The 72089-nt window shown below is 36.6% G+C and overlaps 1 protein-coding gene across 1 annotated transcript; it reads left to right on the forward strand.

Annotated features, from left to right (window-relative positions):
• The first annotated feature begins 16097 nt into the window (after positions 1–16097).
• On the forward strand, positions 16098–36479 carry LOC149180118 ((+)-3-carene synthase 2, chloroplastic-like). The gene is made up of 7 exons (XM_089413774.1): positions 16098–16253; positions 34995–35173; positions 35255–35367; positions 35474–35686; positions 35811–35901; positions 36088–36186; positions 36278–36479. The coding sequence occupies exons 1-7, from the start codon at positions 16098–16100 to the stop codon at positions 36456–36458; spliced, it is 1032 nt and encodes a 343-aa protein (XP_089269900.1). The 3' UTR covers positions 36459–36479.
• Positions 36480–72089: the final 35610 nt, after the last annotated feature.

Here is a 72089-nt window from a genome sequence, read left to right on the forward strand (position 1 = left end):
GACGAAAAAGGAATTTTGGAGTTAACTTTCTGTACCTTTTCAGACTCTCTAAAAATGAAAAGGACCGAGTTTTCTTTGTCGTTAGACTCGTTAAAATGATTAAATAGCGACAAACTTGTCTTTAGACGAGAACGAGTTTCCCTATCGCTAGGCTCGTTAAAACATAGCGATGGGCTTGCCCGAAGGGCAGGTTATAGAACAAGCATATGTTATCCTCCTCAAGCTTGACAAAAATAAAGAGGTACTGGTCAGAAATGACTGGGGAAAAATTGGGAGAACCTCAAAGCTTTAATGGTAGCAAGTCGCTCTTGAACATGACACTTTTCCTCCGTATCACATCGGGTTGGGTTGTTTCATTCACCGGTCTCATCACCATGATCCTCGCCAAACCATCCACATTTGGGGTAATGCTACCAATCCATCGCATCAGTGTCGTTATATGTTCAAGAGATGTTGTTCAGAAAGAGTCAACCGTGTCCCATCCACTGCCATACATTATCCTTCATCCACCCATGATCGCCACCCTGAACCATATTTCATAGATTGTTTTCACCTCCACTAAAATCATTAGCTCCGTTCCGTGTCACTGATGTGGGATTCATTAAGGCCCTCCTTTGACGGATCGCTTCTTGTCGACTTCAGCTCATTATCCAAGAAGTTGATCTAGGAACACCCCCCTCAGTACTTTGAAGCTTGCATGCCTCAATGGCAAGTTTCTCACTTCCGGCGACAGGTATACGTCAATGACCTTCGACCAGAAGATTTTGCGTGGTGTTCGACGCCAAGTCCTTTATTCACACCACGTGAATTGTACTGCAGTACCTTGAGGGTCATTATCATTATCGGTGATTCCTCTCGCGCTTGTTAACGGTTTACATTATTGACCGGTAATCAAGCGATGTCTTTCCATGTTCGACTTCAGCGCAATTCTCACATGGATCGACTTGTACTTAGAGTGAAGATCGAGCGAGTTTGAAGACCCCGGATCTAGTTTCATCCATCCGGGCTGCGATATATATTCAGGAAATGTAAAGACATTTGATATGTACATCATTGCAACAGATGATCATCCTACTCAAAGGATGATAATTTCAGCAGAGAATTATCAGTCTACCATCAGACGATCGTCTGTTCTATGTACCAAATGAATTTATAAAGCTGAGCATGGGAATGCCCGCCTCAGCTAGATCATGAAAGCAGAATGAAAAATAATGTATTGTATTGTATTTTATTACAGGTCACCTCTCAGCGATTGAATGAACTTCGGATCCTCCTGATAAAGCATTTCACCCGATAAACGACCTCATACTTTAGGGGGCAACTGTTATAGACATTTTTGTGCCTTACAGCATGAAGCATGAAATGTCAATAATCTAAGGGATCCAAAGTCCCTAAACATGTTGTTCCTACCCCTAGAGGAACAAGTTCAGCAAACCACAACACTAAATATCAGTTCTCCACCTGAAAACACTCAAAAACAAGCTAATTCTGGATCATGTCAACTGCTCCACTGAGCATCTGCGCTGAATGTCAACTGCTCCACTCTGTACCTGCGCTGAATGTCAACTCTAATGAAGGCTACCTACGCTGGGCGAGTTTGGCCAAGTGGCACAGTCATTCCTCAATGTGTCAATGCCCAGGAAGCTTCCAAAATGACACTTGGATCAGGGAATTCTCCTTGTGATGAGTAAGAGGATCTAGATCTCCAAGTGGAAGCAAGAACCTCCAAGTGGACTCAAGAACTGAAGAATAACTGAAGTGGGAGAGGACACTAGTCAGCTTCATGCCAGCCTCAAGCTGACTCATCCTTTCTCCAAAACTCCTATATATAGAGCTCTCTCATGAGGTCTAGGGGGGCTGGAATTTTGTGACTGTAAGGAAGTGCTGTTGGTTTGAGTTTAGAACTATTGGGTGATTGCTTTGAAGGAGGTGAAGAGGAGATTTCTTTCTGCTGGGAGGTGTTGCTGGATTGGGCCTCTTATGGTTGTAACACTCTCAGAACTTTACTTCTTCCATTAATAAAGCATTTGAGGTTCTTCTATATGCATGTGTCTCCATGGCGTATTGATACTTGTATATTTGATTTATTCTAATCCTTGAATCAATTATGAATGTATGCTTCTTGTAGTTTCCCTCTCTTGTCATTTTGCAGGATATTGGTGTAGCTGGGCCAGTAACAGAGCAAGGAGCTGGGAGCAAGCAACAAAGAGGGAAGATTGGATCAATCATTAGCGGAAGATAACGGTTAGTGGATCTCTTTCTCCTGTCTCTTACATCTCATAAAGAAGTAATCTCGAATAGCTTTGCTTTGATTGTTGCTGAGGTACTATCACCCTTAGAGTGGGATAGGGTCATTCCGTATTGGATACTTTTCCCAACAACACGGTGTCCTTTGGTGTTCTGTCTGAGGAACTTACCTTGTAAATTCCTACAAAAATCAATGCTCTGATACCATGTGAAAATTCCTAGACTCGAACGAACCCCTACTGCAGCAAATCTGAATCTACTTCACCTACTTGATTCTTAAATTACATTCATCAAGTTATTCTTCTGAATATTGAAGAAAATTACTTCTGCAACCTACACTAATTCAATATTTGATCTCATGAAACCGAAAACATAGCAAAGAACAAGATACATAGGACACACTTATTTTTGGATACAATAGTCCCCAGAAAAACCCAATGCAGGAAAGCCAGTGTAGCAACTCTAAATGTTTTATTATTATGCATTTAAATATATTAATACAAATCTTGGATGCTCATCTAGTAATCCTTTATAGAGAAAATACTGGCGGAAAATCTGAGTGAGTTTACCTCACTTCACCTGGCAGAATTTCAGCTGATCCGACACAAGACTGGCTAACCCTGACTATTTCTGCATTGGCACTACATTAGCCCTGTGTCACCTTCTCTGCCATCTGCATCAGCTCTCCCAGCAGTTCCGGAAGTTCCCGATAGTTTTGACAGTTTTGAATGTTTCGGCAGTTATGGATTCTGCATGACAGGGAACTTCCCTACATCAACTCTCCCGGCTACTGTGCTGCCTTTGCGTTAGCTCTCCCGACTTTTATGGTAGTTTCGGCTGTTCTGAAAATTTTGGATTCTGCGTGACAGGAAACTTTTATGCGTCAGCTCTCCCGGCTACTATGCTGCCTCTGCGTCAGCTCTCCCGGCTGTTCCGGCAGTTCCCAACAATTCTTGACAGTTTTCGTTGTTTCGGTAGTTTTGGATTCTACGTGACAGATAGATTTTATATGTCAAATCTCCTAGTTACTATGCTGCCTCTATGCAAGCTCTCTCTGCCTCTCTGTTCTGTATTTTTCTGGAAATTCCTTCTCCCAGATTCTCACCTCAGAAAATCGATTTCCTCAATCTCTCTGTGTGTCTTTCCAAATGAACCCCAAGCCTCCATCTTATACTTTTCCTATTGAGTCTTCAACGACCGAGATTAGGTATCTAATCAACGACTAAGATTAAAATATGACATGATCTGCCTTCGAGATCATTCTCACCCATATTTTGATTAAGACCCATTAATATTTTAATTTTCCTAAGTTTAGACTTAGGAACCCCATTAAAAATGTTATTTATTTTAATAAAATACAATCTGGGTGGAATTTCACCAAACAATTTTTAGGTTCTTTTGAACTCATGTGCCTTAGCCTCTACAATTTTCAAGGCTAGAGCACTTCCGATGCTACCAAAAGCTAACATAGATAACTTTAGGGGTGATCCACTTCATCATCCCTCCTTACATCAACAACCCAATCCCCTAGACAATGTTGTTGTTCAACCTTTGTGCCGTCTAGGTCAGAATCAATTCATTATATCAGAAGTCACCCTTTGGTATAGTGACACCATGTATGTGAACCAAGAAATTCAGTCCATTTGATTCATATATGTAGTTCCAAGTGAGATTGGTAATCCACCATTTCCTTTCTCATACTGGACCCTTCATACATTCTTCCCACAGGAAGACAACCATAAACAACAAATGGTGAACCACATCATCAAATTGTGTTTAAATTCTACTATTCTAAATACACTCAGCATGTCCATATCATGCTACATCCATCCATAAAAAACTGGGGGGAACCCATGCCCCTACATCTATTCATTATCCTCTACAAGATCTTGTGCTAGTAGGGCCAAATGCTCAAATCCCTTATTTGAGAACTTGGAACACAATGACGCTCCAAAAAATCATCCATCTAGGGGCATCATTCCCACCTTTGCATGCTAGATCAATCTCCCCCATCATCATATGCTGGGAGGAAATATCTCATGCTTGGGGGCATGATGTCACCCCTAGCCACCTTCTCATTTGATTAACATAAGTCTTGACCTAGACCCCAATGATCTAGGTATGGATGATTATCCTTTCATTACTTGGATAATTTATCCTACCAGCCTTTCCGACGAGCCATATACACATCACATATTGTAGATACTTGATACCATATATTGAAACATTCTACTTTAGGTGATGCCCCACTTACCATCCATTCCCAATGTTTGACTTGGTGGGCGAGGATGATCCTGGACCTTCTCAAGTAGTTCATTATTGTATTCCTTTCTTACCTTGATTCTTCACCTGGAACCATCCTTACAAGAAGCATTAAGGCCATTTTTAGACAAGTAAGGCCACCTTCCAGAAAGCCATCGGTCAAAAATCCATCGGTCGATTTTTTCACTATGATGTTGCCAAGATTTAGGGCCTCTTCCTCCTCTCCAAATTCTCCAACAACTCAATGTGAAAATGAATTGGATTTGGGGGCAAGAAGCCCTTTTATAGGAAAAACCTTAGTTTTTTATCGCCCATTGCAACCAAACCATAGCTTAGATTCACGAACCATCAACACCATTATAAAACTCTCATTGAGTTTTATCATGGGCCGCCCTTCGATTTTAGTAATTTGAAACTTCACAAGGAAGCCATTTTTTCAATGAGGTCTCACTTCACTGCCCATCAAAAACTGAATTTCTTCATATGAGTCACCTATACTCTGGTACCACTTTGGCTTTGCACTTGTTGACTTACGTGTCAATTTTCATCCTAAGTAACCATATTTATTCATGTTTTTATGGTCCTCTTTGGGCCTCCCCCATGTGGCAGCATCATTGAGTCACCCTTATTTAGAGCATCCGATATGAGTCACCCTTGCATCCTTCGATTTTTTTAGTGTCTCATTGAGTCTTGTTACAATGTACCATCCATCTTTGTGTTGCATTCATCCCATTCTGCTCATTTTTTGCCTCCATCTATACTGATCTGTCCTTGCAAAGTCTCTGTTTGAGTAATTGACCATCCCATCTAGAATCGAGTCAGTCACTACCAAGTCAACCATGCATATTATGCTCTAACAAGGGAATTTGTCAGTCCACCTCTCATCTTGTCTCCTTCCATCATCACCCCTGGTGTCAGTCCATCAGTTACATTACTATGACCCTCATGCCTTTGCTGATCTAAAATACGATCTTAAATAAAGACTAAGGTATTACAGACTCATGTGTAGGAAAAGCCTATATTATTTAGTGCAATGGATCGATAATATTGCGAATAATATAGACAATCAATAGTTAAAAGACATGCATAAGCACATATCAAGACAACCAAATGATAAAGGAGTTCACCAGACTTCCTGGCTACGTCTCCTAGTCCAAGCTTTCAGTACGACATCTATATTATGTCTTCAAAACAGAGATTACAAGTGTGATCTCAAACACCGAGTCTCAACACACAGTCAATGGCAATACACAGAGTCTACACTTCAAAACAAAGTGTCACAACCTCCAGACCCCCTAGATGGCTTCAAAACCTCTCTGGATCTGCTCTGCTCGGCTTTCCACCTCTGTACTCTGGCTCTCTGTCCTGTTTGGCACAGTTTCATTATTTTTTTCCTCAACTGCTGAACCCCTCTCTGCTGTTCTGCTTTATTCGTGTTTTTATAACAAATTGTTGTTACATGGATACCGCTTATAGCGGGGATCAATTGTTCATTATAGAAACAGTTCGAACGAAAGGACCGACAGGTGGGGTGAACCTGACCGTCTGACCTTTCAAAAAACAACAATACACAGAAATACATTAAAAACACTAAAAAATCTGACTGTGAAGCTTTGAGCCGGAACTCAAATTTTAATCAGCCTGCTTTTAAATCCTTTTAGGTCCATGCTCATCACAAGTCGCATGTTGCGGTGGTTAATGCTCCCTTTGTGGTGTTTTCTCGATCTCCAATCGACGTTATCGGCGATTGGCGCATCGGCAGTATCGCAGCTGATCAATGGTCCTTCCCCTTTTTCAATACGATAAATATCGCCGATCGCAATCACACTTCGCCTTTCTTAATGCTTCAGGTCTTAATCCTTCTCCTTTGGATCTTTGTGATGCGATAAAGTGGAAATTGCATATCACATGGTCTTTGGGCCTGCAGGTAAGTCCTCCCTTTGGTAACATTGTGATGCGATAATGTGATCTCCACCATTGGATTTGTGTGCCCAATCTGACGACTCACGTTTAATCACTAGATCGCTAATCACAATTTCCAATGGCTGCCTCCGATACGTTCAGCTGGCCACCTCCGATTGTGATATCACTGATTCAATCCTGACCGTTGATCTGGAAAATCCAATGGCTCCGATTCAACGATACATCGTTTTCGCTTCTCTAGGGTTTCCACCATTCCTTAGTGTTTTTCTCGCGTTCTCTGTTTTCTGCCATTCTTTAGCGTTTTGACTTCAATACGTTGTTTTTGATATTTGAAGACTTAGAGGTTTAAGATCCATTTTGGATCACGCCTCCACACTGAAAAGCTTTTGGACCACCAAAGTTGGTTTTAAGCATCAATCAAGTGAGGATACTGTTTCTTCACTTGTCCAATTTCTATCCATCGTGCCTTGCTTGGATTTGAACCCTTGAGTCCTACTTTCAGGTACTAAACATCCCCTCCACGCGTAGTTCTCACCTTCCTATCCAGAACTGTGTCCTCCTGCAACTCATTGAGATACTCAGGTAACAGATCCTTAATAGAAGGAAACTAACCTTGCTCTTCAGGATCTTCAATCATTGAAGGTTCATACAATCTCAAGTTTTCAACATTAATGACTGAATAGATTTGCATATAAGCTGGTAAATCAAGGCGAAAAGCATTTTCACCAATTTTTTCAAGTATCTTGAAAGGTCCATACCTTATTGGTTTAAGCTTCTTACCTTCACCCTGCATTTTTTCTTTGCCGATATATAACCATACTTGATCACCAACTTGGAAACTATGCTCAACTCGATGCTTATCATGTCTTTCCTTGTACTTGGCTTGACTCCTTTCTAGCTGTTCCTGTACTGCCTGGTGAATTTCTTGGATTTGTTCAATGAACTTGGTTGCTTTGTCCACATCACTGTGTCCATCAACTGCTATGTCTTTACAAAAGACAAAATCCAAGGGAGACTTTGGTATAAAACCAGAACAAGTCTCAAAATGAGATCTCTGAGTAGAAGAATGTTTGGCACGGTTGTAAGCATGCTGCATATAACACAAATGCTCATCCCAAAGCTTGGGATGCTTGCTGGAATAGCCTTTGAGAAACTAGATCACTGTCTTGTTGAGCACTTCTATTTGATCATTTGTCTGTGGATGAAATGCTATGCTTTTCTTCAATCTAGTGTCCATTAACTCCGATAGACTTGACCAAAACTTCCCAACAAATCGAGAGTCTTGTTCGGATATAATAGAAGTGGGTAACCCAAAATAAACCCATACATTCTGAAAGAACAACTTTGCTGTTTATTCAGCTGTAACCTGCTTATTACATGGTATAAAAATACACATTTTACTGAATCTATCCACAACTACATACAAATAATCATGACCTTTCCTAGACTTTGGCAATCCCCCAACAAAATCCATGGAAACACTTTCCCAAGGACGCGAAGGAATTGGAAGTGGAGTGTACAAGCCTAATTTTCTATTACTAGGCTTGCTTGTAGCACACATAGTACACCCTTTGATATATCTAGAAACTGTCTCATGCATTCTTGGCCAATAACATAACCTTTGCAACTGTGCAACTATTTTACTTACACCAAAATGACCTGATATGAGAGAAGTATGTGCCTCTCGAATTGTGTTAACTCTTTCAATTTGTGGAATTCATAGCTTTCCCAAATGATATAAGAGTTGGTCCTTTACATAATAATCCAATTCTTCTACCTATTTTCCATGACTTAAAGTTGCATATACATCTTTAAAATCTACATCTTGAGCATACTGTTCAATGTAACTTTCATGAATCACTGAGTAATGCTTAAGTATAGTAGATGCATTTACGATTGGTCTTGATAACATATCTGCAACCTTATTGTGTATGCCTTTCTTATATCTGATGACAAGATGAAATTTCTGTAGAAAACCCATCCACCTATAATGTCTTGATTGCTGCAATTTAGTTTGTGAGTGCAAATATTGAAGTGGTTGATGATCTATATGTATGATTGTTTCTTTACCCATTATGTAATGTTTCCACTTTTTCACACTTTGTACTAACGCATGCAATTCTTTATCATATGTAGGATAATTAACTACTACAGAAGTAAATGTCTCAGAATGATAACATATGGGCTTTCAGTGTTGCATCAACACTGCTCCCATGGCATAGTCACTGGTATCTGTTTCAATCTCAAATGGATGTTGAAGATCTGGTAGTGCTAGTACTGGTGCTATACTAATTTTCTCTTTCAATGTGTCGAAGGCTTTTTGTTGTTTGCCTCCCCACTAAAACACCTGTTTCAAACTTGTTAAAGCATGTAAAGGAGTTACAATCAATGAGAAGTTAGCAATAAACCTTCTCCAGTATTGTGCTGCCCCTAGGAAAGTCCTAACTTCTGAAGCAGATTTGGGTTTAGGCCAATTCACAATGACTTCAACCTTAGAGGGATCTATCTTCAATTCACCACCCCATACAATATAACCCAAATAATTTAAAGATCTTCTGCCAAATTCACATTTCGACTGTTTCACATAGATATTTTCTCTTTTTAAAACATCTAAAGTCTGCTTCACATGCTTTACATGGTCATCCCATGTCTTACTGAAAACAAGAATGTCATCTAAATAAACTATTACAAAATCATCAATAAATGGTCTAAATACATCATTCATAACTCGCATAAATGTAGTAGGAGAATTACTTAAGCCAAAAGGCATAACCAACCATTCATAAAGTCCTTACTTTGTCTTGAAAGCAGTCTTCCAGGCATCCTGTTCTGTGACTCTGATCTGATGATAGCCACTTCTTAAATCTAACTTATAAAAGTAAACTGTGTCTTTCAATTGATCTAATAAATCATCTATTCGAGGAAGAGGATAATGATTCTTGATCATTATTTTATTTAGTTCTCTAAAATCAATACACATTCGCCATGAACCATCTTTCTTTCTCACCAGCACGATTGGTGATCCACATGGTGATGTGCTTGGTCATATAAACCCCTTATCGAGCAACTCCTGTACCTGCTTCTTTATCTCTGCATTCTCTAAAGCTGATAACCTTTAATACCTGTGGCTGTAACTGTTGTTTCACCACCTGAGTCTAACCCCAAGTCATTCTGAATAGCATCAACATTCTTTCTCTCCTTACCCCCGAACTTCTTAGGCTTCAGTTCTGGATGCAAAGACCAGCAATGTGCCTCATTGTGTCCTTCTTTCTTAAAATAAGTGCATGAAAGTTTATCCTTCTTTACAATGTTTGCTTTCCTCTCCTTCCATTTCAGCTTCTTCTTTTCCTTGTTCTTACTCACAGAATATTTAGATGATTTCCCAACCTTTGGGTTTACATTCTTTCCTCTAGCCTCTAGATGTGTTGCTTGAACTGATACATCATCTAAGCTAGTGGGATTAAACATAAGTATAATATGTCTTAAATAACTATGTAGACCACCTATATACTTCAATAAAGTCTCAGGTGAGTCCAATGAAATACCTAGAGTTAAAGCTCTTTCCCTAAATTCCTGAGTATAACTCTGTACACTCTGTCCCTTCAATTGCCGAAGAGTTTGCCAACTCATCATTGCCTGCTGCATGTAAGCCAAAGGATAGAATTGATTTTTGATAGCAGAAACAAATTCATTCCAGGTAGAAATTATTTTACCATGTTTTTGAAGATTAGCTTGTGTCTTTCCTTCCCACCATACTAGTGCAGTTCCTCCTAGTCGAAGGCTAGCCAGCTGGATCTTCTTCCTTTCCGATTCAACGTTTTGCACCGTGCAATATACATCAATTTTCCTTATCCAATTATCTAGCTTCTCTACATTAAGTTCTCCATCATAAATTGGCAAATCAAACTTTACATCTAATTTAATTAGAGAAGTTTTCTTCTTCTTCTTTGAAGAGATAGTTTTATGCGAAGAGGATGACTCTGAGGACGATGATGATGATGGAGGAGACGGTGGAGGAGGCATTCCTCCTTTTCCTTTGTCTTTTGGAGGTGCAAATGGAAAATGTTCCTCTGCTCCTTTGTCTGGTGTTTGTGTTGAAGTGCTTCCACCTCGCCCCTTCTTGAACTCCAAATACATCTCTTCCACCATAACTCTTATGGTCATAAAACTATATATAAACTGAGATTCTGATCCCAATGGAGCTTCTTCTACCATTCTTCTCTAAGAAAATACTCTTCCAATCTCTGGATTAGTCTCAACAAGTTCTCCTTCTCCTCTTCTGAGCTTCAATCTAGTTAACATTCAAATTCCTACACAAGCTTGTCTAACCTTAATAAAAACCTTAAGCTCTGATACCACTTGATCTAAAATACGATCTTAAATAAAGACTAAGGTATTACAGATTTATGTGCATGAAAAGCCTATATTATTTAGTGTAATGTATCGATAAGATTGCGAATAATATAGACAGTCAACAGTTAAAAGACATGAATAAGCACATACCAACACAACCAAATGATAAAGGAGTTCACCAGACTTCCTGGCTATGTCTCCTGGTCCAAGATTTAGTGCGACCTCTATATTATGTCTTCAAAACAAAGATTATAAGTGCGAGCTCAAACACTAAGTCTACACTTAAAAACAAAGTGTCACAACCTCCAGACCCCCTGGATGGCTTCAAAACCTCTCTGGCTCTACTCTGCTCGGCTTTCCACCTCCGTACTCTGGCTCTCTGGCTCTTTGTCCTGTTTGGAATAGTTTCTCTGTTTTTTCCTCAACTGCTAAACCCCCTCTCTGTTGTTTTGCTTTATTTGTGTTTTTATAACACGTTGTTGTTACATGGATACCGCTTATAGCGGGGATCAATTGTTCATTATAGAAACAGTTCGAACGAAAGGACCGACAGGTGTGGTGAACTCGATCGTCTGACCTTTCTTCGCAACAAAATCCTGAAATAACTCTTTTTTGTTAAAAAATAATAATACACAGAAATACATTAAAAATACTGAAAAACCCGACTGTGAAGCTTTGAGCCGGAACTCAAATTTTGTCAAGCCTGCTTTTAAATCCTTTCGGGTCCGTGCTCATCGCGAGTCACATTTTGTGGTGGTTAATGCCCCCTTTGTGTTGTTTGCCCAATATTCAATCCCCGATTGTTCCGATCGGCCTTATCAGCGATCGACACATCGACAATATCGCAGCTGATCAATGGTCCTTCCCCTTTTGCGATGCGATAAATATCGTCAATCGCAATCGCAATCGCACTTCAGCCTTTCTTAATGCTTCAGGCCTTAATCCTTCTCCTTTGGATCTTCGCAATGTGATAAATTGGAAATCGCATATCGCATGGTCTTTGGGCCTACAGGTAAGTCCTCCCTTTGGTAACATTGTGATGCGATAATGTGATCTCCACCATTGGATCTGCGCGCCCAATCCGACGACTCACGTTTAATCATTGGATCGCTGATCGCAATTCCCAATGGCTGTCTCTGATATGTTCCGCTGGCCACCTTCGATTGCGATATAGCTGATTCAATCCCGATCATTGATCTGGCAGATCCAACAGCTCCAATTCAACGATACATCATTTCTGCTTCTCTTGGGTTTCCGCCATTCCTTAGTGTTTTTCTCTGCGTTCTTTGTTTTCCACCATTCTTTAGCATTTTGACTTCGATACGTTGTTTCCAATATTTGAAGACTTAGAGGTTTAATATCCATTTTGGATCATTTGTGAAGGAATCTGCATTGTCTCAACTCTGGTGGACCCTCTTCTGATGACTACAACACATTTATTCTGGGACAATGGTTTATAAGGTGGTGTACCTTGGTTCCATCTTCCATCATTGTTTGGTACCTCAGATCAAGTAAAGGGAATCCTTATTATCCTTTGACTTGGTTGATTCTCGAGTGCTCGACTCCAACTCAGTATCGGAAAGTCGATAATTGTACACTTGATGATCTAGTAATCCAACAGATTGAACCGACATTTTTCGAGTGTGTGTGAGATGTTTCGAACCTCATGTGGGGGTGGCCTTTTAGGTAGCCCCCCACAAACCCAAGTGTCAAAAGTTCATGATCCAACCTCTGATGTAGTTTTGTAGATTTGATTAGCTTGGTTTCTACCGATCGCAGTGCTTATAGCATGGTCTGTCTCCTTCAGATGATCTATTCAAAACTTTAGAGCCATTTCCTATTCAATAGGGATTCTTTGGTTGTGATGCCCCCTCATCATGTCAGCTTGAGGGGCATTATGTCTCATATACACAAATCAACATATGTTATTGTATTTAGTCATGACCTATGTTTTTCCAGATGCATTATGTATATGGGACTCATTGTATCATTGTATCACTTTTTGGCCCAATGATTCGAGCATATCATGTATCATGTACTTTGTAGCTTAGTCCCACATTGCTAGGCACATCATTATTATTTGTACTCAGTTATCTTGGAGGCATGGGTATTCCTCCCTCGCCTCATTTGAGATCACGTACTCCAAAATAAAAGGAGACTTATATCATATTAGTAGGTCTCGCCCCCTCCATTATCAGTCCTTCCTTGTCTTACTTCAACTCTCTCTCTCTCTCTCTCCGACTCCCCTTCGGTGTCTCGTGAAAGTGAAACCTACAACGTATTTCAGTCATACGATTTTCTCCTAACACTCTTACATTGGGGGGCAATATGTTATCACCAAAAAATGATCACCTAGCCATTTCTTCCTAGGTTGATCGAAATACACCATGTAGGATTAATTTTACCATAGTAAATTCACTTTCACCATGGAAATAATTTAGTAAACCATTTTTCTTAAATTATTTCTCATTAAAATCTAAAAAACCCATGAGAATAATTGAATAAATCATTATTTATTTAATTTTCTCTAGAAATAATTATTTGATAATTATTTCTAGTCACCTTTGACTTAATCACCTTGGAATAATTAAATAAATCATTATTTGTTTATTATTCCTTATTTTTATTTTTGGAATAATTGTTAAACCATTATTTAATAATTATTTCAAATTCACACATTTCTTAATTCTCACAAAGTGATTAATAAATCATTTTTATTTGTTAATTACTTCAACCACTTTCTAAATAAAGATATTTGACCATTTTGAATATCTTTTCCCTCTCCAAAAAATATAATAAAGTATTCACAACGACTAGATTTTGGTTTAGTCAATAATATTTTATTATTTCCTAATTCTTAATTTGGCTCAATATTCTTTTATAAATAGAGAGTTTTTTCCATTCATTCTTTTCCATGATCATTATCATCATCACCATTATCATCTCATAACATTCGAGCTCCCACTTGAGTTCCATCTTGCTTTTGGGTTTTCTGCATATTGAGATAGAAACATATCACTGAAGCACAAAGACATCAAAAGGACCCATCCCATAGAGGGGGATCTACATACCCATGTTGCAAATCTTCCTCACCCAGTGTTTTATTAAAATTATTATTCATTTGAAGTCCTTCATTGGGTACTATATTTTTCATCTTTTATGTTATATGTTTTGGGTTACATATGATCTTTTTGTTGCAAGGTTTTCTTATTTTGTCATTGCAGATCTGAAGCATAAACAACCATATCTTGTTGTTAGGGCCAATTGTTTTTTTTTTTTTCTCGATTAAGACTAATTCTATTAAGGAAAAATATTGTACAAGAGGATACATATCAGAGATGCAGAGAACCGGCAACCGGAAATGATAAGACTATCAACCTCGGTTCCGGAGAAGGAAATAAGCAAGCAAGGAGCTACAACGAGTCACTGGTCACTTGAAGAAGCAGTGATTCCTACCCTGAAGGGGTAGGGGCGTCAACATGAATCTTTTTACCTTTCCTTTTTTTGACTTCCACCCAACCATTTTGGGGTGGATGAGCAATAACAACTTCAAGATTGGGTTCCTCCACAGGAGAGCCCTCCTTTTCTGAATCAGAGGAGGAGGACAATGGACACGTTTCTGAGCAATGGCTGATTCAGTGGAAGGCCCCAGACCATCTGTGGGAGGGGCCTCGAAATGAGGCGACTGAGGCAGCTCTTCATCACTATCTTCATCTTCAGAGCTGGAGGGATCAGAATTCTTGACAGGAGGAGGAGAACAAGGAGCCCATCGTTTAGCCTTGGGCTTGGAGACGTTGGCCTTGTTCTTTTTTGCTGGGCGAGATGGGCATGTATTCTGCAAATGCCCAGATTGGTGGCAATGTCGGCACCTGAAAGCAGTGTTCTCGTAATCCAGTATCTGGGTCCATATGAAGTCGTTAATATTGAGATTGATTTATTCTGGAAGTCCTTTGCTCAGGTCTAATTCCACACATATTCTTGCATATGAGTAGAGACCTTTGGATTCCCGCCAAAAATCACCATGAATGAAGCTGCCCAAGGTGTCTCCTATGGCTTTGAAGACAAGAGTACTCCATAGGTGGGCAGGCAAGTTTGGAAGCCAGATCCATACAGGTGTCTTAGTAATGACTGCTGTAGCTGGATCAAAATCTGGGAACCAAGGAGTCAAGAATAGTCCTGCTGTTCCCATGAACCAAGGGCCTTCTTCTAAGGCCTTTTCATAGTGCTTACTATTGTCAAATAAAACAATGAAATAACCTTTCGAGCAAAAAAAGATCTTACAGTGATGTGTCCAGTTTGCATGGATCCATGCATAGAGATCCTGAGATCTCGGCCACAATCCATTGAATCTGCAAATGATGGCTCTTTCTGCAAAATTTTGAAGATGGGAAGCCAGATCATCATGCCTGAGTTCAACAAAGGGAACTTCTTCCGCCTTGTCCACCAAGAAGGCTTTGGATTTAAGGGCTTCCGGGGGTTTGGGGAGCTCAGAGTGAACAACATCTTTGTATGAGAAAGGCTGAGAGGAGGAAGACTGTCCCGCTGCACCTCCTCTCAAACGGAGGGTTACCACTACAGAGCTGTTCCTGGAAATACTGTAAGCAGAGAGGGAAAAAGGATCTTCAAGTTGTTTACCTTGAAAGAGGAGTCGCTGAATACTTGAAGGAATCCCCATTCTGCGCTCTAGTTTCAGTTTGAGATCCTGCACCCGATCTGAAGGGCTGACCCATTGCATGATGGTGCTGCCTATAGGCTGGGAGATCTGGATTTGAAAGGAGTCAGGTGAGGGCTTTGAGCTTCCTTGAGCAGATCTGCCATGGCCATTTCCCCTGCAGGGGAGCAGATCTGCAAGATCTTGGCCAGGATGTGAACAGAACTCTGGATCTGGCCAGAGCGTGGACTGTTCTTCCTTCTGGGTGACTGGATCTGGCTGATCTTTGTCAGATCTGAAGCCATGACTGTGCTTCGGAGGGCGAGAGGTTTCCCCATATCTTAACGGAGGGCGAGTGGTTTCCACAGAACGAAACCCCAGCGCTGCTACAGAGACAGAAATATTGAGCCCGGTCATGTCTGCAATAAGGCTGTCCACATCCTGGCCATCCTCCAGAGCCGAATCGAGATCCTTCAGGTTAAGCGCGTTAGCTGACGGAGGAGTACTGTTGAACAGCTCGCACGAATCCCGCGAGGCATTCCCTTCAAGAGACAATGCCAAAAGCTCCGTCAGTATGTCGGTCTCTAGCTTTGAATTTCCCGTGTTGAGATCCCAGACGGGAGAGATATCATATTCATCCTTGGCTTCTCCGGCTGCGGCCATGGCAGAACTAGGGTTTTCGGCCTGCAAAAAACGAGCTCTTGAGAAGGATCAACAAAATCCGCATCCAAAGACACAAAATCAGCCCCAAACACTTCCAATTGATTATGCCTTGTTAGGGCCAATTGTTACCAGTGACTTAAGTGAAGTATTTTTGGTAAACTTGCTACGAATTTTCATACTAACATCTCACTTCGACAAGCATTTCACCTATATAAAATGACCCTTTAGTCGAGGAGAATCAAGATTCCACTATAGAAACCATAGAAATTAGTCCTTGTTGAATATCAATCGAGGGTTGACTAAAAAACAAAAAGAGAAGTTAATCAAGGTGCTACAAAGACATAATGAATCCTTCACTTGGGATTACTAAGACATGAAGGGGATCCATCCTAAGTTATGTACACATCATATATATATCAAGGAAGGATCTAGAACCATTCACAAAACCTAATGTCATATGATTGCAATGCTGAGGGAAATAGTAAAGGAGGAACTACATAAACTACTCACAATTGATTCTATTTATGCAATTTCTAATAGTCATTGGGTTTCTCCCCAATTGATTCTATTTATGAAATTCCTAATAGTCAATGGGTTTCTCCCCATGTTGTTGTACCTGAGAAAAAATGGAAATGAAGAGTTTGTGTATATTATCGAGAACTCAATAAAGCAACTCACAAATACCATTTTCCATTTCCTTTCATCAACTAGTTCTTGGATACTTTAGTAGGAAAGAAGTATTTTTCTTTACTAGATGGATTCAATGGCTACAAATAGATTCAAATCACACTTAAAGACCAAGATAAGACTACATTTACTTGTCCATGGGGGACATTTTCATATCAAGTTCTACCATTTGGATTGTGTAATTCCCCTACCACCTTTCAATGAGTTATAATTGGTATATTGTCTTGTCTAATACACGACTATGTGGAAATATATATGGAAGATTTCATGACTTATGGTGATGAGTTTGATGAAGCATTAGCTAATTTGGAAAAACATTAATAAGGTGTAAGGAAGCTAATGTGGCCCTTAGAAATCTCAAGTGTCAAATGATGTTAACTGATGGTATTATGTTAGGACACTCCATTTTAGCATAAGTATTTAGGTTGATTAGGAAAAAATTAATGTGATAATAGATTTTCTTGCTTCAAACGCACAAAAATAAGTACGCAACTTCCTGGGACATGCCAATTACTGTCAACGATTCATTAAAAAAAATCATAAAATTTTCATCCATTATTTTCTTTACTGACTAAACATTTTGAGTTTGTGTGGATAGAAAAGTGTCAGCATGGTTTCGATGAATTAAATTCTAAAGTGTTGAAGCCACCAAGCACTAGTTTTAAGAGTTCTTAATTGGTCCCTCCCATTCCATATTTCCATAAATGCCTCGAACACTGCTATATGACTTGTTTTAGGAAAAAATTAAAGAAGGAAACCTATATGCAATCTATTATGTCAATGAAAATATTTCTCCTACAGAGCTTAATAACACAATAACCAAGGAGTTCCTTTTGGTCATATTTGCAATCAACAAATTTTGACATTACATTACAGGTTATTTAATAATATTACACTTTGACAATGACGCAATCAAAATTTAATCAATAAACCAATTATGAATGGTAGAGTTACTAGATTGTTGTTGTTATTATAATAATATGATAGGCATTCTAGATAGACTAGGAAAATATAATGTTGTGGTTGATTTCCTATCTAGACTCATATTTAATGAAAATGAGCCCCCTGTAGAATATTGTTTTGCTCATGAGCACCTATTTGTGATTTCTACTAACTCCTTGTGGTCTGAAGATATTGCTAACTACTTGGCTGGAGGTAGACTTCCACACCATCTCTCACCAAAACAACATAAAAGGATTGCGAGACAAAGTTGGCAGTTCTCTTGGATTGATGGATGTCTCTTTTAGACAATCCTTGACCTCATCATTCAAATATGTGTAAGAGAAGATGATCATGAAATCTATGAGATCCTTAAAGCCTGCCATGAGGGACCATGTGGGGGTCACTTCACCAACAAGAGAACATGGTACAAGATACTTCATCAAGGTTACTATCGGCCCACCATATTTAATGATGCTAATTAGTATGTGAAGAGGTGTGACAACTACCAACACATGGGAATACATGTACAATCTGATGAGATGCCATTACAACCATAGATAGTGTTGGAGCCCTTTTATAGATGGGTTGTTTATTTCATTGGACCAATTAAATTTCCATCACATAGAAACTCCTAAATTCTGGTATGCACAGATTATGTTACAAAGTGGATGGAATCCAAGGCACTCCCATTTGCAACTAAGCAAGCAGCCAAATAATTCCTTCACAATCAAATATTCACCAAATATGACATACCTATAAGGACCCAACCATGATCCTCTAACCAAAGCTAAATTTATCACCTAATTTCACAACAAGGGAGTAGCATGTTTGTAACACAAAAATTATTTGACAATAAAATATAAATAAAATTTGATTTATAGCATATTAAACATGTAGGTAATTTGATTTGAGGAAATTATATAATTTAAACAACAAGATGAAGCCTTCCTTGAAACGATGGCTCTATTACAGTGCTCTTGTTGGGACCTCCTGACTGAATTTTCCACCCTGCCAACAAGGAAAGCCTATCTGACTTCCTATCCCATGGAACCTCCATAGATTCCCTAGCCCTCCAAGCCCAAGTCCAACTACAATCGCAGTGTGTCAAAGTTATGTCCAATACCCTCCAACCACAACCAATCTATCTAATTTCTCCCTCCTTCCCTTCCTCTCGGTTCTCTCTTCCTCCTTTCCCACTTCTGACTCTAAAGCTAAAAAAACCAAGACCATAATGTCCCCCTTTCATTCTCCTTTCTCGCCTTATGCCTCCCCTTCCAACATGAATTCCAACCTCTTTTCATCAATGCATGAAATCCCCCCACCCCCCCCATTCTTTCGAAATAAATGCCTTTGACTTTCCCTTGACCCCTCTTTATCACTCCACCTACCCCTTGTCCCTTAATTAACACTCGAGTGGTTCATTCCCCAAATATCCCTTATTAATTCAATAAAATATTACAATTCATAAAATAATACTATCCTTGAAATGTTATTCAAACCTAAAGAATCCTATTAATTTAATTATTAAATGGATCATGTTTAAAAATTAATAATTAAGTATAAATTTGGTTTTAAGACTAATTAATCATTAATCATTATTAGCCATAAATCAAGCTTAGGGATATCCATAAGCTTTATCATTAATTAAGCTTAACCATTAAATAATCATCTAACCTATTAAGCTTCATAATACTAGGGTGTTTATGTAAGGTGTGGGTATGTAACTAGCATACACATACCTTGTATGTATACTAATAATATTTATTGGAATCAACTGCAAAAGTCAATCACTTAGCAAGTAGGCTAATAAAATAATGTAATATGATAAGATCATGTAGGGCAATACATACATCCCTCCTTCAAAAATTAGCGTCTCGAAGTTAGAGTCAAAGGGATACAAGCAGTCAGGAAGTAGTTTGACAATAAGGAATAACAAAATAGGGAGAGAGATATAGTAGTCAAATTAAGTGAAGCAAGGATGTCAATTCACATCTAGAGTGTCCATCTAACCTATAACATCATACCCTCCCTAAACTACTTCTTCTCCCATCTTATTCATCCTCACATGTAAATATACTATGGCATCAACTATACCAATATAACCACTATAGAACCAACATGACAAACACATCAACTAAATTGACCTAACTTCCGCAACATGAAACTGACAATCATCATCACACATCTAGGGGAGCATGTTGATCACTAGCCTCCAAAGATTCCAATTTTGAAGGTTACATGGTGGGAAATGCCTCTACCCCTCCTCAAAGAACTAGAGTCAACACCCTAATAGGGACCACACTATAATGTTGGTTGGATATTTGACATCGAATAATCCAATCAGCCAATCATGTCACTTGCAATCTGCACCTTACCTCATGTTATTATAGTGCATATCAAGTAAATATATGATATCATAGAACAATGTACATCATACTATTCCTCATTGGATGTTTCAAAATCCCTCATCGCTAGCATGGATCTTGGCTATCACATAGTCCCTTCCAATATATTGGTTAGTTCTCTTCCAAGCATATATATATATATATATATATATAATATGATAGTCCCTACCAATATATTGGTTAGTTCTCCTCTAAGCATATACATAACAAATACATACATACACACACACACATATATGTGTGTGTGTGTGTGTAATGAGGTTATGTTTCCCACTCTTGAGGACAACTCCTTGTCTTCTAGGAAATAATTAATTGGCCAATATCATAATTCCTCAATTAAATATAATCATCCAGATTAGATGCCTAGGACTTATTGATGGGAAATAATACTCCACAATAATTTGCAGCCTCATCTCTTTCACCCATCTGTACTCAACAATTAATTTTCTATTTTTTCCTTTATTTACAAATAAAGTATCATAATTACAAAATTACAATCAATTATTATCAGCATTAAATTTGTTGATAATTAAAATTTTCCAATTGTCTTTCAGTCTAACTCATTTAACCAGAAATAAACTTATGCACATTTAATTACATAATTTATCAATCCAAGGGATATCACATCCTCCTCCTCTTATATTTGACATTGTCACTGTGTCTGATCAACATATTTTTTGGATCACACTCTAGTCTTTCATCCAAATAGAGAAGGATGTGTTTCTCTAAAAGCATCATCCAACTCCTAAGTTGCTTCTTTTGGACTAAAATGCTTTCATTGAACCTTTAATTGTGTTACATCTCCATTCCAGAGCGTGACTACCCTCTGGTCTAGAATACGCAGTGGTTCTGCTAAGAAATCTCCCTTTGGTTCGACCTGTACAACATTTCAATCAATTAAATGAGACGAGTCATATACATACTTTTCAACAATGATACATGAAACACATCATGAATTTTAATATTGGCTGGTAAGGCTAGTTGATAGGTTGTAGGTCCAATTTTGGCTAACACCTCAAAAGGTCCATAGTATCTAGGAGATAACTTAGCACAAATGCCAAGTATGAGTGTACTTTTCTTGGGTTTAACTTGCATGATCTCCCACATTAAATTCCTTTTGAACTCTTTTCAAATCTGCATAGTTGTTCTAACGACCTTGGGTTGTTTTTAAATTTTGTTTAACCTTCTTGAACACGTCTTCCATTTCCTTTAACATCTCTGATCCCAACACTAATGTATCTTCAATATGATCCCAACTTAGGGGTACCTTGCATCTTCTTCCATACATCACTTCGAAATGGCTCATTTTCAAAGAGGTTTGGTATTGATTATTATAAGAAAATTCTACTAAGTGCAAGTAGTCCTCCCATTTAGTTTGTTTATCCTTAACACGCATCCTTAGCATATCCTCCAATATTTGATCGGTCCTTTATATTTGGCCATTAGTTTAAGGATGGTAGGATGTAATAAAGTTTAACTTTGTTCCCATGCCTTCAAAAAACCATTTCCAAAACATGGATGTAAACTTTACATCTCTATCTAAGATTACAATTTTAGATATCCCATGGAGTCTGAAAATTTCTATCGTGAATATTTCTGCAATATTTATGGCTTTAGAAGTGAATTTTACAAGGATAAAGTGAGATGATTTACTGAGCTTATCAACCATGACCATAATGAATTCAAGTTTCCTCCTAGTCTTTTGTAGTCAAGTAATGAAATCCATTGAAATTATCTCCCATTTCAATTTTGGAATAGGTAGGGGCTCATCAACCTAGTAGGGTTTTGATGAGAAACATTAAATTGTTAACATTCAAGACATTTAACCACATATTTTTTTGCCTCATTTTTCATAGTTGGTAAGTCAAAATCCTTTCTTGACATAGTAATCAACTTCTTTAAGCCAGGATGACCAGTTGTTGGCTTTTGGTGAAACCTATCTCAAACATAAATATTTATATCATCAGGCATATAAATTTTGCCTTTAGACAACACTATGTTTTAGTTCTCTATTGAAAATCCACTTCTCTCTTCATTTGATGTCTCAATTTTCTAAAAAAAATTCTTAATTTTCAGGTACTCTGAATCAGAATTTGAAGCCATTTTGATTTTATCTATTAAGTTTGTTGACCAACTTGTTACTAATGTAGCATAGATTTTATTAACCTTCCTTTATAAAGCATCAACTATTCTATTTTCCTTTCCTTTACTATGTGTAATCTCAAAATCATATTCAGTAATCAATACTAACCATTGTGTTTGTCTAACATTTAGATTAAGTTGATCAAATAGATATTTGAGACTAACGTTGTCTATTCTCAATCGAAACTTTCTTCCTATAAGATAATGTCTCCACATTTTGAATGCATGAATGATGGTTGATAGTTCTAGACAATAGCATAATTTTTTTCATGCTCCTTCGGCTTTCTATATTCATAACAAATAACATAACCATCCTGCATCAAAAACCCTCCTAACCCTTCTTTACATGCGTTTGTACATACTACAAAATCCTTATTGGGATCAACCAATTTTAAAATCGGAGTTGTGGTCAAGAGTTGTTTTAACTTGTCAAAACTATCTTAACACATTTAAATCCATTCAAAATTGATTCCTTTCTTCAATAAAGAGGTAATTGGATATGCAAGTTTGGAAAATCCTTCTGTAAATCTCCTATAATAACCCGCAATTCCAATAAAGGATTTGATTTCCTCTACATCTTAAGGTACATGCCACTCCATTATTGCCTTTATATTATCCAAATCAACAAAAAAGCCTTCTTCTGATATTACATGTCCTAGATAATGAATTTGTTTATGAAAAAATGAACACTTATTGAATTTAGCATATAGTTCATTATCTCTAAGTGCTCGAAGGACCATCTACAAATGTTGGTCATGCTCTTCTTTACTCTTTGAGTATACCAAAATGTCGTTTATAAAGACAAATACAAATTTATCTAGGAATGACCTAAGTACGTAGTTCATAAGGCACATAAAAGTAGTTGGTGCATTGGTAAGCCCAAATGGAAGTACTACAAATTCATAATGCCCATAATGTGTACGAAATTTTGTTTTGTGAATATCTTCATCCTTAATTCTAATCTTGTCGTACCCTGATCTTAGATCATTTTTTAAAAATATAGAAGCTCCTTCGACTTGACCAAACAAGTCACCTATCTTGGGTAGGGAATATTTGTTTTTTATCATCATTTTATTAAGTTATATGTAGTCTATGCACAACCAAAGAGTACCATCCTTATTTTTGACAAACAAAATTTGTGCCCCCAAAGAAGACACTAATGGCCTTATATACATTTTTTCCAAGGGTTCCTATAATTAAATATTCAACTCCATTAATTCAGGGATAATCATTCTATATGGGGCCTTTGATACTGGAACAACTCCAGGTACAAGATCAATAGTAAAATCAATATCCCTCCTTGGAGGAAGTCTTGGTATTTCTTTTGGAAAGACATCCTTTTATTGCTCCAATAAAGGATATTCTTCTAATGATGGTTTCTTACTATCGTCAGAAATATTTTTCACTTGAATAGTGAACATTTGACATCCTTTTCTAGCATATTTCTTCATTTATATTGTAGATATTTGTCTGACAAAGATATTTCTTGTTATTCCTTGGACCATACAACCTTCCCCCTTATCATCAACATAGGTAAAAGGATTTTCTAAAATATTTTAATATCACTCTATGTGATTCCAACCGGTCTATACCTATAATAATATCATAATATCCCAAGGGTAATATATTCATATTTAGTGTGGTATGCATTCCAATAATATTTATCGTGAAATGTTTGCTTATTTCAGTGACTTTTCCTTCAGTTCTTGTGGCCTACTGTACTAACCAAGGCTTGCTCTATTTCACCTTTACAAGATTACATCTTTCAACTATGATAAAGGAAATACAACTTAATGTAGATCCTGAATCAATAAGTACAAACACATATTTTTTAAAAATTTACCTTGAACTTCTACCATGGTAGGCAGATAATTTTGCTTGCCTCCCATCCAATGTTGCACTGATTCTTGGTATGCTAAAGGCAATTCCATTCACAATAGATGCTTCTTGAATATTGTTTAATAATTCTTTCTTGTTTAATTGATTTTGTGGACAATCTCTCCATAAGTGATTTTCATTACAACCCCAACGGTGTATTGGTCGTTTAACTGATTCACTAAAATTTTTGTTTCATGTTCCCAATCCTCCTTTATGCCCCGTATTCTTCTTTTGAATAACATTTACGTTATAGTTTCCTACTTGCATACTCTTAGAAAAGGCAGGCTTCTTAAACCCCTTTTTCTTAATATTGAATCTGTCATGCTTCTTTATCACCCATCCTTTAGAGATTTCTTCTTTTTGTTTTCTCTAACTAAAACATAACTTATCTTTCTGATGGTTTCATCCATGGCATTTGGGTTGTCAAATTCAATCATTTATTTATATGAAAAAGGAAGGCAACTGATAAATCTCTGTATTTTTTCCTTCTCCTATTTTAGATAAAGTACATATCTTAATAATATCATGAATTTATTAACAAAGTCATCCATGGTAGATTGTCCAAATTTTAGTTCGTGAAACTCTCTATCCTTTTCATCAAAGTACCTCTTGGTCAAATTCTTCCTCTTGACTTATTTCTTGAACAATTTCCATGCTAATTTGTTACTTCTAATCATCTTAACAACTTTGTTCTCTTCCAACCATAAGGTTGTATTATCAGTCAACTGGTAGGTTTCCAGTCTAGCTTTCAAGTTACTTGGGTAATGGTATATTCAAAGTATTTGGACATATTGATTCCATGCCTCTGCTCCTTCTTCAAATTCAGCATCAAAATTGACGACCTAATTTTCTTAAATTATCCTTGCACTTGATGTGAAGTCCTCTTCCTTCTGGTTATGGAGGTGCTACTCTCATATTTAAGTTCTTCCTCTTCCTTCTAGTTATGGAGGTGCTACTCTCATATTTAAGTTCTTCCTCTTCCTCAAACTCATGAGATTCATCTCCACTAGAAGTTATAGAATCAATAGTATCTATTGATTCTCTTTTATCTATTTTCTTATGAAACTTTTTATTGGCTCTTTGTTCCTCCAATTTCCTAAATAAGTAGCCATTAATTTCCTCCTATTCTTCTTTGGCTTTAGAAAACCTTTCTTGATTTGTCTTAATGTCATGAAAATATGATTTCAAGCTTTGTATTACTTGCAACAACTCAGACTCTCGATTTCCTGCATTATTGGTTCCACCACTCATCATTCCTAGTTCAGTATTAGGTTATTCAACACCCCTTGGTGATCCTATTAAAGTATATCCATTAAATTCTTCAGCTATACTTCAAAATCCTAACAATCCTTTGAACAATATGTTCATGACACATAAATTATTTTAGTTCAAAACCCATAGAAAGCCCAATGTTATAACCTATAGCTCTAACACCACTTGTAATCACCCTCACATACAACAATATTTTTATTTTTTAATATATAGATATCAACGTCAATGTACAAGTCTTTCATCTCATACTAACTACATAAACAATCTCATTTCTACTTAAAACATGGTGTTGTTAGAACTATCCTTGTTTAACTTATGAGTATATGATTATTCATTCTATCATAAGTCTATCTAACATTTTATAAAATAAATTCTATTTCCAATAATACTCATACTAACTACATAAACAATCTCATTTCTACTTAAAACATAGTATTTTAGAACTATCCTTGTTTAACTTATGAGTATATTATGATTATTCATTTTATCATAAGTCCCTGTAGTTCATTATTGTCATCAACACCATTGCTATCTAACATTTTATAAAATAAATTCTACTTACAATAATATAACAATTCATCAACACCATTGCTATCTAACATTTTATAAAATAAATTCTACTTACAATAATATAACAATTCATCAGCACCATTGCTATCTAACATTTTATAAAATAAATTCTTCATCAACACCATTGCTATCTAACATTTTATAAAATAAATTCTACTTCCAATAATATAACAATCGACATCGTTGATACCAAACATTTATACATATATCCCACCTCAAATAATATAAACACGACACCACTCATGAGGTCTTGTTTTCTATGCACGATCGAATGTTGATTTCATAAATGGTTACACTATAATTTCGTGATATGAATGTGGGATTTTCATAGTTGTGATTTATGTATAGTTGTGCTTTATTGTATTGCGAGAACTTTTTAGACTCCTCTACATTGTTGCATCGTATGTCAATACGTTAACACCTAAGTTACAACTAAACTACCAAACGAACACTTGGGATTAAATCCCACATGATCGACGATGAAAAAAACATTAGGGTTTTTAAAACACTTAATGATTACCATGTGAAACCAAAACTTCATTCATTTCTCATTTTTCTTCCATCGCTTTCGTCGCTCTGCAAGTAGGGTTCTATGGTTGTTTTTCTATGGTGTTTTCGCACAATTTACTGATACGAGTAGTTGTATTTTGACGAGTGTGATAATAGTCTCTCACCTGTCATGAGAGGTGGTTTCTTCTACAACTTTGTAACGACTTCCAATGAGGTTAAGTGGATACAAAAATCTATTTATGGTATGCTTTTATTACTCGCATTATTTACCTATAGTTTTACATTAGAGCCACTCAAATATATTCTAATGTTTTTCTCTATTGATACTTCACAAGTTGCATAGGGTTCTCTCTTGGTCAGAAACCCTCTTTAGTGTTTCCCTCTCAATGTTGTTACAAAAATATTTAATTGTTATGGATAAATGTTTTGCTATGTATTAAATAGATTTTGGCTACAAGGTTACATTTTTGTCTCTAACTTCCATGCATCATCGACTCTGGGTGAGTTTCCTTCCATCTTTGGTTTCATAGGTATTACAACTTAATATTGGTTTTTCCCGTTGAATATATAGTCGAAAGCCATTTCATAGCTCCTCATTTCCTTGTAGATTATTTGTTTCTTTTATTACAATTGGAATAGGGTTTCGAACCTTCAGTGACATATCTTTTTGGATATTTATTTTGTACTTATTTTGGCTTTTGATCCGGTAATTTATATAATCCATTCGTGTTGAATTCTAGAGTTCTTGGTTTTTTAAAATACAAACCCATGGTCTTCAAATTTGTTGGCAAAAAATTATAGTATGGGTATTCTCAAGGGTGTTTTCCTTGTATCCTTATCTTAAATTTCACAATACGGTTTATACCCTTTACTATCTTCTGCTCTTCTTTTCAATATATATATATATATATGAAAATAAATGGTTGTAAAATGTCATTTCTATGTTTCACTAAATTAGTTGTGTTGTTTTCTTAAGAGGCTCTCAATAGTAATTTTAGAGTATTTATGTTTATTGTTAGAATATTTTCTTCAGAACCCTAATTGGGTTTTGTTTGGCGTTTGGATTATAGTTCGACTTGGTTAGACTTACTATGATTCGAGGTTCTCTTCTTTTTTTAACCCTAAGGTTTCGAATGTAATAGTGCTCCTTGAATATGTATGCATACTAATCTTTTGAGTAACATAATTTAATTAGTCATCAGAACTTCTCTGACCCTGGTTGTCGACCACAAGGGTAATCCTTATATGCAATTACAAATATTTTCAGGGCTTTATTAATGGTAGTTTTTATCGATGACACTAACATTTTATTCCTAATATTGAACTGTTAAATTTATTTTTCTTTCACCTATAACTCTTTATTGGTATATATTTGCTTATTTCTTAATTTTACCAAATAAACCATGTTCTGTCGGATTTTGTTAAAGGGGTTTGCTTTTCTTTTCTTAACAACAGTATAATGAGTGATTATATGTCTTCACTCTATAGGAAGAGAGGACGCTGGAACTTATACATATTACATCCTCAAGTATTTTATTCCTACTCTTAATTTTTCTTAGTTTTCCATGCTCTTTGTTGTTCTTGTGCAATTCTCAATATTTATCACTCATTTTGTATGGGTTTTATTCTTACAGGTACGGGTACCAGTTTATCGTAGCATATTCTTTCAAATATCTACTAATTGGATGAGGTTTGGTTTTTGACTTACTTACTTTATTCATTTACCAAGTCGGGAACTCCCAACTCTTGGTCTCATCTCCTATATGGACAAGAATTTCTCTCTGCTTGAAGGCCAAATTCAGAATTTGTATGGTTATGTGTTTTAAATATTTCATTTGGCCTTACTTGGCATATAGTGTCCATGGTGTCTTCAGACTTTAATTTTATAAATAGGTCATGAGGCTCTTCTATACTAAAATATTATATCATGATAAACAAAATTTATTTGTTTCTACCATATATATATATATATATATATATATATATATATATATATATATATAATCAGTTTACATGAGGTCATAAGTACCTCATTTACACTTTATTTTTCTTACAATTATGTTACCAGATTTTCAAGAAATACTCTAATATATTTGTTTTGAATAATTAATGCCATAATGTTCTTTATATAGATACTTCCTTAATATTTATTTCATGTATATATTTTTATAACTTGTATTGTTTACATCAGCAATCCAAAAGCCACAATTCTAAGGAAGTTTACATGGGTGTTAGATTTGTTTTTCCTAGTTCAGGAAATAAAACATACATAAGCATTTACATTGTTTTCTTTTACTGTTTAGAATACAAAATTATATGAACAAGAACCACACACATAAATATGTGTGTGTGTGTTTTATGGTTTCTCCTAATATAATATAATTGTATTTTTCCGTATATTGTTATTACAGAGAATGACTTTGTGCGCAACTAGTCTAAGTTTAACACATGTATACATATATAAATTGTCTTTTATAATTTATAATAGATATATTTACTCATATGAGTAACTCGTTCATTATAAAAAAAAACCTTTTGGAATCTTGTACTAGGTCGAACACACACACACACACACACATATATATTTTCACATTTATCTTTTATTCAGTAATCTTCTACTTCTAACTAGCACTATGAATTAAATTTCTAATCAATGAGATAATTCTCTATAGCACAATCTATATTCTTTGATTCTCCATTTCTGTATGTGTTCTCAAATAATTTATAACTGTGTCTTTTTCCTTTTACCATATCTTGCATACTATTTACATCATACATAATAGATAGGTAAAGTGTGACATTACCAAACTTCAATAAAAATAAATAAGACATAACATATAACCATTTTTTTTCTCCTTTGTCAAGTAAATAAATATAGAAGTTAGAAATAGCGACTTGGAAAATTTCTTCTAGAAAATTAATAGTCAAGTGCTAGGCTCCACCCAACCATGACACTCCAACACAGTCAATGTCCCCCCAAGCATACGAGGCTTGCAAGTTTTTTTTTATATACTTGTTTCTTGCTTCTCTTAAGTCTCCTCTGCTCTTCGAATGAGACAAAAGCAAGTAAAATCAAAAGATATTATTTGTCTCATCTACCACTCTTTTGGTAGTTAATAAATACCTCCACCTCATTAGCGGGTGGAAGTTGGTTACTTGCTTATAAATGAGATAGTGTTTCCCACTCTTGAGGACTACTCAATGTCTTCTAAGAAACAATTAATTGACCAATATCATAATTCCTCAATTAAATTTAATCATCAAGATTAGATGCCTAGGACTTATTAATGGATAATAATACTCCACAATAATTTGCGGCCTCGTCTTTTTCAGCGATTTATACTCAATAATTAATTTTTCAAATTTTTCTTTATTTAATAATAAAACATCATAATTACAAATTTACAATAAATTATTATCAACATTAAATTTGTTGATAATTAAAATTTTCCAATTATTTTTTAGTCTAACTCACTTAACCAAAAATAAACTTATGCACATTTAATTATATAATTTGTCAAGCCAAAGGATATCACATGTTATATGCTCAATTGAATTAACAACCTGTGAGTAAGTCTAAAAAGTGTTGTGAGTAAGTCTAAAAAGTGTAAATTCCAAGAGTGGGGAGAATAAATCCCATGTTTATAACTAATTTAGGATGTATCACCTTGAACTTTTTACAGTGTCTCAAAATTTAGAAGAATTAATTTTAATAAATTTGTTCTTGAGTTGTAGTGTACAGCTCAATTCAAACCACGCCATATATCCCAAGGAGATTGTACTTAGAGAGATCTTATATGCTAAATTGAACTAGAAACTTGCGAGTAAGTCTAAAGGTGTGAATTCCAAGAGCGGTGAGAATAGATTCCATGTTTATGACTAATTTAAAAGGTATCACCTTCCCCATTTTACTTTTACTTGTCTCAAAACTTAATTTTAATATATTTGTTTTTTTCATAGGAAGTGGTTTTTTAACAAATAGATGACATGTACATGTGTTTATTTCAATCATGTACACGTGTTTATTTCAATCATGTTGTGATGTTGAATGAAATAGAATATATTACTAGCGCAACCACCAAAGATGGGGATGTAAAATGCCAATAAGCTATCAAGATTTAAATAAAGTGATTTTTGTCTTCTTAGGGGTTATTTGTCTTTTTGGCCAATAACTGAAGTGTGTTGGCAAGGGTTATTTCGGTTATTTTAAACAAATTTCAAAATCTCTCTAGTGTTTCATGTTAATCTAAAACAATTGTTTGAATTTAAACTCAAATGTTATGTTCTATGGTGTTAACTTTGTGTTCTATGGTTTTATGTTTTATATTTGCAGTGTTAAATTCTGTGTAAATTTAACATTGAACCATGGATTTAAAAGTGAATAAGATGAACATATTCTTATCGTTCAATGTAGAACATCATTTCTAATTCCAAAATATACATATATATTAGTCTAATTAAATGTTGCACAAAATCATGATTACAAAGTTAAACGTCTAAAAATTTAATTATTTTCACAAAACTTTATATTTTATTGCTTTTGAATTCATTTGAGAGAGGGGCATATTATCAATGTTTGCTTTTACAATTATATTACAACTATTGTTTCTCTTGCTTTTGTTATGGGTTGGAAGATACATCAAATGGATGTAAAGACCTCATTCCTCAATGTTGTGATTGAGCAGGAAGTGTACATAGAACAACCTCCGGGTTTCGAGGTACATGGGAAGGAGTCCCATGTTTGCAGATTGAAGAATGCTTCATATGGAATCAAGAAGGCACCCAAGGCATGGTATTCCAGAATTGATGGATACTTTATGAACTTGGCCTTCACCAAGAGTGTTGCGGATCCTTACCTTTACTTCATGATTGTTGATGGTGATCCCTTGATCTTGGTGTTGTATGTGGATGATATGTTCCCCACTGGGGAAAAGAGCCTAATTATCAGGTGCAAGAGCAAGTTGGCCTTGGAGTTTGAGATGAAGGATCTAGACCTAATCCACTATTTCTTAGGATTGGAGGTGTGGTAGAGACCTGATGATATCTTCCTTGGACAAGGGAAGTGCATTGTTCATATTTCAAGGAGATTAAGTATGATGGACTACAAGACCATGGCTACACATATGCTGACCAGTCTAAAGAAGTTGAGTGATTCTTCATCATATTAAAATTCAGTGGATCCCATGATGTAGAGACAATTGATTGGATCCTTGATGTACCTATTAAACACTAGGTCAAATATTTACTTTTGCAATGAACAAAAATGTAACTAAATTTGTAATAAGATGTCATTAATTCTAATTATTATATGTTTTTCCTTGTCCATTAGAAATGATACTATTTTTTGGTGAAATTAATATTTGTCATTAATAATATAATTAAATTAATAATTATATATTGACAAAGTGTAACTGTTATACATTTTTTTTATTGAGATTAATACAATTTTGTTGAAATCATTATTTTTCTTTATTTAAAATACATTTTTGAATGCATAAACATATTTAAAATCTTAATTTTTTTCCCAAAAAAACTCAATTTATATTATTTAACCACTCAAAATTTATCATCTCAACCATTTTTTATTTAAAAACTATATATATAAACCTTTCTCAATTCAATACCTTTGTCACCAAATATCTTTTTATTCACAATATCTAAGTACTATAAATTGTATTTGTTTGGTTTACAATGGCATTCTTTATAATGTCTTGTTTACAATTAACTTGTTGGAAATAATACTGAGAGGGGGGGGTGAATCAGTATTATCAGATCAGATAAAACTTTTCAATTTCATACTCAGAAACATATACGCGACTTCAGTTAAGTGAACCCGCGTGTACACGCGACTGTGTCTAAAGCAACTAGCGTATATGCAGAGATCTTATGATTCAGTTAATCTTATCTTCAGTAAATGCATCAGGATATTATTAAGCATATTAACAGTAAACAGGTGCAGTATAACAGAATAGATCATCACACAAAAGCCACACACATGAACACCATGATATAAGGTGGAAACCCAATGTGGGTGAAAACCACCTGCTGCAATTTGTCTCTTTCTTCTTTAATGAGAAACTTCTTTTACAATGTACTGGTGCAGTCCTTTACCAGCACGCAGGCTACAACCTGCAGAGGGCTACAACCCTCTCTCGTTTTCCAACTACTTTTGGAAGGGAGCTACAACCCCCTCAGCTCTTGTACTAGCTGATCCATTTACTAGTACGTAGGTGCTGACCCTACAACCTTCAGGGACCACGTTTCATACATTTTCATACTGGATCCAAGAGTACAAAGCAAACATTACCGCAATACAATCATCAACTTATACTTGCATCATAATTCATTAAACAACCCAATACCGAATCACTGAAACCCTGTCATTAAGAACACAGAACCCAAACCAGAATCTAGAACTCTGCAACAACCACCAGAATCAGCAGCAACCTGAAATATTAACACTTATCATGCATACGCTACTTCACTGTACCAAAACCGCGTGTATACGCGCTTTCTCCAAAGGCAACCCGCGTGCAGATCTAGAAATGATTACTTCTGCCTTTGCTGTCAGATTCGACCCTTGCCAAGCGTCCCGAACAGATAACCAGCAATACCAGATCTTCTCACTGCGTCAGACACCCACAATCCATACATCTTTGCCTAGTGATCTTCTCCTTATATAGCCTTAGGCCTTGTTCAATACCAAGAGCCAAAACCATAGAAACACAATACCATCAACCTCGAAACTAGGGATCAACACGTCCGTCGAGACATAATGGTCCGAAACCATAGGCACAACTTCCAAGGACTAACCGCCATGGACCAAAGGTACTTTTCCACATACACGCGCTTTTTCTGAAGCCAACCTGCGTGTACACGCGACTTGGTCTTAACAAACCTGCGTGTATGAACTTCCTTGGCAAGCTGTACTAGGATCTGTCTTCTGATTAAGTTGCCATCTCCTGTACCAACTTCTGAGGATCTGTACCAACCTCTGAGTGAGTTGCCATCAAGGACAACACTTGAATCATAATGCCAACATAACTCAATATCTTTGTCACCCAATCTCTTCTTATTAGTCCCTGCCTGGGACTCTTAGCAATCGATCGTGCGTTGACTACCTATTAATTTCTTGTTTGACCAAAAAATATTGCTATACATCACAATTTTAACCAAAGTTTTCATATTAAAAAATAATATAAAATTTATTATGTAATTGCTGATTGGCCAACAAAATTGAGGGTCTTATTGCGGGCTTCGCAGGTTTCAAGACAGGTAAAAGTAAGATATCCTAAGTTTTTGGTACCTCTTCTGCATGTCCTTGCGGCAAACTTTTCTGATATCCAAAGTTTTCAGGTGGAAAAGATATTCAACTTTTCTGCTATCCAAAGTTTTCTCGTGCAAATTTTTTTTATATCCAAACTAAATATAACTTTATTAACATGTACTATACCATATTTTCATCGGTCGAAGGGGCGAGCCGCGGGAGAGAGCATCGCCTTGGCGACCAACTAGTGATCTCTGCTCAGGCATCCAACCAGCGAGCCTCATACACTTTGAAATGGGTGATATGTCTGTGCGAAACCTTAGCCGATTATACGTGTCTTCAGGGAGTCTACACTTCTCTGTATATCGCACCTGTGCTTCACTTAGCATTCTGTCAGCTTATAGTAGGTTTCTATGGCTACATGCATGAGGCTCCACCTGTCAGCTCCTGGTGCATTAGCTTGCATGTAAGGCGCTTCGAACCATTTGTCATCTCCCCATGTACTCGCTATATTAGCTTACTGATACTTCTTTGGTTTTGGTTCTTTTCTCCTCTGCGCGAGGAGTCCTGAGTGCTCCCTCCGTGTCTTGGCTCACATTTGTTTCAGGGAAGGCTTTCTTCCTTTCGTTTTCTAGTATTCTACCTAAATTTTTTAGCTTTTCGGCTCTTTGTAGACAAGTTTTCGGTCTTATCAAGAGGGATGACAGGAGCTGTAAGGTCTCTTTATATAGGCAATGGCAGGAGCAGGTTCTAGCATTGATCGATTTTTCAGTTCATTATTTTCAGCTTCTAGAAGCAGGAATGTCTCTTATTTCCGCTGTGCCGTTGGCTTCCTCCTGCGTGTCCAAATCTTACAGAGCATAAGGCTCTCCGTAGAGAAATCGCAACACTGCAAATGTCTAGGCGAGGAAAATCTGTGGCGGCTTCCAATAGGATGAGTTTGGCCACTGCCGTATCTGATGATGGCGTAAAAAGGCGCATAGGCGATTATCATTCTAACCTCTGGGACGACAATTTCATACGATCTCTTTCATAACCTTATGGGGTAATTACATTCATTTAAGTTTACCCTACATATTCCTCCATTCAATTCTTCGAAATTGATGGAACTGTTTTCTCTTTCTCTGTAATTTGATTGTGTTCGAGTTTGTCATGATTTTCCCTTGGTCTCTTGAAGAGAACTGAACTGAACGGCGATTAACTTTAGTTGTATATTGTTTAGGTATCTTCGTACGGTGAAGTGAAGGAGATTTTCAACTCATTTTCTATTGCAGATGGAGAATTAATCAGTCCTGTCAATGATCTCCTTCAACATCTTTGGATGGTCGATAATGTTGAACGTTTGGGGATCGACGGGCATTTCCAAACTGAAATAGAAGTTGCTCTTGACTATGTTTACAGGTCAGTCCCGACCGCCTTCAAACTTTTTGTTTATGTTTTGAGGACGAATGCACAATCAAACCAGAATAATTTTGGCCGCAGATATTGGACTGAAAAAGGGATTGGATGTGGGAGAGAGAGTGCTTTTACCGATCTCAACACAACTGCCCTGGGCTTTCGAATTTTTCGACTGCATGGATATACTGTGTCTTCGGGTATCCACGTTTTACTAATTCATCTCTCGTTTAATACTTTAATGATATAACCAAACGAGTCTCTGCCGGTAAATATGAATAGCTACCTTCATTGCGTTGAATGTAGATGTGTTTGAACACTTTAAAGACCAAATGGGACAGTTTACCGCTTCCGCCAATGATACAGAGTTGCAGACAAGAAGCTTTTTTAATTTATTTCGAGCTTCTCTCATTGCTTTTCCCGAGGAAAAAGTTCTGGAAGAGGCTGGAAAATTCGCTGCTGCATATTTAAAAGCAGCCCTACAAACGCTTCCAGTCTCGGGACTTTCACGAGAACTGAGGCAGCAGTACTTATATTCTCACATTTGCTTATTTACATCATATAATCTTTGTTTCTATCTGAATTCATCCCATCATGATTGTTTCAATCTGCCTTATAATTTCAATATTGTGGTATCGGATACAATACGTTTTCGATTATCGCTGGCACTCAAATTTGCCTGGACTGGAAGCTAGGAGTTACATCGACATCCTTGCAGATAATACGATCAGTGGGTAAGGCTCATTATATGACTTTTTATATGTGTTTATGGTTGTGTTAGTATATGTGTTTATGGTTGTGTTGCCATTGACTAGTGGGACTTGCAGATATCATGCTTTTCCAGCCTTTATCGATAAAATCTGCTGCTTAGTACCTTCTATTTAAAATTATGATTTGACTCTTAGTCCATTTGCTTTCAGAACGCCAGATGCGAACACTAAAAAACTTTTAGAACGTGCGAAATTGGAGTTCAATATTTTCCATTCTCTACAACAGAAAGAGTTACAATGTCCGTGGAGGTGATGAGCCTATCTTTTTTTATATTTTTCATAGTCGAAATGGATTTGAGTAATGAATAAAGTAAAAATAACATGTCATTTGTATGTGTAGATGGTGGAAAGAATGGGGTTGCCCAGAACTAACCTTCATTCGACATCGTTACGTGAAATTCTACACTTTGGTCTCCGGCATTGACATGGTGCCTGAACATGCTACATTCAGACTGAGCTGTGTTAAAACGTGTCATCTTATCATCAACTCTTTGGGAGCTGCTATGATGGTTTCGGGCTAGTGGCGGTTTTCAAGCTATTCGGTGCTCATCTTATCATCAACTCTTTGGGAGCTGCTATGATGGTTTCGGGCTAGTGGCGGTTTTCAAGCTATTCGGTGCTCTGCTCTCCTCGGCTACGCATTTGGTAAATTTACCCAAAAATAATTATGAATTTAATTCTTAATTACTCAGCAATTATTTCCTTTCCACATTGTGTAGAGTTTAGATTGGTATTTATCCAAAAATAAATTATTTGTTTTACATAGCTTAAAATAATGTAATCACCCGGTTTACATTGTTATTCACTTTATAATTTTTGAGTTCAATCTTTAATTATTTTTACCTATAACATTGTTGTCTTTATCTTAGATAGCAACCATTTTTCTATGTATAGTAAATAAGTTAATTTTACTCTTGTATAGGTGGAAGAAGCCATCAAAATTTTGTAACTTATTTTCAAGTTATTTTTATAACCTTCTTCACATTTGTTCCTGCTAAATTTTCTTTGTGTTATTTATCCAGTTCTTGTTTACTAATTATTAATTTCGTATATGCTTATTTCAGGTACCGATTTCTCTTTTGAACATAGCTTTTTCCTTTAACTTTTCCAAATTTGGCATGGCTTGATTTCAACTTATTCAACTCTTCCGCCACGTCTAAGGTACCCAAATTTTGGTTTCTCATTCTACATGGGTGTGATTTCTCTTGTTCCAAGAGGAATCTCCCGACTGTTAACCTCCGAAATGTTTGTTAATTGTTTTCTTTCACGTCTTTTGGGACATGTAGTTCCTCCGAAACATAATTATTTATAAAATGATATGAGCCTCTCATGTATTGAGTATTGTTTTCGATTATGAAGAAAACATTTAAGTTATATAATTATTTTTCTAATTACATGTTTCTTGAGGTCGGTTAGAGCTCTTCCAAATCTTGTCTCCATGTAATGATATTTTTAGATCATAAATGAAACTTTGTATAATTTTGGAAAACAATACTATTGTGTTTTCTTGTGAAAGCAATAGTAAATATTGATACTTTTGTATTTTCGATCATTGTGTATCTAGGCTAGTTTATTATATTCGCAAAGTGAAGATTAAGAGTTATTACGTTAATCAAAATTTATTATATACATATTTTATTATCGTTTTGTATACATATTTACTCTTCAAAGTCGAACAAGGTTTTCCAATCCTGTATTACTAGGTGCGGTGTGTGTTGAAATAACACATATAGATAGACTTGTATACATAACCAATACCTATCTAGTTTCAACAAATACCTTCATGTTTAGTTTCTCAATTAATACATTAAATGTCTACTATGTATGCGATTGTTTTCTTTAGCATAATTTCTAGTTTTCTTCCTTTAATAGTCCTCCACACAATATTTATGAATAAAAATATAACCATAAGTTTTCTACTATATAAAATTTATAAAATAAAACAAAACAATTAGCCCTTTTCTCTTTACAGTTCAAAATTCTCTAATAAAATTATAACTAGCTCTTTTCCTTTTATTTTACTATGGAAAATGAGTAAGTAAAATGTAACTAAATTATTTTCTTTCTTCTCCATAGAATTTGCTAATGAAAAACATAATTATTTACTTTTTCCAAAGAAAAAAGAACAATAGGTAAGGACACTGACTTCAAAATCAGTAGTTTGGGAAAACTAGTAGTTGAGTACTTGGCTCTTCTCAACATTGATATTGCATCCAACCATTATCCCCTCAAGGATATTGCTTCTCTTTAGCATTTTTTCTCACAATGAGCCAAAAGAAATCAAACACAAGATTTTTATCAATTTCCAATCTACCACTCTTTTGTGGTTAGTAACTATCTCCACCTCACCAAAAAGTGGCAGGTAGTTGCTAGATCATTAATGAGATTTTGTTTCCCACTCCCAAATACAACCTCCTATTTTTTAGGGAAACAATTAATTGGTCAATTTCATAACTTCTGGATAGACAGTTTGCTAAATTTTCAGTTTGCTAAATTTTAATTTAAACATTTTATAAGCATATTTATTATATAAAATAATGTTTTAATTTAAATATCTTAATAAATTAATGTAATAGTTTATGGAAGTTCGATTTTTTGTTTTTAAATTAGAAGTTTTATTCTTAACAAATATTTAGACAGTAAATTATATTACAGTAGAAATATAATATTCGTATCACAAAGCACAAAACTGAGTTTTATGTTGGATGGAATGTGATTGCCGCACCCACCAAACTCTTCATTAATCACATTTGCTCATCCAAAGGCAAAGTTAAATATGGTTTCTGCAAAGTTGGCACCTTCTCTAAGTTCCTTGCAGACCCCGGCAGGGACTACCGCCACGGCAGTGGCTCCTTGTTCACAATATCAATGATTATAATGTGTATGGTTTATAGTTGTATTCTTTATGGCTTTCTTCGATTTACATATACTTTGTTGTCTTCGACCTTTATATACTTTATTGCATTAAGTTTTATTTTCTAAACATATTGTCTATATACTATACTTTACACTTAACACTTTCCCTTTACTTTTTTGTTAAATAAGTTTATAATCTATAGTGTGTGTTTTTTTAAAGTCTATGATAAATTGTGTTAAAAAATTATTGTGCTTCAACTTGCTTTGTGTTCAAAAAAATTAAATGTTTATAACTATGCTTTCATTTTACATAGTTCAGATTAGTTTATACATTTTGGTTTTTAAGATATATTTTAGGTCTTTTTTTTATTAGTGTCGCTTTACAGTGAGGTTTTCTTTTCGAGAGTATTTTTTTGAATTGTGTTTTTTAATAGTTTGTTTTTTTGCATTTAAGTTCATGAAATAGTGTAAGCAACATATTTTTTACCTCTTTTATTTAGTATTAGAACTTCATCACCTCAAATCCAAGGTGTTAGTGACAAGATTTTTGTACCTGATCTCAGTTTCAATGGATGTTTACATAGAATGTAAACTTGTTGTAAGAAAATAACTTGGAATGGGATTGAACTTGAAGTATTTGGCTTTGGATTGGTACATGCATGGAGAAGTATGGATTTGTGGGTAGATGGATAGATTTACCACTTGGATACCTAGATATACTAAGATTAGAATTGAATCAATTAGTGGTATGTTGTTAGGAGACATAATGAACATATCAAACTAGATTAATTATATCATAATGTAGAGGGCCATGTGGAGGCTCACGAGCTCTCTTAGATCCATAAAATATAGATGTAATATAGTACTTGGTTGATAAGGACTTGGTTTATGTAACTGTATTTGGAGTAGGAGGAATGCTAGCAATAAAACAAGATGTTTCAAATTGTAAATATTTTTATTGAGCAAAATTTTATCACGTGTAAATGGGAATATGGCTATAAGATCTATTTAGGCATGCATACCATTGGTTTTTCAAATCACCAATGTAAAATCTAGATGTAGGTTTAGGCGATAAGGAACATGTATTCTCAAATACCTTGTTAATAAAGTTTGAGGGGGGAATGTTGGGCTATATTTTACGCAATCATAGAGCAATTATTAACATTGATATAATTAGTGTTGTGTTTATTATTCATGGTTTATGGGCCCATGGTATTTCATATGATGAATCCCATTTAACGGTTAAGGACACTCCATTGTAAAATGTCTCATAGTATAGACTTAGGTGGCCTATGTAGCTCTAGAGTGCATGGTATCAACATGATTTTATTTAAAGAGCCAAAAAGGGAGTTCACTATGAAAAAAACTTCTTGAGAGCGCAAATATTTTGTAACGTATTGTAATAATTTAGTTTTTGAAAAATACATTGATCATGCTTTAAATTGTAATGCCACAATCCCACCCCTAAACTATTAATATGCATTGATATTTAGGTTGGCGAGTGGGATGTATATAAATGTTAGTGTAACACCCTAGTCCCACCCTTGAAAAATTAATGTAAATTGATATTTATACTGATGAGTTGGATGTATATAAATTTATAATTATTAGGTTGGTGAGCTACATGTATATAATTGTTAGGCTAGTGACCCAGATTTATTTTATGGACTCATGTTCCTATGTATTTATGCTTATATATTTTGCGGGCATTGTACCCATAAACATATATGCCTTTTGGCTAAAGTGGCCGAAGGGTCAAGATTATAAAAATATGGTAAATGGTGCACATATTTTTTTTAATAAAATAACGACTATCTACGGATCCCACTCCAAGAAAAAGAGTATGGGGGGCAAAGCAAGTCCAAGGTGAGAGGAAATGGGTGGTTGTGTTCAGTGTTGCAAGAAAGGGAACATGGGGCACATGTGGCTTAAATGTTTCCCACATGGCATAAAGAGGCCATGCAATTATGACAAGTATACAATTTTCTGAAAGAATATGGAGGTATGAGTATCATTGCATTGAGAGGGTTTTAGCGATTTTGATTATGAGCAACCAACTAGTGAGCCTTGAGCTTGGGTTCTGGACCAACTAGGGGTTTTTTTGGCTTATGACCTTAAAAAGTGCCTGGAAGCCCTGGAAGTAGCATGCACACCAAAAATCATAGAGCTAAGAAATTCTTGGCTAGTCGTAAGGTGCCTTGGAAGGTGGGCACTGTTATCCCCTACAATATCCTAGGCTGAGGAGGAGATCGAAAGAGGTAACCTCGAACCACTTTTAGTTTAGGAGCTAGCCCTATTGAACCAGAGAGGGATCTCTCTAAGGATTTTTCAATGAATAACTAAAAGAAATAGGTTTTAGGCTAGATATAAAAGTCTTGTTTGAGTATTTTAGAATTTAGGGTTTTAATTTGCTGGACTAGGGATTAGAATACGTAATTAGGTCAAGGCCTCAAGTGTATAGTAACAGGTATAAAGAGGAGTTAGATATCAATGTGTTATGGAGAACTTAAGGTTTTTGTCAATGTACTATAGGTCCAAGATTTTAGTGTAGAAAATCTGCTGGTAGGTTAACCCAATAATGCAATATAAATAAAGCAAAATATTATAACCTACTTCTACAATCAATTTGTGGAAGCTTAAAGATCGAGCTGAACAATATAAGCAAAATAAGAAGAATCAATGGCAAAATACACTTGAAAATACTTTGGGGAAAGCCTCAGCTAAAAAACCCCACACTATTGTATTATCATACATGGTCGAAATACATAGGAATTATACAAAGCCTTAACTCTCACAGCTAGCCAGCTCCCAGCACAATCCTAACAGATGCTCACAGGCAATCTTGGCTCTCTTCTGCCTTCCTCTCTACCCTCCAAGCTCCTATTTCCTTGCGTTGTTCCTTGTGGATGATTTTCCTTCAACCAAGTGGATGATCTTCCTCCAAAACTACGCAATCCTCAAGGATAAATCCTTGACTGCATGCATGAGTTTTCTCCATGAGAAAACACATGCAACTAATAATACACTGTCCTTGAACATTTATCTCAACTGGGTCTTTCTCAGAATAGGCATGCATGAGTTTCTAATGAGGGAATCTTCAGTTAACGGAGTAGCACTAGTTGAGTGCATTAATGCATCAACTAACTGTTAACTCACTATTAGTTCCTCAAATAGTTTGGAACTAATTTAATTGGAATTAACTCAGTAAACTGAGTTAAATAATTACAACTCAAATATAACTCAATCTTATCTCCTTAATTTAAGGGATAACTCTTGTATGACTTCAGAAATACTTCTAAATTGAATTTCTCCAACTAATTAATTTAAAATAAATTAATTAATTATTTCCAAGTAGCTGTTAAGACTAAGTTCAATTTTAATTCACAATTTAATTCAAGGACAAATTAAATTGGAATATTCTTGTTTCCATATTTCAACACTCCCTCTCAACAAGAAAGGGATTATCTGCCACCTCGATCCTGTCTCTATGGAACTCGAATTTACACTTTGACAATGCCTTTATCAAAATGTTAGCATCTTGCTCCTCTGTCGAAATATACTGTAGCAACATGATCCTCTCAACCTGTGAAAAGCCACGAGCAACAAATCTTGCCTTATGCTTCTCCACACTACCATCAGTAGCTTGCTTTACCTTGTAAAGCCAACGGGAACTCACAACTGACTTGTTCTCCGGTCTCGGAACCACGTCTCAAACACTGTTATGAACTATGGAGTCATACTCCTCCACCTTAGCATCAACCCAAATCGGCTATTGCATTGCTTCCTCAAAGGAAGATGGCTCGGTCTCAACACATTCCATAGCAAGGGCCATGTATCCAGTGTACCTCTTAGGTGACCTCCTCTGTCTATGCTAAGAAGATGGTGCTCCCACATTCTCTCTCACATCCTCCAGCAATCTGTCAGCTTCTCTTGTGCGCTTCCGTCCATCTTTGGAAGACCCTACTTGAGTGGATGTCTCCACTCCTAGAACCTCTGCATGCAGCTGCTCCGCATCAGTCTGAGGCTCCTCCTCCTTAGGAACTAACAGTTCCTCCACAGCTTGTAGTTGGAGCTCCCTATCAAGGGAAAATCGCATGGCCTTTTGCTCATCAAACTTGAGATCTCTGCGAACCACTGTCCTCCGACTGGTAGGCAAGTACACCTGATAGTTGTGAGGTGTATCAGTGTACCCCACAAATATCCCCAACTCTGATGTCGGCTTAAGCTTCTTCCATGCATCCTTTGTCACATGGAAATATACCAATGAGCCAAAGATCTTGAAGTGACCCACATCAGGTCTCTTATGGGAGAAAGCTTCCTCTGGTGTCTTCATCCCAAGTATGTGATGTGGGCTTCTATTCTGCAAATAGACCGTTGTGTTGCATGAATTAACCCATAAGTGAAGTGGTAGGCCTTGGTCATGCAACATTGCCTGTGCTGCCCCTACAATAGTTATTTTCTTCCTCTCTGCCACCCCATTCTGATGTGGGTTATGAGGTGTCATCGACTCTTATTTAATTCCTTCCGCTGCACAGAAGTCCTTAAACCCTTGAGAGACATATTCTCCACCGTTGTCACTTCTCAAGGCCTTGATCTTCTTCCCTGACTCTTTCTCGACCAAAGCTTTGAACTCACAAAACTTTGTGAAAGTTTGGTCCTTCTTTTGCATGAAATAAATATAGCATTTACGAGAATAGTCATCAATGAAAATCAAATAATACCTTTGCTTCATTGTGGATGTCGTCGAGAATGGTCCACACAAATCAATATGAACTCACTCTAAGATAGCCTCTGCTCGATTGTCTTGGTCATGAAAGGAAGACTTGGTGTACTTTCCCAAGGTACAACCTTTGCATGTGTCAACTTGCTCAAGTTTACCTTTGGGAAGTCTTGTAGATATCTGCTGCATTATCTTCAAAGCCCCATGATGCAAATGGCCCAACCACCTGTGCCACAACTCGCCAATGTCTTGGCTTTGCACCAATTCTGCTTTCGTACTCAATGCTGCATAATCATCTACCTCTAGTTTATAGAGATTCTTCACCCAAATCCCTATCCTCTTGGTCTGACCCGTGTCTATGTGTCATAAGAATGCCTTTCCTTTACTGAAGACAACATTGTAGCCTTTGTCCTCCAACATCGCGACCGATACCAAGTTCTTCTTCAGTCTAGACACATACATCACATCAGTCAAGGTGAGAGGAGCTCCATGCTCCATCTAAAAAGCAATCGTGCCCACTCCTGAAACATTATATCTTTCGTCATCACCCATCTCTATGCGCATCTTGAGGTCTTTCTCCTCCAAGGCACTAAATACATTTTTATCACCGATCATGTGGAATGAGGCTCCACTATCAAGAGATAAGACACAACCCATCATTGATGACACCATGCATGCGATGAGGGTAAAGTCCATTTCAAACTGAGAGGCTAATGCCTCACCTTCTGATCCTTCCAAGGATCCCTTCTTGGACTTCTTCGATGGGAAGTTAGTCGCATAATGTCCCATCTTGTGACAATTAAAGCATATTACTTTAGACATGTCACCCTTCTTCCCTCCATGAGAAGAATTCGATTTGAAATGGGAAGCCTTCCCCTTCACTTTCCTTGCCTTACTTACTAAGGCCATATTTTCTTCATCATCATTCTTGGATGAAGAACCATCTCATGTGCTCCTCCTGATCTCCTCCCGCATAAGATTCGACCATAGTCATTCCCAATTCGATAGTTTCTCCCTTCCATTCACAGAGTCCTGGTAGCTATTCCAACTCTTTGGAAGGCCAAGGAGAGCGAGGCTCACCATATCATCATCGGCAATAGTTATTCCCACACTTCCAAGCTCATCTCTGTAGGTGGTAAGCTTGTTCAGATATGTGGAAATAGTATCGTCCTTATCCATCTTGATTCTTTGAAGCTTATCCTTGAGCGCCAATTTCCTCTGGTCGCTACTGTTTTGGTAGAGGTCCTTCAATTTCTTCCACATTGAAAATGGAGTATCCTTCCCATGGAGACTCAAGACAATATGGTCTCGAACTCCCTCAAGGATGATCCGTCTCGCCTTTGCCACACACTTCTTCCACTCAGCCAACTCTTGTGCATTAGTTGAAGCTGGCTTTGGGATTTCTTGATCAATGAATTCCTTCAAGCCATTGTCTTCTAATACAACATCCATTCTATCTTTCCATGCTATGTAATTTGAGCTACCTTCCAAGGCATACTCGAGTCTCAAGCCATAAAAAGCCATTGACCAACCTTGAAGTATGATAAGAATTCGATTTGCACTGCAACACTGAACTTCAAACTTCAAATTCTCTTCTCAGTATACTATTCACAGCTCTGGTACCATGTAGAAAATATCTACAAATCCAACTCTGATACCATGTAGATTTTTTCTACAAATACAGTTCCGATACCATGTAGAAAATCTGCTGGTAGGTTAACTCGATAATGCAATATAAATCAAAGTAGAATACTATAACCTACTTCTAATATCAATTTGAAGAAGCTTAAAGATCGAGCTGAACAATATAACCAGAAGAAGAAGAATCAATGGCACAATACACATGAAAATACTTTGGGGAAAGCCTCAGCTAAGAAACCCCACAATATTGTATTATCATACATGGTGGAAATACGTAGGAATTATACAAATCCTTAGCTCTCATAGCTAGCCATCTCTCAACACAATCCTCACAGGTTCTCATAGGAAATCTCAGCTTCTCTCCAGCCTTCCTCTCTGCCCTCCAAGCTCCTATTTCCTTGCACCATTCCTTGTGGATGATTTTCCTTCAACCAAGTGGATGATCTTCCTCCAAAATTGCGCAATCCTCAAGGATAAATCCTTGACTGCATGCATGAGTTTTCTCCATGAGAAAACACATGAAACTGATAGTACACTGTCCTTGAACATTTATCTCAACTGGTTCTTTCTCAAAATAGACATGCATGAGTTTCTGATGAGGTGATCTTCAGTTAACTAAAGTAGCACTAGTTGAGTGCATTAATGCATCAACTGACTGTTAACTCACTATTAGTTCCTCAAACAGTTTGGAACTAATTTAACTGGACTTAACTCAGTAAACTTAGTTAATTAATTACAACTCAAATATAACTCAATCTTATCTCCTTAATTTAAGGGATAACTTTCGCATGACTTCAGAAATGCTTCTAACTTGAATTTCTCCAACTAATTAATTTACAATAAATTAATTAATTATTTCCAAGTAGTTGTTAAGACTAAATTTGATTTTTATTCACAATTTAATTCAAGGAAAAATTAAATTGGAATTTTTGTTTCCATATTTCAACATTTAGGAAAACATAGTGAGCATGTATAAGCATGAGTTCATTAGTTATAGAAGAAAAGAAACACAAGCATGGTTTTCACATACACAGAGCTTAAATCTAAGAATTTTGTCTATATGACTGTAAGGAAAACCACAAGAAGAAGATAAAGAATGAAAAGAGAGATGATTTCATCAATTAGAAACTGATCTGAAAGGAAAACAACACCATAGACTCACTGAACAAGTATTCCTGAAATATAGTTGCAACTGCTCCTTGATTAGCTGTAAGAAAACATAAGGTACAAGCCTCTCCACAAAAGTCCAACCCCTCTCTCTGAATGAGAAATGATACATATAGACTCAATCAAACAACTTCCCCACCTTCAGGAGTTGAATTCCTAGGTGGTGGAACTGTTTCCAAGATTCTCTCAACCAACAGGTGAGAGTGAGAAGGTCAAATACAAACTCTTCTCTTAGACTTTGTTTTGAATTTTGCTTCCTTTATGAGGCCTAATTAACCATAAAAACAACCTATGATGTCTATTTATTCATGATTACATCATCTAACCTTGAACTACTACAATTACATCATGAGTTTTGAATTTGACCAAGTCAAACTGAAAAACTAGGAAATTACACAGTGAAATTTTAAATAAAAACTCATAAATTTGTAGAAGTGCAGTGCCAAATTTGAGCCCACTTTTAGGTGCCTTTCTAAAGTCCAAATTGAAATATGAGAGAATGGTCAACTAGCCTTGTCTATCTAGTTTCATTAATACCTTGAATTTTTTAAAATGACCCATGGGAAGGCCTTCAAAAACTTATTCTCCCAAGGTGTCTCCAAAAGCGCAACGCCTGTCAAAAAGAGTGGCAGAATGATGATTTTTTACCCCTTTTTCTCCTTTTTCTCAAAATTTGAGCCCTCTCTGAGAAATATGATGAAATTGGTTTTGAGAGGAGGTCATTATCTTTCCAAAAATGTAAGCCACTTGTCATTTGGAGCCCTGAGGAAAAAGCGCAGTGCCAAGGCGTTGTGCTTCTATGACTAGCCCAATTTCTGAATTTGGCACCAAAATTCTCAAAAAACAAAAAATGCTCAGAAAACCTTCAAAATTGGTCATGAAGTGAAAAATGAGGTATGTCATGCCCTCATGGATGCTTCAGCAAGAATCTCCAAGTTATCCCTCTCATTTTTGTCCTTTAGGGTTTCCTTTAGCTTATTTTTCAACTGCTTGAGCTTGATGTTACATATCATGTTTTTGGTTTGATAATGATGTGCCATGTGCCTCAATAGTTGATTATCCCTGTTGGATTTGTCAAGAAGCTGTTCTAAGTGGTCATTGACCTTACTTAGCCAATACTCTCTATCCTCATTGATCTCCAAGGAAATTCTGTCTTCCATGTCTAAGTCTTCATCTAACAGGTTATGCTCTTTCTCTTCCTTCAATGCTCTTTTGAGTCCCTTGGTTCTTGGTTTCTTTTTCCCAACTTGTTCTTCATGTTCATCATGTTCACTAGGATCGAACACTACTTTACCTTTTCCTCCTTGCTGCAACACCTTGGATTTCTCTTTCTCCATAATGAGTTGTTTAGCTTTAAGCTGATTGTCCATGAGCTCTTTGATTTGAGAATCCTTCTCTTTGATAATCTATTGCATGTTTGAAGGTTCATTTTCTACTTCCAAGTCCACCAATTCAGAATCATATTCAATTAGATCTTCATCCTATACATGTGATCCATGTTTTGCTGATGTAGAAGGCTTGGCCCTTTTCTCAACTTGAGAAGTAAACACAAGCCTTTTTCCTCTTTGATACATTTTGGTCACCTCAGGTTTAGGTGCCTTGGGAACCTCCACTGACTTTCTTGATGATCCTACCTCCACCTGCTGTGTTGATATGTCTTGATGATGAACTGAAAAAGTAGTTTCATGCCACTGCAAAGTTGTTTCTATGAATGAATCCCATGTCATGTTCCTTTCTGCTAGCTGATGGAGAACTACAATCTTTATCAAGCTGTGATGAAAAAGACTAGGATGATGTTCTTTGCCTTTCACTTGTACCTTCTCAGACATTTTAATAAGGCTTCTACATAGATAATTACACATGTTGAGAGGTTTTAGAGCTGTGAAATGCATTAGAAGCCTAATGTGGTATGCATACAATCTGGAAAATCTTCCCTCACAGGTGAAAAACTTCATTACAACCTTCATCAATGGCGCATACTTTTCCAACAGGTACCTAAATGGGATGATGTGTGTATGGGCCTCTCTGTATGGTGATTTCAAGAAAGATCTATAATGTTCAAGGTCCAAGCTCATGCCTTTGAACCAGTACTCTCCATGATTAGGTATCCTTGTGGCAAGAGAAATGGAAGCTACTGAAAATGTAAATTCAACCCCTGCTATGATGGCCCTTTCCCCTTTTAGATTGGTGGCAATCCAATCAGTTAGTTGTTCATGGAAACCCACTTCACCTACTCTTTGACAAAACCCTAGATAGTTGACATCTTCAAAGCACTTCTTGATGAATGGTGACGAATTGATTTCATTGCAATTGGTAGGCTCATATCTCGGGATTTTACCTCCTTTGTGATGTTTTCTACTTTCTGATGGTGAAGAATCTCCCTCCATTATGATAAAAAAACTTGTTGAACAACGTAGAAGAGAAAAGAATAGGAATGCAAGCTTAAATTTGAAGTTTGGGTGAGTTTTGGAAAGTTTCGGTCCACTCTGTCCCAAGGGCAACGGCGTTGGCAAAATTTCAACAAAGTTCATAGAAGCACAACACCACCTCCAAAAGTGCAGCTCAGTTCACATAAGCGCAACGCCAACTTGTAACCCGCTTTTGGAAACCTTAAACTGATCCAAATTGCCAACTTGATAGCTCGTTGGAAATCTCTTGAAGTCTGCTACAATATGGACTCCTCAAGAATGTAATTTGGACACTCTAGCAGGGAGAAAATTTTATTTTCCCAAGGTCACTCCAAAAACGCAGGGTGTCTCTAAAAAAAGTGCAACACCAACTTGGAAAGCACTTTTGGATTCCTTCCACTAATCCAAATCACGATCTGAAGGTACCATTGGAAATCTTAGTATGTCTGGTACAAAACACAATCCTTAAGCACTACCAACACCTGCTCCAAATCCCCGAAAAAAATTGTCTTGAAGTCAAGATGTCCAAAAGTGTAACAACTCTCTCGTTTCAAGTGTAGTTTGGGCATTTCTCGCAAATCGTAATACCTGTGCATAAACTGAAGGAGGTTTTTGTTCGTTGGACTATAATTGACAAAAAAATCTTTCGCTTTGGTAAAATTCTTCTCCATTTGGTCATAAATATATTTTGAAGAAAAAATGTCCCTATGTGAAATGATGAGACGAGGTAGTGTACTACAGCATTGTCTTATTTGAAATAAAACATTACCTTTACCTTTATTTTTCTTTCCTTAAGCTGCTAACTCCCTTTAACCACTGAATCACATGATGGACATGTTTTTTTTTTGACATATGGTATCATGATGATACATGGAGTGAAACCCTAGACCATGACCTACAATGAGGAATTTAAACATTTCATGACCCAAGACACTTAAATTAAGATATGATACCTCAAAGAATACAATGACCATGATGAGCGATGAAGACCATGAGTAAGTGAAGGGAGCAATAGTGGCCTAGACACAACAACCAGTGACCAAATTTTTATTTGAAGATTCATTGAAATGACAAAAACTTGACTTGGCACCTTAACAACACCTTGTAAGATCATATTTGATCACTGGTGACAGGCTGAACTAACTGACACTAACAAGCACCACCAAGGGATTCTCAGGACACAAAGAAGGAATGTGCCACTTAGGTGCAGGTTCAGGGAAGTAGATCATGTAGTTGAAGCCATGACTGTTGGGTTGGTACCTTGGTCATGGATGTATGGATGTTTTATGGTCTATCGTTTCCTGTGGAGTTGCATCCCCAACTCAGGGGTGACCCATGGTTTAAAATTACAAACCACACGGTTTATGGCTGGGTGGAACGTGGAGAGCATGCAACTAGTTTCTCTTTTTACTCAGATAAGTGTTCATGATTATGTGTTATGTTGATTATTAATATTATGTTAAAACCCCAATTCCATGTTGTCGTGTTAAATGCCTCCAATCATCTTGTATTATCATGTATTTTGTTATAAACCCTAGTTAATGTTTAGCACTGATGTGTATATTTTACTTACGTCGTGCATGTTCATTTGATACATGAACGATTGATGGTTAATGTGAGAATAAATCACCTCTTGTGTTGTTTTATTTCACTTATGTGCATTTCTCTCATAACCCCTTTTCTTATTTTTGTATGCTAAATATATTTGTTGCATATGCCTTTGAAATACAATGTATAACCCTAATTTGTTAATGATACACATTTTTATGGTATTTAGAGTCAGGATTTATACGCAAGCCCTATAGTAGGGTTTTCCTAGAATTTTAGTAACACTAGCAGTGAACTAGGGTTTGATCATTATAGCTAGGAATTGTGTGCTTCCATTGGATCATTTAATGAATTAATTAGTGAATTTTGGTTTTTGGGTACATAGTGTTGGCCAACCAAGAGCTAGAGCTGTTGCAAGGCGGTATCAAAGCCTAATTTTCAACATTGGGCCTAATTGGGCTAGATTTGGGGACAAATTGAGAAATTTGTAGGTTACTCACCAATAGTTTGACAAATTCACAGTGGTGGAAATGATGGAAATTCCCCCTAAAAATTGAGAGCAGGTGCCACAAAAGGGTACCCAACATGGTTTAAAAGGAATTACAAGCCAAAATTTAGAGGCTTTTGAATGAAATTTAGTTACAGAGGGATAAATTTATGTCATTGTAGATTGCATAGTGATGGGAAAATTCTCATCAGCATGGTTGTGGAAATTTCCATTGAATTACAGGAAATTCAATTGAATTTACAGTTATAGAGTGTTAAAATGCACAATATCAATCCATAACTAGGTATTATTTTCCTATCGAGTGTTCAACGTTATGGGAGCTTTATGGAATGCCATTCTTAGCAAGAATAAGAGATGATATTCACACTAGAGCTAATATTCATCTGTTAGATTGTGAAAGCTCATCAAATTATGTTGATAAATCTATAAATAATAGGCATTTACAGGGAAATTTGGTTTGTAGATGACAAGATATGTGGCAAGGAAGCAAGAAATAATTATAAAACCATCCCAAGGATGACTCTTATCTAACTACACAAAATGTCAAGGTGATGGGCCTCTAAATTAGACATAAATTAAGGCTCATACCTCTAAATTAAACATAAATTAAGGCCCATCTGACCATCCTTCAACACATTAAGCCTCTCTTTTTGCATTAAATAATGTATTTTTAACTTTAATATGTTCATTAGGAAGGTTTATGGATAATTGCATATTTGTGCCTAATATTCTTTATTTTTGTGGAATATTGTGAGAATATTTGGCAGATAAGGGAGATTTGGAGGAGGAGATAATCTAGGGACCTACTCCCTACTACAGGAGGATCAATATTAAATAATAATTCAACAAGATATTCTGGAATTATGGCACAAATTGTGGAACTCCAATGATTGAGAAAATCTAGGAATGTGTTCCCAGCCATTTAATGCAGATTCCTAGTATTGGGAGCCAGATCCACTAATCAAGGGATTTTGGTGGGGAAAGCTTCCTCCTTTCATGGGAAACGATTCCTAATCATTTTGTATAAGTACCAAGTCGAATTTTCTCTAGGGAGGATTTTGATTAGTCTTCTTGTGGAGAGCTCTCGTATTTTTGCAGCTCCACTGTCATTTATCACAGGGATGTAATTGTATTGATGGAAATAATTAATGTTTGTGTCATATTCAGCTTCTAAAGCTTGGTATCCTTCATAGGACTCTGAGTTTCCTTGGGCTTGGCTATCCCAGGAGCCTTAGAGCCCTTTTGTATCATTTATTTTTCTTCATTTCACTTCTTATTCACATGCATCTCTTATTCTTGTTTTCTATTTTTGCATTTAGTATTAATGATTTCTTGTTGTAGGATTGGGTTAAATAGTTAAAGTAAGTTATTTTGTAGGATCACAAGCATCATTTCGTCATAGGAACAACTTTGGAAGGTCATAGTAATTATTGAGCTACTTGGATTAGTTTGTTTATTCCCAAATCTAGATTTCTGGAAGTCCCTTGTGGCAAATAACAGTAAATTTCTGCTATTTTTTAGAGCATGCTAGCAAGCTTTAGTCAAGTTGGTTCCACTTGAATTAGATCAAAAAAATATTATATTTAATATAAAAAATTACTATTTCATTTTCACTTGATTAGGTTAGGCATTTGATAGATTTACTAGCTCACTAGTTCTCAAATTTCTAGATTTTAGACTAGTAATTTTCTACCATTTTTTAGCATGGGTTAACAGAGGTATTTTTGAGTGATTCCACTTGTAATGGAGACCTAATACATCCTATTCAATAAAAAAATTTGTCCCATCCAATTTGGATTTTATTTGGTTGGTCATTCGATGAATTATAACTCCCTATAGCAAATATGTTGTTTCTTGTAGTAGTACTACAGGAAACCCTGTAGTAGCCTTCCAACATGCATATACTTGCCCAAATTCGCTCAAGAAGCTTGGTTATTGTCCCTTAGGGTTGAATAAAGACCCTAGGCTCTAAATAAATGATTAGGGAAGACTAAATACCACTTAGGACTTGCCTCTTTACCCATGCAAAACATTTCAGCGATTTGGGCTAATGGACAGATTTATGAAATGGGTAATACAATGATGATTTTATTGATTGCCACATCCAATGAACTTTGTTAATGGATATAAAGTCTTTGAAATGTAATGGTTGACATTTAGTTCATGATATTTACTTTATGCAATTAGAATAGGTTTATTTCCTTGTACTTTCTTTCTTGCAATAGGTTGAGGTTTCCATTTCGAGCATTTCATTTTCTACAATTAGTTTAGGATTTGACTTCAGTACATGCACTCCATTACATCATGACAAAAAAGGAAGGACACATTGTATGTTGCACATATAGTGCCAATACCTCTTAAGTTTGTACGAACCCCGAGTTGATAATTAAATTTGGTAGCCTAGGGAGTTGCAACATTCTTGTTGCAATGCCGAGGCTCATCACTTTTTGGTGCCATTGCCGGGGAGGTGTCAAAGTATGCATTGTTTTCTTCCCTAGTTGATTCATTTATTTTACTTTCTGCAAAAACCAAAAAAAATGCACTATGCATATTTCATTTCAAAAACAGAAAAGTGCATTGCATTAGTGTTTTCATTCAATCATAAAAACAAAACAAAAATTCCAACACCAACCCACCCCCCCATTTGATCACGTGGTGTAGTAAGAACCACATCACCATCCACTTTTGCAAGTAGAAGAAATGGATGGAGATTGTGACAATGAGGAAAATCCTATCAAATTTCCCATTCAAGACACTGATGGTAGTGTGCACATGAAGAACATCCCTCCATCTTTTCTTCCAAAATTTCATGATCTAAGGTCAGACGATCTAGAAACATTTCTCTTTGAATTTAAAATCCTTTGTAGATCTTATGGTTACTTATTAAACACTCAAAAATTGAGGTTGTTTCCAGGGACATTGACAGATAGAGCTCTTAAATGATTCATAGTTAAGGGACTAATTCAATAAAATCATGGAATGATATGAAAAATATGTTTCTAGAAAAATATAAAGATCATGATCTTAAAGAATAAATCTTTAGAATGAATAAAAAAGAAGATGAAAGTCTAAAGGATCTAATAGAGTGGTTCATGTATAATGTTAAGAGATGAAAACTACATCATTTAGGACCCGAAACATTAAAAACCCTCTTACTTAGAACAATTAGGGATGTATGGATTGATCTCCTTGATCTCATGAGTAGAGGTGATGTATACCAATTATCATTTGAAAAAATTTGTGAAATATGAAAACGCATATCAAGAGGAAGGGCAAGAGTAAGTAAATCAACATCAAGATCGGTAAGTCAAGCTAAACTTGGAAATTTGTTTGATGGCTTTAAAACAAAAATTATTAGCAATTTAACCAAACAAGTAGCAATGTTAAGAATACAAAATGACAAAAAAGAAGATGTTGATATTTGTGTTGTCCAAGCATAATCACGTGATGTTAAATATTGCCCCTCATTACCAAGGTTGAAGGAATTTTACCAAGAGGACAATGGAACAAGTCAATTGCCAATGCAACTATGTTATGTAGCTCCAAGAGGACCATGGCAGCCTAGTCAACCTAGTATGATGCAAGAGCCTAATTCACAATTTCAATATTATGCACATCCATCTCAAAGTAATTGGAACACACCCTTTCCTTGGAAACCTTGGCCATCTCAACCCCAAAACCAATCTTGGCAAAAAGGTTGGCAAGGAACTTATGGGAGCCATCCACAATATCCTCAATATTTTCCTCAATATCCTCCATACCCAACTCCATGTTATCCCTACCATCCACCTCCACCACAACCACAACCCCAACCACATCCATCTCAAATATCCACTCCCACTCAACTACCTGTACCACCATTTCCAAACCCACACAATGAAGTAGCTCAACCCACTTACAATGTTGAGGTACAACACTTCCAAACATCTCCTCTTGATCTAAATGGTATTCATCTTAGCTCAAGAAGAGTATCACAAAAAAGAGATTCTCTTGATATCATTGAAGGACAACATGCAAAAAAAGAATATTTAAATGAGAAGACCAAAGAATCATAGGCTGCCTTGACAAAGAGTAGACATCAGAACTAGATATTGGGAAAGTTCCCTCATGTTTACCATCATATCCTCTATGTATTCAAGAGAACAATCAGTAAAAGGAGGAAGATTTGAAGGTCATGGTAGAAGAAGACATGAAGAATGATCTAAATAAGCAATCAAACCAAGGTCATAAAAGTTATATTGAGGTTTAGTTCCAGACAATCACTAAGTTACAACAACACTCTCTTCTTCAACTGTGCTTGATATCATCAAAGTCAAAGCATTTTATCTCTCAAATTCATGTACATATCAAAGCATACATTTCAAGCTTACACATCAGTTTGTTTGTCATCTTAGTGTGTAAATGACTCCATTGGAAGTATTCTTATACTTGAAAGAGATTTTGTTTTTCAAGTAGAGTAGGGTAGGAAAAAAATAAAATAAAAATGAAAAATAAGAGAAAAAATAAAATCTCAGGTGAAAACCTCCTTTGAGGTGCCTGAGATTGGCTCATTGATTGAAAACCTCCATGAGGCAGGCAATGGGTTGGTAAAAAAAAAATAAAATCTTAGGTGAAAACCTCCTTTGAGGCGCCTAGGTAGAGCTACGAGTTGAAAACCTCATTGAGGCGGCTAGTAGGTGTTATAGACATATTTGGGCACTGTAACCCCAAACTCATATGTCCATAAACTATGGGCTCCTTAAGTCCCTAAAAGTGTTGTTTCACACCCTAAAGGATCATGGTCAACTGATTACATCATTTCCCAGAAGTTCCAAATGAAAAACTACTCAGAACTGGCCAAAACTGGACCATACAGACTGCTCCATGGGCAAGGTGTGATGCATACTGACCGCCTAACTGGCCAGTTGCGATGCATACTCAAATGGCCTTCTGTGGGGTGTGATGAGTGAGAATAGAAAAATGGCAGAGACAGTTTTCAAGGTGGATGATCATGGAATCTTCCAAAAACTTCTCCTGTGACACTTGCCTCTCTGAATTCGCCCAAGGATAAGTAAGAGATCATGAAATCTCCAAGTGGAACCAAGAAATATCAGTGGAATGACACTAATAAAAAACCCATAGCTGACTCACACCCTTGCAAGACATCTATAAATGGATCACTCATTTGAGAAATCTTGAGGCTAGAATTTTGTATTTTGTAAGGAAGTGTTGTTAGTCTGTTGAGAAGAGGCATTGCATTGTTGGGTGATTTGCTTGTTCATGAGGTGAAGAGGGCTTCTACAACTGGGAGGATGATGTTGGATCAGACAGCTGGGTTGTAATCCTCTCTTACATTACTATTAATAAAGTTCTTTGAGTTTTCCTCCATATGATCTTGTATTTGTGAATCTTATTGTTTATGAATGCAATTGTATGGTCAATGTGTTTTTGATTCCGCATTGTTTATGATGTTTTATATAGAAATGCTTTGATAGTTTGTTGTTACTTTGACTCTACAGGTACTCTTTGAAACGGGACAAGTAGGAGAGGAGTGGAGAATTATATCAAGGAAAGGAGAAATCAAGCTAGGATCAAAGCGGAAGATCTAGGTTGGTCCTCTTTTCTTCTCTTCCATCTATCACACTTAAAGGAACTCTTGAAAAGCTTTCATTGTTTGTTTCTAAGATAGCTACCCATCTTAGTGGGACTAGCAGTTTGAATCGACACTAGTTTTCCCTGAAACAGTTGGCCTAGAAGAAAAAGAAAAAAGGAAAAAAAAAATATAAAAAAATCTTCATTCCATGTATCTCTCTAATGAATGTAGGTGCTCTCCAACATCTGTAAGAAACATAAACAAGTTGGCACCAAAGAAAAGATAAATTGGTCAAAATTCTAGTCAAGGAAGTCAAACTTGGAATTTCTCCTCATTTGATCAAATGCTCCAGAAGGACCAAGGCCATGAAAATCCATCACCCTCATCTTTTTCCATCAGCCACTCATCATTCTTAAGATTTTACCATTCATTTTCCTTGTTGTCCTAAAATACTATAGGAATGTTCTATTTTACTACAGGGAACAAAAATACATAGAGCATAAATTTATTTTTGTCATACCTTGAAAACCATACATCCATTTCCCAAGATGTTTCAGGTGGACATGCATATGGATGATGGTAACATGCTCAAGTGATTTCAGCAAATTCAAGTGCACAGTTTTCGAGAAATCAACCTCCATCACCCACAACCCCCTTTTTTTCTCCATATTCGTACATCCATTGGTGAACTTTTTTTATGGGGAAGTGAATAAGGATGATGGAAACATGCTTAGAAAATTCCAGGTCAATCCATTCTACCGTTTGGGAGATATGGACAAAACAAAGGAAATATGTTGTTTCCTGTAGTACTACTACAGGATGTCCTAGTTCTACTACAAGATGTCCAGTTTTACTATAGGAAACAAGCCGAAAGCTTAGGAGATGGTAGGAAAGGTGAAATAAAGTGTTGTAAATATTTCTAATGGTGGAGTAATGTATAGGCAAGGTTAACATAACCCATGGACAAACCCATCACTCCAAGAAGGACAGATTTGACTAGGATAGCTTGCTCATGGTAACTAGAAGACAGAGGTTTAGAATCACCAAGCTACGTAATCCTGTGAAGAAGCAAACAAAGAAACTTATCACCTCTAGAGGAACATGGCTCAATCATCAACTCAACAACAGCATGCATGTCTCTCCAACAACCATCATGTAGGTACTGGTATGCAATATTCTTGACCTCTTCCCTTGAGCATATTATAGTTAGAAATTTGATGTCAATGCATGAGAGATGAGGTTTCATAAGCTAAGTATGGGTTAGCAGTCTCATCTGCCTTCATCTAGTTAATTACAGCTCACTCCTTCACTAATGCAATGTGGAAAATCTAAATTATGAAGGGCGATGATTTCGAGGAATGGAGACAACAATTAAAAGAAGAAATTTTTGTAAAGGCCAAGTCACCACAGCACTGCAAGCCCTCCATACACTTCATATCCACTATCTATCCATCATTCATCCATCCCATTTCATAAGAAAAAACCCTACACTTTGTCTCACTCTCAAAATTTCTTGAAAAAAACAAACGAAGCATCCTCTCCATTTTCACAAACCTACACTACTCCCTCTGAGCCCTAGCATCATCCTCCAACCCCTCTACATCATTTCTCATCACTACCATATAGTTAGAACACCCTAAAAGAGAAGGAATGGCTGCTACAGGAAGACAAAATTTTGCTACAAGAAGGAAGAAAGGAACAAATTATGCTAAAACCCAAAATGACAGTGCCTAAGAGAGACCTAATCAAAACTGAGAACTCCAAGGCCATTAGGACATCATCTAGGCCACAAAATATAAGAAGAAGGAAAAAAATGAAAGAAGGAATTCACCATTAGAATAGAACTCAAACTACAATGATGAAAATAGGCTTCCCAAGAGGTCTCTAATCTCTTTCTAACTTGTGTCGAAGGCCTAAAAGATGATATAGAAATGGAAGAAAGACATGAAAGTCAAGTTGAGGGCCTACCCTAGGATCAAACTATCATTTTTTCTCAAAACAAGTTTAAACGGGGTTTCTTATAGTACTATAAGAACCACTATAGGGTTTCCTGTAGTACTACTACATGAAACAAAAAAATTACTACAGGATGTCCTAGTTCTCATCTAAAGGAATTTTGAAGGTTTCAGAGATGTCCAAATGGTGGAAAAAGGTAGCAGGAGGTTGGAAAGGGATGTGGAAGACCTTTCCAAACTGAAAAATATTCAAGAACCCATCTTGAATAAGGGGAAGAAGGCAGGCTAATCGTATCAAGAAACACTGTGATTTTTTCTATGCACAAACAATTTTGGAAAAATGAGTGAAAATGGATGAAGGTTTCAAGGGAGAGGATATGAATGAAATGGCTCAAGCCAACAAAGTTCACTTGCAAAGAGGAAATTTGTCTTTTTTGCTTGAAATACTGTTAAATAATCATGAAAAGAACAACTACATTTTTGTGCTTGTACTTGCAAAACTTACAGCCAATATTCTTAAGAGAAAATACTGAAGAATGCACAAGAGAGAGGCCACCAGGTCCATGAATGAGGCACAATGAGGTCACTAAGTTGCTCGGAGGATTAGTAACACTTTCAGCAGGGGGGTATGATGGGCCTCTAAATTAGACATAAATTAAGGCCAATCTAACCATCCTTCAACACATTAAACCTCTCTTTTTGCATTAGATAATGTATTTTTAACTTTAATATGTTCATTAGGAAGGTTTATGGATAAGTGCATATTTGTGCCTAATATTATTTATTTTTGTGGAATATTGGGTAGATTATGGAGATTTGGAGAAGGAGATAATCTAGAGACATGCTCCCTACTACAAGAGGATCAATATTAAATAATAAATTAACAAGATATTCTGGAATTATGGCACAGATTGTGGAGCTCCAAAGATTGAGAAAATTTAGGAATGTGTTCCCTGCCATTTAATGCAGATTCCTAGTATTGGGAGCCAAATCCACTAATCAAGGGATTTTGGTGGGAAAAACTTCCTCCTATCATGGGGAATGATTTATAATTATTTTTTATAAGTACCAAGTTGAATTTTCCTCTAGGGAGGATTTTGATTAGTCTTCTTGTGAAGAGAACTCGTATTTTTGCATCTCCACTTTCATTTCTTGCAGGGATGTAATTATATTGATGGAAATAATGAATATTTGTATCATAGTCAAATTCTAAATCTTGGTCTCCTTCATAGGACTCTGAGTTTCCTTGGACTTGTCCATCCCAGGATCCTCAGAGTCCTTTTGTATCGTTTACTTTTCTTCATTTCACTTCTTGTTCGCATGCATCTCTTGTTCTTGTTTTCTATTTCTGCATTTAGTATTAATGATTTCTTGTTGTATAATTGGATTAAATTATTGAAGTAATTTATTTTTCATGATCACAAGCATCATTTCATCATTGGAACAACTTTGGAAGGTCAAGGTAATCATTGAGCTACTTAGATTAGTTTGTTTATTCCCAAATCTAGATTTATGGAAGTCCCTTGTGGCAAATAACCGTAAATTTCTGTGATTTTTTAGAGCATGCCAATGAGCTTCAATCGAGTTGGTTCCACTTGAATTAGATTAAAAAAAAAACAAATCTAGTTAATAACAAAAATCACCCCATTGCATTTTCACTTGATTAGGTTGCGCATTTGATAGATTTACTAGCTCAGTAGTTCTCAAATTTCTAAATTTTAGAATAGTAATTTTCTGTCATTTTTTAGCATGGTTTAACAGAGATATTTTTGAGTGATTCCACTTGGAATTGATACCTAAGACATCCTAGTCAATAAAAAACTTTTTCCTACGCAATTTGGATTTTATTTGGTTGGTCATTCAATGAATTATAACTCCCTATAGCAAATATGTTGTTTCTTGTAGTAGTACTACAGGAAACCCTGCAATAGCCTTCCAACATGCATATACTTGCCCAGATTCACTCAAGAAGCTTGGTTATTGTCTCTTAGGGTTGAATAAAGACCCCTAGGCTCTAAATCAATGATTAGGGAAGACTAAATACCACTTAGGACTTGCCTCTTTACCCATGAAAAATATTTCAACGATTTGGGCTAATGGACAGATTTATGAAATGGGTAATACAATGATGATTTTATTGATTGCCACATCCAATGAACTTTGTTAATATATCTAAAGCCTTTTAAATGTAATGGTTGACATTTAGTTCATGATCTTTACTTTATGCAATTAGAATAGTTTTATTTCTTTGTACTTCCTTTCTTGTAATAGGTTGAGGTTTCCATTTCGAGCATTTCATTTTCTACAATTAGTTAAGGATTTGACTTCAGTACATGTACTCCATTACATCATGACAACAAAGGAAGGACACATTTTATGCTGCACATATAGTGCCGATACCTCTTAAGTTTGCACGAACCCCGGGTTGATAATTAAAGTTGGTAGCCTTGGGAGTTGCAACATTCTCGTTGCAATACTGAGGCTCATCACAACATAATATAAGTAAATACGCTACAAATGTGTAGTAAATAAGTGCATGCTATGCAACTAACAATATTCAAGGTTCCTTTACCCCATGTGCTACCATAAAGTGTACCAAAAAATTCCTATGAAAAGCATAAGGGTTTTGTAGCAATGGGTATTTTTTTGCACAATCTTAGGTGTTTTAGAGTGATGCTTCAAAAGATGGAGAATGTTTCCATTTATCACATTCATACATTAAATATAATAGTTGCATCCAACAAAGATGGAAATTTCCATGAACTGAAAATATGTTTGTTGAATAACGTTTCCACGATGATGCTCCACTTTTAATTATAATATCAATTTGCATCCACTATAGCATTGTTTAGGTATAACACTTTTGTGAGATGGATGCACATAGTCGTGCTATTCCACATGTTCGAAACCTGTAGCTCACTCCTTGGTTGGTAAATTCATATCCAATATTACAACTAGAGGCACCAATTATTTATAATTTGAAGAAACATGTTAGGCATTCTGAGATTGTTGTCTTATGGTTACAATCGGTCTGTAATTGTTAGACACCTAATCTTCGGGTTATGATTTGGGTTAGTGTGCGTTGTGGTAATTAGTTATTGAAGTCCAAGAAGACCCAGAAACTGAAACCATGATTTATTTATGTATTTATATGTACACTATGTACATAATTCTTTAATATAATTATTAATATAGAGTTAATTTGGTTTCCAATTTGTGTTGTATTATAGTGGTATCAGAGCAGGTGAAATGCTATGTCAAATAAAATGAGCCACTAGTTTTGTGGTCTTCCTGAGTGCTTCTCTATCCAAACCTGCTTCTTCCCTATTATTTGATATTGAACTTGAAGGCCAATTTGTCATTATAAGAAGAGACAAGATCCATTGTGTTACAACTTCAGAATGCATTGCCAGAAGCAAGGAAGCACTGATGCACTCAGAACTAGTGGGTACGTTGTCATGTGAAACCCTAGCATGTGATTGAATGTGATGTATGTTAGATTTCATCTTTCCTTTCTATTTGCGATGTTTATATCAATTCATTATTTGTTTTGATAATGAGTTTTAAATAAAGGACCCATCATGGTTGTTCATCACAAATAATTTTCTGTGCTCCACTTGTTGTCCTTTTTTCCCACATGTTTTCCTCCATGCCATTAAGAACGCTAGAAAACAACTATTTTTTTCTGTGTATTGGAACATCTAAACTAATTCCTCCTATCTGCAAGTCTTCTTGTCTTCATTCTTTGAAACTCGTGATTCCTTTGTTGCTACTATTATTAATGTATGTGGGAAGTATAGTGGAGTTTTGGCACACCATAAAAGTCATGGAGTGTAGCAAAGGATCGAGATGAACAACAACCCATCTAGACAATGAGGAGAATTGATCAACGTTGAAGAGCGCACTTCCATGAGTGGATATGACACAATATGACAAGAAGTATCAGAAACTGAGTCAGGATTCATTGGTTGTGTGAACATTAAAACTGGGAACGACGAATAAGTCACGGTGTTTCAGTGGCAATTTGATGAGACGGTCAAAACGTTTCCATATCAACAACATCCTTAATGGTCACTAGAATGTGACACTCAATTACCAAGTTATATTCGCTAGAAACCACTGGCCAGACTTGATACAATGAGTTACTGGGGAGATGCAAGAGTAGGTTGGGCCCATGATGAGGGCACTAGAAACCAAAATTTGATGGCATAAAGATTCATGGAGGTAAGAGAAAATTAAAGAGTTAAATATAATATCATATGGTTGATATGTTGTGATAGAGGAAAATAATAAGTCAATGAGAATAAATGGTTATAAACACATTTACTTATTGGTCTTTTATTGGATATTTCTTTCTGAAAAAATTTCGTGGAGGGTTGGAGTCGCCAACGATAGGGCCATCAACTATGGGAGTTGGTTGTTGGTGTTCGAGATTCACATTACTCGGACTAAGGAGTGTGACCATACAAATGAATCACTAAATTCCTTTCTATTGCAGATTGGTTGATGAGAGTGGCAACAATGGAAAAGAAGTTTTTAAGGGTGTTTGTTCTCACTTTGAATGGTTTATCCTTCCTCTCTTCTTATTTTCATTAAATGGAGTAATTTTGATTCATAGCAAGTGGCGTAAATGATCTTCTGCACTTACGGTCATTTTTTTGCTTCACTACACAAGAATGACACAAGTTTTCATTTTGACTTTGTTGAAGTTTAAAATATAGAATTTATGGATAAAAATTAAAAAAAAGAAAAGGACATTATGGTAGAAAAGCTCATATAATTACATGGTATATTAAAGGTCGCAAGTTCAAATATTTGTGAAGATAATTTTGGATGTTGTCATACTCAACAAGAAAAGGACATAATTTTGTTTACAATAGTTTCATTTTTTTTTATCCTCCATAATATTTCTTTGTTGAATCTACTTGAAATTGTAAACGAGTGCATTTTTGGTTGAACCTGACACCCTTTCCAAAGTTGATTGCATTTTTTCCTGATAAGAAGTTGGAGAAAATGATGATACTTGATTATTTGATAGGGTTATTAAACAATTTGATGTTGTCTATTGTTCATAACAGTGTCAGAATCAGCAAAGACACCCTGTCTGACATTAGAAATTGTTTGCAAAACGCACAAGAGAAGATCGAGTTTTTGCAACTCAAATCTCAATTCCAGCAAGATGAACTATATGAATTACAAAAGAAAAATTTTGAATGTGTTCTTGTTCAGAACAATTGTTTGTTTGATCCTGATCATCAGTTAGTGAATGATCAGGGTAATGAAATGATTTCAAAAGAAAATTTGGATGCAGCGGAAAGTAATGTTCAAGAAAGGGTATGCAAGAGTCATTTTCATACAACTGTGAAACATCCACTTCCCAAAACCTTAGAATACCATGTGAAGAAATTATACGCAACAAAAACAAAACTGAGTGGGGATAAATAAGTATGTTTTTGATGTATCTTTTCATGTTCCTGGTTTTTCTAAACCCATACAATTTCATAGTGTTGGATTGCTCGATAGTGTTGTTCCCTAAAAAAAAATCGATGCCAACATTGTGATAGAGTTGGACATGTAAAATATCAGTGTTTTGATCTTCACCCGTGTGAGCATTGTGGAAAGCGCAATCACCATTCAAACATATGTTCCAGAAAGAAGACTATTGCAAGAGAGAAACTAAATTTTGGATGGATTGCTTCTTGGGATTGGTATAAAACTTCCAAGAATATTTACAGGTCATATCACATGATATGTTCGAGAGTGTTGACCAACCTTGCAGTGAAAAAGAGTACTTCATATTATCACCATGTATCTAACAAGGGGGGAATTGATTAAATTAATGGTTTGCTATAGGTTCAAATATTTTTCAAGAATTTGTCAAGTGAGCCTGAGTCAGAGATCCACAAGTGAGCCTGAGCCACAACCTGTACCAATTAGAGCCAAAGTTGTAGCTAGAGAGACTTCATATTTTTTTGAATGTAGAAATTATTTGTAGAGCTGAAACTACTTATGTAATTTACTAAAACAAAAGACTCAAATCTACTCTACTCAGTTGTGGAAGTTACTTCACGATCGAGAACACAAATCGTAAACATTCACGAATATTTATCACACATACACAGAAATTTGTCTAGGGGAAATAAACTGCTCAAAACCCCTTCCTATCTATATTAAATCAATCAAATAACATAGATGAAATACAATGCTTTCTCAAGCCTGAGCACAACCTGAAACTGTATAGTCTATCCATTTGCCTGACTAATTAACTCTGGCCAACACTTAGCCAATTTTCAAGCCCTCCAAGCTCCTATTTCCTTGTGTTTTTCCTTGAGGAACTAGGCCCCTATTGATTAGGAAATTTCTCAATTGAATTTATGCAATCCTTCTAGGCTCATCCTCTGAATGCATGCACCACTTGTACAACTTGGAATAGTCTACAACTAATAGTACACTTCCATTGAACCTCTATCTCAAAAGGGTAACTCGAGTTCTTTGCATGTATAAATTATTTTGGGTTGATTGATTAGTTAATAGAATTATCACTAATTGTTACTGAAATTACACCCCACTATTGGACCTTCCACTAGTTCCTCTAACAGTTGGAACTAGTTTAACTAGCAATAACTCAATTTAACTTAAATAGATTGCTATAAATTAGAAATCAATTATACTGTACTGAACTCAAGCTTCTCCAACTCTAATTCACTGAGTGACAAGTGCCATGTCACTTCAGTTAACTACCTCCAAGATTTCTATTAAAATAGAAATTCGAATTCTCTCTAGTTTGACCAAGGAAAAGTCAGGCCAAGATTTTCTTGCTTCATTTTCAACACTCCCTCTTGGCAAGAAAGGGATTATCAGTTACCCCGATCTTGCCTCTATGAAACTTGAATTTTCCTCTTGAAAAAACCTTTGTCAAAATGTTTTCATCTTGTTCCTATGTAGGAATGTATTCCAACAACATGATCCGCCTTTGCACAAAATCTTGTAGATGGTGATACCAGATATTGATATCCTTGGATCGATCATGAAATACAAGATTTTCAGAGAGTTTGATATAACTATGATTATCACAGTAAATCATAGTAGGATCCATCATCTAACCAGATAACCCAAAAAGAATCTTTCTCATCCAAATTGCCTCACATGTTGCTTTGGAATCCATCTATTCTGATTTTGCTGAGCTAAGTGCCACTGATATTTGCTTCCTGTTGTACGAGGAAAAAAATGTGGACCCAACACTGAAAATTCCTCTTGATGTACTCTTCTGGTCAGATGGATTCCCTGCCCAATCTACATCTATGAATCCTTGAAACCTCACTCCCTATGTTTGTCTATACCATAGTCCAAATTGATTGGTGCCTCTGAGGTACAACAACACATGCTTTTCTACCTTCCAATATAGTTTGGTTGGCCTAACCATAGATTGACTAAGTTGGTTAACTACATAGCGCATGTTTGGTCTTGTGTTCACCAAATACATTAGTGAACCCACAAGATGTCGATAAATGGTAGCTTCCACTTCCTCACCTGAAGTGGCATCCTCTTTCCTCCAATTTCCTGCTAGAGGAGTCTCCATGGGTTTTCTACTCTCCATGTGGAACTTCTTCAGTATCTCATTGGCATACTTTCCTTGAGAGATGAACAGTTCCCCATCTCATTTCCATACTTCCAAACCTAGGAAATAGTGCATGAGGCCCATGTCCTTCATTTCGAATTCTCTTGCAAGGTCCTCCTTGCAAGATCTGATCAACTTCTCATCACCAGTTAAAATTAAATCATAGACATATAGGATAATAATCAATAATTTACCTTTTACCATGATATGAAAAAGGTTTGTATCTGCTTCACTTTTGGTGAAGCCCAACCATTGAGATAGTTGTGGATCCTAGTGTACCAAGCACAGGGTTCTTTCTTGAGTCCATACAATTATCACTTGAGTCTACACATGTGACTCTTTGTTGAAGGTCTCAAAACCTTCCAGCTGCTCAATGTACACCTCCTCCTCAATAACTTCATTAAGGAATGTCGTCTTCACATCCATTTGGTGGATCTTCCACCCCATCTAAGCAATCAATGCAAGAGTAGATATAATGGATGAGTACCTTGCTACTAGAGAAAAGGTCTTCTCATAGTCAATTCCCTCAACTTGAGAGAATCCTTTGGCCACAAACCTAGCCTTGTGCTTCTCTATGTAGAAATTTCCACTATAGATCAACAAATTATGCAATATACTAAAGCAAAATACAAGATCTACTTCCACAACAAACTTGCCAAAGCTTAATAAATATGAGCAAGATCAATAAGAACACATATAAATAATGAAGAGAAAGCAAACACACATGAACATAGAAGAATAATCCTAGGGAAAGCCTCAGCCTAAAACCCCAATCTTTGTAATATCATACAAGTGGAAATATGTTGGGATTACAAAAAGAATCATCTCACAAGTTATCCTGCTCTCTCTGCAATCCCTTTGCTACTCATAGACAGTCAAAGGCTTCTCACAAACCTTCTCCTCTGCCCTCTAAGCCTCCTATTTCCTTGTGCAGTTTTTCCTGGGGTCCAGTGCTTCCACTTGTGTGAATTCCCACCTCACACTGCTCACTTGGCTCAGAAATAATTGCACAAACCTGAAGGAGATGATTCTTTCTGCATGGATGTGTTTCCTATATAGGAAAATTCCTCCAACTGATAGTACACTGTCCCTTCCTATAATCTCAACTGGGTCTTTCTCTGAACTGACATGCATGAGCTATTTATGAGAGAATATCCAGTTATCTGGAGAGCAGCAGTTACATGCATGCAATCATTAACTAACTGAACTCACAATTAATTCAACAAACTGTTTGAATTAATCTAACTGGACTTGACTCAGTTAACTGAGCCAACTAATTGCAACTCAATATTACAACTCATCCTTATCTCTTTAACTAATGGATAAATTCCTCAATCAATGGAGAAACCGTTTCATGTCCTCACATAGACTTCATGTTTGATTTTTCACAACTAATTAACTCATGGTGAATTAATTAATTATTTTACAAACAACTGCTAAGATCAAATTCGAATTTTACTTCTCAATTTTAGTCCAGGGACTGACTAAAATTGGAATCCATCCCAAAATGCTATTTATAGCAATGCGATTTTTAGCACTTCCACTTTTCATTCTTTATTGCTATGTCCAACACTGATACCCGAACTGCTATTTTTAGCACTTCTATTTTTAGCATTTCTTGTTGTTATTTTCAACACTTCCTCTCAACAAGAAAGGCATTCAACTCAAACCTGATCCTATACCTTTGGAATGTTCTACATGCAACACTTCTCCCAAGTGTTATTGCTCCAGCAACTCTAGAAACAAAAAAACTCCCAACTAACCTATTTTTTGGGCTAGAAACATCCTCTGATGTTGAAGCTCCATCTGCCGCTGACAAGTGCTCCCTCTCTAACCTCTGAGCTGCTACAACACTTGGGATTCTTGCACTGTAGCTCTCTCTACCACTCCATCCGCATCTGTCTCTACCCACTCAGTCAGTCTTGCTACTCCTCATTGGGGCTATCGTAGCAAGGTCTAATCAAAGAGGTTGGGTACCTCAATGATCCTGTCCCTATTCCAGCCTTCTTGGGATTGTCACTCCACATCACCCCACCTCCTACCTGGAGGTACAGATGCATGTGATCCCTTTGCCCACCTGGCTCAAAATTTCTCTCTATTGGAGGCCTCTGCATGAGTAGATGCCTCCACTCGATCTCCTCTCGGCTTCCCCAATTGTGGCTACTCCACAACCTCTTGAAGCTGATTCACTAATCGTGGCTCCTCCAAAATCATCTCAGACTTCTTCTGGCGCTGCATGTTGAGAGGTAATGTATTATCCCTCTCAACCACCAAGTCTCCATCAGCTACCTTGCTCCTCAAGGCTTTGCATGCATCTTGAACCTCAAGAGCATACAGGTTCTTGACCCGTGAACCGATCTGCTTCACCTGTCTTGTGGTGATGTGTCAAAGGAAAACCTTCCCTTACTGAAGACTACATCATAGCCTTTGTCTTCCAGCATTGCGATCGACACCAAATTTCTCTTCAGTATTAGTACATACTTGACATCGGTCAAGGTAATGCGAGCTCCATGCTCCCTCTGAAAAACAACCATGCCTACACCTGAGACTATACTTTTCATCATTACCCATCGCTATGAGTATCTGGAGATCTTTCTCCTCCAAAGTACTGAACAAACTCTTGTCGCCGGTCATGTTGAAAGAAGCTCCACTGTCAAGAAACTAACCACTTCCCACCATGGATGAAACAACGCATGCGAAATGTGTGAAATCCAACTTGAACTATGAGGCTAGTGCCTCACCTTCTGATCCTTACAGGAATCCCTTCTTGGATTTCCTCAGTGGGCAATTTTTAGCAAAATGGCCCACCTCATGACAACGAAATCATCACACTTTTGATGTGTCAAACTTCTTCCCACCATGGGAAGAACTAGATTTGGAATGAGAATCCTTCTCCTTCCCCTTCTTCGCCTTACACGCTAAGGTGCAATTTTCTTCATCCTCCTTGGATGAAGTACCATCTGTGGTGCTTCTTCTTATCTCCTCCTACATCAGATCTGACCAAAGTCGTTCCCAATCTGGTAGTTTTTCTCTTTCATTAACCAAGTCTTGGTAGCTATTCCAGCTCTTAGGAAGACCGAGGAGTGCAAGACTCACCATGTCATCATCGGTTGTCATGATCCCTACACTTCCAAGCTCATCCCTGCAGGTGGTGAGCTTGTTCAGATACGTAGAGATCGTGTCACCCTTTCCACACTTGATTTTCTGAAGCTTGTCTTTTAGCGCCAGCTTCCTCTGATTGTTGCTATTCTGATATAGATCTTTCAATGTTTTCCACATCGAAAACGGTGTCTCCTTCCCATGTAGACTCGAGACTATGTGGTCTTGAACTCCCTGCAGAAGGATTCTCCTTGCTCTAGCCACACATTTCTTCCATTCCGCCAATTCAGTAGCATCACTCGGCTTGGGGACTTCTTGATCAATGAAGTCCTTTAGACTGGTATCCTCTAATACTGCTTCCATGCGATCCTTCCAAGCTATATAAGTTGAACTGCCATCAAGAGCATATTTGAGTCTTAAACCGTTGAACTCCATTGGTGGAAATGAGATGTGATAAGAACTCGAATTCTATATTCAGGAATCACAAACTTCGAACTTCTCCCTTCTTGTATATTGTTCTCTCCTTGATCACCTTTGCTCTGATACCATGTAGAAATTCCCACTGTAGATCAACAGATTATGCAATATACTAAAGCAAAATACAAGATCTACTTCTACAACAATTTTGAGGAATCTTAATCAATATGAGAAAGATCAATTCGAACACATATAACTGATGAAGAGAAAGCAAACACACATGAACACAGAAGAATAATCCTGGGGAAAGCCTCAACCTAAAACCCCAATCTCTGTAATATCATACAAGTGGAAATATGTTCGGATTACAAAAAGAATCAGCTCACAAGCTATCTTGCTCTCTCTGCAATCCCTCTACTGCTCATAGACAGTTAAAGGATTCTCACGAACCTTGTCCTCTGCCCTCCAAGCCTCCTATTTCCTTGCGTAGTTTTTCCTGGGGTCCAGTGCTTCCACTTGTGTGAATTCCCACCTCACACTGCTCACTTGGCTCAAAAATAACTACACAAACCTGAAGGAGATGATTCATTCTGCATGGATGAGTTTTCTACATAGGAAAATTCCTCCAACTGATAGTACATTGTCCCTTCCTTTAATCTCAACTGGGTCTTTCTCTGAACTAACATGCATGAGTTATTTATGAGAGAATATTCAGTGATATGGAGAGCAACAGTTACATGCATGCAAGCATTAACTAATTGAACTCACAATTAATTCAACAAACTATTTGAATTAATCTAACTGGACTTGACTTAGTTAACTGAGCCAACTAATTACAACTCATCCTTATCTCTTTAACTGATGGATAAATTCCTCAATCAATGGAGAAACTATTGCATGTCCTCACATAGACTGCATGTTTGATTTTCCACAACTAATTAACTCATGGTGAGTTAATTAATTATTTTACAAATAGCTACTAAGATCAAATTCGAATTTTACTTCTCAATTTTAGTCCAGGGACTGAATAAAATTGGAATCCATCCCGAAATGTTATTTATAGCAATGCTATTTTTAGCACTTCCATTTTTCATTCCTTGTTGCTATGTCCAACACTGATACCCGAACTGCTGTTTATAGCAGTTCTATTTTTAGCATTTCTTGTTGCTTTTTTCAACACTCTACGCTTCCATTTGCTGCATGCTTTACCTTGTAAATCCATCTTGAACCTACCATTGATTTATTTTCTAGTCTTGGGACCACTTCCCAAACATTGTTTCTGATAATGGAATCATATTCCTCTACCATAACATCAACCCATACAAGTTTCTCTACTTCTTCCTCGGATGAGTATGGATCAGTCTCTACAAGCTCAATCATCAGATCCATGTAGCCAGTGTATCGATCCGGTGACCTCCTCTGCTTGCGTTGTGAAGTGGGTTCTCCCACATTCTATCTGACATCATGCAATAACCTGTCAGCTTCCCTGGTTTGTTTCCTTCCTTCTCTGGATGTCTCTAATTGAGTGGTTGTCTCCACTCTCTGCTTATTTTCTTGTAGATGATCCATGACTTCATGAGGTTCTTCCTTTGAATCCAAAATCTCCTAATCATGCTATAACTGAAGCTCCTCTCAAGAGAACACCTCATTTCCTTCTCCTCATCAAACTTCACATCCCTTCGCACAACTGTTATTATGATGGATAACAAGTACACATGGTAGTTGTGAAGAGTTTATGTGTACCCCACAAACGTCCCCAACTCTTATGTCAGCTCTAGCTTCTTCCTTCATTCTTTGGAGACATGGCAGTAAATTGATGCTCCAAAAATCCTGAAGTGCGACACATCTAGATTCTTCCCCAAAAAATCTTCCTCTGGTGTACGCATGCCAAGAATCCAATGAGGAATCTTATTCTGAAAATAGACTATTATGTTGCATGCTTCAGCACACGAGTGCATTGGTAGGCCTTGGTCATGCAACATCGCCCTTGCTTCTCCCACAATACTTTTGTTCTTCTTCTCAACCACCCCATTTTGTTGTGGATTGTGGGGTGTTGTCAACTCCCATCGAATGCCTTCTTTTGAAAAAAAAATAAACGCATTTGACACATACTCACCTCCATTATCGCTCTTGGGAGCCTTCACCTTCTTGCAAATTTATTTCTCAATGGGTGCTTTGAGTTCAACAAACTTGGAGAATGCCTGGTCTTTCTTTTGCATGAAGTAGATCCAACACTTCCGTGATAAATCATCTACAAAGATAACATAATATATGTGCTTTGAAGTGGAGGTTGTCGAGAAAGGTCCACAGACATCAGATTGGATTCTTTCCAGGACTACATGCGCCTTGTTGTCCCGATCATGGAAAGTTGATTTTGTGCACTTCCCCGATGTACACCCTTTGCATGTATCTTACTGCTGTATTGCCCCTTTGGGGAGGCATGTGGTAATATTCTACATAATCTTCAAAGAACCATGATACAAATGGCCAAGTCTTCTATGCCATAGTTTGTTGACATCTTAGCTCTGCACCTTCTCTTCCTTTGTGCTTAATGCAACACAATCTTCCACATCTAGCTTGTAAAGGTTATTCACATGAACCTCAATCTGCTTCACTTGTCCTGTGGAAATGTTTCTTAGTAAT

Source organism: Pinus tabuliformis, chromosome 3_2, assembly GCF_031772625.1.
Source record: "Pinus tabuliformis cultivar Carrire ecotype Pingquan chromosome 3_2, CPIR1, whole genome shotgun sequence".
Taxonomy (NCBI): domain Eukaryota; kingdom Viridiplantae; phylum Streptophyta; class Pinopsida; order Pinales; family Pinaceae; genus Pinus; species Pinus tabuliformis.

Coding starts and splice junctions, on each gene's coding strand:
- LOC149180118 (XM_089413774.1), top strand. CDS start 16,098: ATGGCAGAACTAGGGTTTTCGGCCTGCAAAAAACGAGCTCTTGAGAAG. Junction 35,174..35,254: donor GCTCTTGACTATGTTTACAG/GTCAGTCCCGAC, acceptor TTTTGGCCGCAG/ATATTGGACTGAAAAAGGGA. Junction 35,902..36,087: donor GCAGATAATACGATCAGTGG/GTAAGGCTCATT, acceptor ATTTGCTTTCAG/AACGCCAGATGCGAACACTA.